The sequence below is a fragment of the Ranitomeya imitator genome, chromosome 1 (assembly GCF_032444005.1).
Source record: "Ranitomeya imitator isolate aRanImi1 chromosome 1, aRanImi1.pri, whole genome shotgun sequence".
NCBI classification, from domain to species: domain Eukaryota; kingdom Metazoa; phylum Chordata; class Amphibia; order Anura; family Dendrobatidae; genus Ranitomeya; species Ranitomeya imitator.
In genome coordinates this window covers 906868197-906940285 of record NC_091282.1, presented here as the reverse complement: position 1 = coordinate 906940285, position 72089 = coordinate 906868197, and positions in this window count along the sequence as shown.

Genomic DNA, 72089 nt, shown 5'->3' with positions numbered 1-72089 from the left:
AAAGAAACGCAGTCGTGGCTGGGCACTGTAGATCTTGAGGCAGGCAAGGTAGTGAGTGATAACGGAAGGAATTTCATGGCTGCCATCTCCCTTTCCCAACTGAAACACATTCCTTGCCTGGCTCACACCTTAAACCTGGTGGTGCAGTGCTTCCTGAAAAGTTATCCGGGGTTATCCGACCTGCTCCTCAAAGTACGTGGACTTTGCTCACATATCCGCCGTTCGCCCGTACACTCCAGCCGTATGCAGACCTATCAGCGTTCTTTGAACCTTCCCCAGCATCGCCTAATCATAGACGTTGCAACAAGGTGGAACTCAACACTGCACATGCTTCAGAGACTGTGTGAACAGAGGCGGGCTGTTATGTTTTTGTGGGAGGATACACATACACGGGCAGGCAGTAGGATGGCAGACATGGAGTTGTCAGGTGTGCAGTGGTCGAAGATTCAAGACATGTGTCAAGTCCTTCAGTGTTTTGAGGAATGCACACGGCTGGTTAGTGCAGACAACGCCATAATAAGCATGAGCATCCCCCTAATGCGTCTGCTGATGCAAAGTTTGACGCACATAAAGGATCAGGCGTCTGCAGCTGAGGAAGAGGAAAGCCTTGATGACAGTCAGCCATTGTCTGGCCAGGGCAGTGTACAGGACGAGGTAGCGGGCGAAGAGGAGGAGGAGGACGAGGAGGATGATGGGGATGATTATATTTTTAATGAGGAAGCTTTTCCGGGGCCACTGGAAATTGGTGGCGCGGCAAGGCCGGGTTCTGGTTTTTTGAGGGACACAAGTGACGTGGATTTGCCTGAAACTGCCCCTCAACCAAGCACAACCGCAGATTTGAGAACTGGAACTTTGGCCCACATGGCGGATTATGCCTTACGTATCCTCAAAAGGGACACACGCATAACTAAAATGATGAATGATGACGATTACTGGTTGGCCTGCCTCCTTGATCCTCGCTATAAAGGCAAATTGCAAAATATAATGCCACATGAGAACTTGGAACTAATATTAGCAACCAAACAATCAACTCTTGTTGACCGTTTGCTTCTGGCATTCCCTGCACACAGCGCCCGTGATCGTTCTCACACGAGCTGCAGGGGCCAGCAGACCAGAGGAGTTAGAGGGGCAGAAATCAGAAGTGGCGTTGGCCAGAGGGGTTTTCAGACCAGGTTGTGGAGTGATTTTGCTATGACCGCAGACAGGACAGGTACTGCAGCATCAATTCAAAGTGACAGGAGACAACATTTGTCCAGTATGGTTACAAACTATTTTTCATCCCTTATCGATGTTCTCCCTCAACCGTCATTCCCATTTGATTACTGGGCATCAAAATTAGACACCTGGCCAGAATTGGCAGAATATGCATTGCAGGAGCTTGCTTGCCCGGCAGCTAGTGTCCTATCAGAAAGAGTATTCAGTGCTGCAGGTTCAATACTAACAGAAAAAAAGACTCGTCTGGCTACCCAAAATGTAGATGATCTAACCTTCATTAAAATGAACCACAACTGGATTTCGAAATCTTTTGCCCCACCTTGCCCGGCTGACACCTAGCTTTCCTATGAAAAGGTCTTGCCTGTGGACTATTCTGAATGCCTTTTCCAATCTCGTAATTTTCTGCACCTGATTGTCCAGCATACGACATGTTTACACCTCACTAAATGGCCAAACTCCCCACACGGGGCTGTGGTATCGACACTTGGCGACAGCACCCGTGAGAGTGCAGTTTGTCTGAAGAGGTGGGTGAGCCCGCTTTTGGTCAACGGCACTGCCACTGGGTCCCTCCTAGTACAATAAAGTGTCTCTGGCGGTGGTGGTGCGCACCCAACGTCAGACACACCGTTGTAATATGAGGGGCCCTGGGCCTGTACCGCCGGCCACAAGACAGTTTCCCCCCACCCCAGCTCAAACAGTGCTCTACCACTTGCAAAATTATCTCACAGCTCCACCAATGTTTAGTCTATGCACTGACATCCTTCAATGCCTGCCACTGACAATACCATTGTATTGACATTTTTGTTATGTTAGGCCTTCGATGCCTGTCTGTGGTCACTCCTTCCACTAGGCCTCCACTGACCACACCACTGCTGCCCGTGTACCCCTGTAACCAATTTAAAATTGCCTACAGCCATGTGTTATTATTTTAGGCCTTCGATGCCTGTCTGCGGTGACTCCTTCCACTAGGCCTCCACTGACCACACCACTGCTGCCCGTGTACCCCTGTAACCAATTTAAAATTGCCTACAGCCATGTGTTATTATTTTAGGCCTTCGATGCCTGTCTGCGGTGACTCCTTCCACTAGGCCTCCACTGACCACACCACTGCTGCCCGTGTACCCCTGGAACCAATTTAAAATTGCCTACAGCCATGTGTTATTATTTTAGGCCTTCGATGCCTGTCTGCGGTCACTCCTTCCACTAGGCCTCCACTGACCACACCACTGCTGCCCGTGTACCCCTGTAACCAATTTAAAATTGCCTACAGCCATGTGTTATTATTTTAGGCCTTCGATGCCTGTCTGCGGTCACTCCTTCCACTAGGCCTCCACTGACCACACCACTGCTGCCCGTGTACCCCTGGAACCAATTTAAAATTGCCTACAGCCATGTGTTATTATTTTAGGCCTTCGATGCCTGTCTGCGGTGACTCCTTCCACTAGGCCTCCACTGACCACACCACTGCTGCCCGTGTACCCCTGTAACCAATTTAAAATTGCCTACAGCCATGTGTTATTATTTTAGGCCTTCGATGCCTGTCTGCGGTGACTCCTTCCACTAGGCCTCCACTGACCACACCACTGCTGCCCGTGTACCCCTGTAACCAATTTAAAATTGCCTACAGCCATGTGTTATTATTTTAGGCCTTCGATGCCTGTCTGCGGTCACACCTTCCACTAGGCCTCCACTGACCACACCACTGCTGCCCGTGTACCCCTGTAACCAATTTAAAATTGCCTACAGCCATGTGTTATTATTTTAGGCCTTCGATGCCTGTCTGCGGTCACTCCTTCCACTAGGCCTCCACTGACCACACCACTGCTGCCCGTGTACCCCTGTAACCAATTTAAAATTGCCTACAGCCATGTGTTATTATTTTAGGCCTTCGATGCCTGTCTGCGGTGACTCCTTCCACTAGGCCTCCACTGACCACACCACTGCTGCCCGTGTACCCCTGGAACCAATTTAAAATTGCCTACAGCCATGTGTTATTATTTTAGGCCTTCGATGCCTGTCTGCGGTCACTCCTTCCACTAGGCCTCCACTGACCACACCACTGCTGCCCGTGTACCCCTGTAACCAATTTAAAATTGCCTACAGCCATGTGTTATTATTTTAGGCCTTCGATGCCTGTCTGCGGTGACTCCTTCCACTAGGCCTCCACTGACCACACCACTGCTGCCCGTGTACCCATGGAACCAATTTAAAATTGCCTACAGCCATGTGTTATTATTTTAGGCCTTCGATGCCTGTCTGCGGTCACTCCTTCCACTAGGCCTCCACTGACCACACCACTGCTGCCCGTGTACCCCTGGAACCAATTTAAAATTGCCTACAGCCATGTGTTATTATTTTAGGCCTTCGATGCCTGTCTGCGGTCACTCCTTCCACTAGGCATCCACTGACCACACCACTGCTGCCCGTGTACCCCTGTAACCAATGTAAAATTGCCTACAGCCATGTGTTATTATTTTAGGCCTTCGATGCCTGTCTGTGGTCACTCCTTCCACCAGGCCTCCACTGACCACACCACTGCTGCCCGTGTACCCCTGGAACCAATTTAAAATTGCCTACAGCCATGTGTTATTATTTTAGGCCTTCGATGCCTGTCTGCGGTCACTCCTTCCACTAGGCCTCCACTGACCACACCACTGCTGCCCGTGTACCCCTGTAACCAATTTAATATTGCCTACAGCCATGTGTTATTATTTTAGGCCTTCGATGCCTGTCTGCGGTGACTCCTTCCACTAGGCCTCCACTGACCACACCACTGCTGCCCGTGTACCCCTGTAACCAATTTAAAATTGCCTACAGCCATGTGTTATTATTTTAGGCCTTCGATGCCTGTCTGTGGTGACTCCTTCCACTAGGCCTCCACTGACCACACCACTGCTGCCCGTGTACCCCTGGAACCAATTTAAAATTGCCTACAGCCATGTGTTATTATTTTAGGCCTTCGATGCCTGTCTGCGGTTACTCCTTCCACTAGGCCTCCACTGACCACACCACTGCTGCCCGTGTACCCCTGTAACCAATTTAAAATTGCCTACAGCCATGTGTTATTATTTTAGGCCTTCGATGCCTGTCTGCGGTGACTCCTTCCACTAGGCCTCCACTGACCACACCACTGCTGCCCGTGTACCCCTGGAACCAATTTAAAATTGCCTACAGCCATGTGTTATTATTTTAGGCCTTCGATGCCTGTCTGCGGTCACTCCTTCCACTAGGCCTCCACTGACCACACCACTGCTGCCCGTGTACCCCTGTAACCAATTTAAAATTGCCTACAGCCATGTGTTATTATTTTAGGCCTTCGATGCCTGTCTGCGGTCACTCCTTCCACTAGGCCTCCACTGACCACACCACTGCTGCCCGTGTACCCCTGGAACCAACATCAGAAAATATAAAAATAAGTATTTTGCTTATAAAAAAGAAAATACTGGAGAGATATCAAATGCAGACATTTTAACATTAAAAACAAACACATACAACAAAAATCTGGTACAGTACTAAAAATGGCCACCAGCTACAATAACTTTCTCCTGCAAGTAGTTAACTGAAAGGTTTTTTCAATTTTAAACACAGATATGGCATCCACCGAGTGTTGTCCTGTCGCGTCTTCTTTATATTATTGCCAAGAAGATGCAAAACAATGAAAATAATAAAATCATTATTTACCAAAAAAATAGAGTAAGTCAAAACCACATTGCAAATAAACATTCATTACAAATAAAGAAGCAGGGCGCGTCCGAGGGTGAGTGTATACCTAATAAGAATATAATCACCCTCGGACGCGCCCTGCTTCTTTCCGACAGCCTTCCTTCCTAAGAATCAGCCCTTCCGTGGTGTAGAGAGAGGGTTTGTTACACTCCAAGGTGTTCCCCAGGTTGCCTTTCCTGAGCTTCGATCTTCCGGCTCTCGTTTAGTAGTTGTTGGAAACTACGCTGCATTGGGCCTACAAATTGGGTATGGGGTGTAGAGAGATGGTGTGTTCCACTCCAAGGTGTTCCCCAGGTTGCCTTTCCTGAGCTTCGATCTTCCGGCTCTTGTTTAGTAGTTGTTGGAAACTACGCTGCATTAGGCCTACAAATTGGGTATGGGGTGTAGAGAGATGGTGTGTTCCACTGTAGAGAGATGGTGTGTTCCACTCCAAGGTGTTCCCCAGGTTTCCTCTCCATTGCTTCGATCTTCCGGCTCTCGTTTAGTAGTTGTTGGAAACTACGCTGCATTAGGCCTACAAATTGGGTATGGGGTGTAGAGAGATGGTGTGTTACACTCCAAGGTGTTCCCCAGGTTTCCTCTCCATTGCTTCGATCTTCCGGCTCTCGTTTAGTAGTTGTTGGAAACTACGCTGCATTAGGCCTACAAATTGGGTATGGGGTGTAGAGAGATGGTGTGTTACACTCCAAGGTGTTCCCCAGGTTTCCTCTCCATTGCTTCGATCTTCCGGCTCTCGTTTAGTAGTTGTTGGAAACTACGCTGCATTGGGCCTACAAATTGGGTATGGGGTGTAGAGAGATGGTGTGTTCCACTCCAAGGTGTTTCCCAGGTTTCCTCGCCAATGCTTCGATCATCATGCTCTCGTTTAGTAGTTGTTGGAAACTACGCTGCATTAGGCCTACAAATTGGGTATGGGGTGTAGAGAGATGGTGTGTTCCACTCCAAGGTGTTCTCCAGGTTGCCTTTCCTGAACTTCTATCTTCAGGCTCTCATTAAATTGTGGTTAAACGGAACAACTGCATTTGGCGTACTAGTTGGTTTGGAGCCTACTATCGGTGTCTGCCGCTCCTTGCTGTTCTCCTGGTTTCCTGTCCTGAAATTCCGTTTTCAGGCGCTCGTTAAGTTGTTGTTAATGTTAGACTGCATTTGGCCTACTAGTTGGGTTGGGGCCTACTATCGGTGTCTGCCACTCCTTGCTGTTCTCCTCCACTGAACAAAGCTGTGCCGCCTGTTTACTACTGTTGCCAATTTTGAACTGCATTTCGACTACTTACTGATTTGGGCCTACTCTCTGTGTCAGCCTCTCATTCCAGTTGTCCTCCACTGCAATGCCCCCTGATTAGTCCTGTGTTACCAATTTTGAACTGCATTTAGCCCACTTTATTCTTTGGGCCTATATCTGTGTTTCCTCCTCATCCTGCCCATTGCCCAGCCAGTGATAGATGAGTCTGCTGGTACATTGACCCATAACGCAACATTTCCCGTGCACGCTACACTGCAAGATTGTGACCCTGCTGAAAGTCAGGTCCCCCTTCCCGCATACCATACCACCTTACACGGGGACAAACAGGAAGGTGCAGATGGAAGTGCAGGTTCCTTCATCAGGTGGGGGGAGGAATACTAGTTGGCGACGTCACTGGCACAGGGCCTCTCATGGTACGCAAAAGTGTTGCTGCCGGTGGGAGGCGCCCCCGCCGTGCAAACACACCGCTGTACTTTAAGGGGCCCTGTGCCAGTGCCAATGCCAACGAGTGGGCCCCCCCTGCTTGCTCAGGTTCACAGCACTTGCAAAGTTGAAATACTTACCTCTCCCTGCTCCACTGCCGTGACGTGGTCCAGATTTCCTGGGCCCACTAATTACTTGAACCAGCCCTACCCACCACAACTTTAGCCAAATGACCCCCAATTTCAAATGCCTTCCAATTATTATAAGGTAAATTACGCTTGACAAGCTTCATTAAGAAGAATGGATGGTTTTGACATTAAAATGGGCACTCTAGGTGTTTTCCTGGCCCCCACTCACTGCCGACTATGCTGCCCCATTGACTTGCATTGGGTTTCGTGTTTCGGTCGATCCCGACTTTACGTCATAATCGGGCGATTTCACTCGACCCGACTTTTGAGATAGTCGGGTTTCGCGAAACCCGGCTCGACTCTAAAAAGGTCAAGGTCGCTCAACTCTAATGACTACTGATCAGCTGCAGAGCTCATGTGACGTAATTATAGCAAACAATTATTCACAATGACAGCAGCAATATCACTGTTATTGTTTCGATGTGAGAGGTGAATATCTGTTTTTTTTTTAATTGTACACAGGTGGCTGCCCAAGAAGTAGACAATCTTTTAAGACAGGACTTACTGCCTTATTTCTTTATAAAGGAGCATTCCCAGTGTTATAATGTTCAAATGGGCACATATGGGGCACAAGAATGTATTTTTACTGTCTAGAGGGCACAAAGGGGGAAGTCTTACTCACAATCACAATAATGTGATGGGGCATTATTGCTAGCACTTAGGGGGCAGAATTGATTTGTAAGTAGAACTTAGGGCAATACTACTCCATAAGTTTCACTAAGGGCACTTGGGCATTATTGTTCAAATTAAAAACACAAATAATGCATTACTAAGTAGAAAATACAAACTGTTTTAGTAAAAAGACATCAAATTTAGAAAGTTGACAAGAAGATGGGGCAGCACATTCAGCAGAACAAGACATTCAGTATGATGCATTAAATTATGAGTAAATACTCTAGTGTGGAAATAATATTATGTTATAGTAACTAACAAATATCAGCATGACTGGTAAATTGTAACAATTAATTGGTACTAATAGAGTGCTGTATAATGCTAACATTGACAAGTATGTTAGATACAATGTATCAAAAGACAACATCCAAGACTCCACACACAATGTAATTATCACTGAGCCATATAACAGCTCACTGAATGAGAAAGTGAGACAGTGACATAAAAAATAATTTTTATTATGTATTTACTGGCCTGCTTGACAACTTGATGGATGAACGCTCCCTAGGAAGATTGATCTTGTGCAAGCCTAGATAGTCCACCAGAGTTTTCTCCGCTGTTATTTTGATAGTGTCAAGCCATAGGATTGCTGGTCTTCCTCTTCGCCTTGCGGCAAAAAAGACGCACGCGTCGCAAAATGCAACAAGCAAAAATGCATGCATCCCCCATGTTAAACATAGGGGCGCATGACGCGTGCGTCGCCGCAGCGTCGCCCGACGCTAACCCGACGCACACTAGCACAACGCTAGTGTGAACGTTGCCTAAACGGCTACTTGGTGTTAACTGGAGCTTCTGAAGATGGAGTGAGGCTTGAGCTGCAGGTAACCACCAGGTACCACTCCTAGACACTCTGCTGATAGGGTCAGGTTCGCTGGACGGAGACACAGGAGCGGAATCACAGACAGAGGCTGATGGACAATAGGGACAACTTGGTCTTCAGGGATTGGTTCTGTTTCAGACACACAGGACTCGGGAAACGGTTCAGGTACCTCCAAAGCGGCTTCAGGATCACGTGTAAACTACACAGGATTACTGTGACAGTACAGGATAAAGAAATAACTTTATTAGACTAAGAACAGTGGACCTGGTAACATACAGTTGCATATACACCACCACTAACAAACTGTAGGGGTTGCTCAGGCACCTCCGTATTGTGGAGGGTACCTTTTGTACAAGATGCATCCCAGCTATTGGCTGGGGGCATCTTTGCAGGTGTGCGCATTGCCCCTTTAAGATCAGGGGAGCGAGCGGGCAGTAGAAGCACCACCGAAGACCTGTGTGGTATTCACAGGAGGAGACAGAGTAGCATCAGCTTGGGCGGTGGGTATGCCAACATTCCCACATGCAGGGAGAAGGGGAACTATATGGGGTGCCAGCAATGGATGTTAAATTACCCCTCTTATGCCCCCTCTTCTTCAGGCTCACAAGGACTCCCTGCAGAGAAGATGGAGCCAGATTCCACTTCTTGAACTCCTATGACCTCTCATCAGGACCACTTTCTCTCCGAGCCACTGGAAGACCTTGCCCTGTCCTGGATTGCCTAATACCTTTCTGACCGCACATTTAGCGTTTCCCACTCCCACACACCTCCTCATCCCGCCCTCTCTCTGTTGGAGTCCCTCAAGGCTCTGTCCTAGGGCCCCTACTTTTTTCCATCTATTACCTTGGCCTAGGACAACTCATAAAGTCCCATGGCTTCCAGTACCACCTGTATGTGGACGACACTCAGATCTACCTCTCTTGCCCAGATGTCACCTCTCTGCTGTCCAGAATCCCGAAGTGTTTGTCAGCCATATCCTCCTTCACCTCTCGCTTCCAAAAACTCAATGTAGACAAAACCGAACTCATCATCTTTCCCCTATCTCACGTATCCCCCCTACCTGATCTGTCTATTATGGTAAACGGCATCATGCTCTCTCCCGCACCTAAAATCCGCTGCCTCGGGATAACTCTCGACTCTGCCACCCTGTCCTTCAAACCACACATCCAAACTCTTGCCACCTCCTGTCGCCTCCAACTCAAAAATATTGCCAGAATCCGTTTCTACCAAATCTCTTGTGCATGCCCTCATCATCTCCCGCCTCGACTACTGCAACACCCTCCTCTGTGGCCTTCCCGCTAACTCTCTTGCACCGCTCAAGTCTGTCCTCAACTCTGCTGCCCGGCTAATCCACCTCTCTCCTCGCTACTCCCCTGCTTCTCCCCTCTGCAAATCCCTCCACTGGCTCCCAATTCCCCAACGAATCCAGTTCAAACTACTAACACTGATCTTCAAAGCCATCCACAGCCTGTCCCCTCCCTATATCTCTGAACTAATTTCCCAATATCTTTCCTCACGTAATCTCCGATCCTCCCAAGACCTCCTACTCTCCTCCACACTTATTCGTTCCTCACACAACCGCCTCCAAGATTTCTCCCGAATATCTCCCATCCTCTGGAATTCCATGCCTCCACACGTCCGATTATCCACCACCCTCGGATCCTTCAGACGGAACCTGAAAACCCATCTCTTCAAAAAAGCCTACAGCCTGCAATAACCATTCTGCCGCCTCGCCATCGCCAGAGCCGCCACCTCGCCATTGCCAGAGCCGCCACCTCGCCCCCTACCTTCTGCCTCTTCCCCACTATCCCATAGAATGTAAGTCCGCAAGGACGGGGTCCTCTCCCCTCTATACCAGTCTGTCACTGTAAACTTGTTTACTGTAAACGATATCTATAACTCTGTATGTAACCCCTTTCTCATGTACAGCACCATGGAATTAATGGTGCTCTATAAATAAATAAGAATAATAATAATCTCCCACCTTCTTTTTGGCCGCGATGCCTCTCGCCGACTAGACATCCTTGAAGCAGAATGGAATGGGTGTGGAAAAAGGAACTTTGAATTGCTGAGTCTCTCTTAACTTGACAAGACTAGCTATTTCCTTGGAAGAAACAAAGATGGACTGGGATTTCTCCTCCTAGTCGGTAGATAGAACAGATTCTGAAGATACATTCGCCTTGATGTTCTCATCCTGCGACCACCTGAAATCAGAAGATACCTTCTCTGGGTCAATCTTACCTAAGGTTGATCCATATTGCATGGGAAATTAATTCATCCAGAGTGGTTTGGATGTCTCGACCACCCAATTTATCCTTGATCTTTCTGGATAATCCCTTCCAGAAGGTGACTGCCAATGCTTTGTTGTTCCAACATAGTTCAGAAGACAGGGTGTGATACTGGACAGCTTACGGACAATTCTCCCTGATACAGTCTGAGAAGGGAGAATGCAGTGGAGGAAGCAGGGGTGAACATACCGCCTGGGCAGCCGACGCAGCTGCACCAGGCCCAGAGGTGGAGGTAGTGTATTTTTTTTTACAATACATTGGGAGGTGGGGAGAACATTAATTGGGGTGGTGGAGAGGGCAGTGATAGAAGTGGTGGAGAGGGCAATGATGTGGATTGTGGAGAGGACAATGATGGAGATGTGGAGAGGGCAATGATGGAGGTGGTGGAGAGGGCAATGATGGGGTGGTGGAGAGGGTAATGATGGAGGTGGTGGAGAGGGCAATGATAGGGTGGTGGAGAGGGCAATGATGGGGGTGGTGGAGAGCGCAAGTATTTGATAGCATCCTCCTCCATCTCACAATTCACCTAAAATTTATTGGGGAGTGGAAAAAGAGAAGGTAAGGTGCATAAGACACTTTATAATGAATTGAAAGGTGGGAGAAGATGCTGTCAGGGACTTGTAATGAATTAAGAGGTGGCGGAGGATGTTCAGTACCTGATAATATCTTCTCCCTCCCCCAAATTCATTATGATCCTATCAAGGACTTATAATGAATGGGGGGTAACAGGACATGGACTAAGGCTATGAAAATTCTGCTGCATATCCTAATGTGTTGGCAGGAAGAAAGTTGCATAAAACACATTTATGTTTTGCAACGTTTTGCCATGCTTTTGTTAAGTATTTCCCGCACTCATTGGTATTTCTGAAATACGATGCCAGAATTGACATTACGCACATTTTAATCTGCTGCAAATCTGCTGCAAATCTACAAGGAAAAAATATGAACATGTGCATGAGACTTGAGGGCTGTCACTTTGCCTGTACTGTAAAACCTTGTGTACTTTCCTTGTGCACATAGCCTTACAGTTAATTGGGGAGAGTCACAGACTGAATAAATTATACTATTGGGTGACGGAGATTATAGTTAATGGGGGCACAGTGCTGCTTATCACTTTATATTTTTAATAGTCATGTACATGGAGCGCCCCCAGACACAGGGCCACGAGTTCTCGGTACCGGGCCTCTCTGGTTCGGTTCTGAGGCTGTCACGGTGGCTAGTATGGTTGAGCGAAACGGGTCGTTCATTTTCAAAAGTCGCCGACTTTTGGCAAAGTCGGGTTTCATGAAACCCGATCCGACCCCTGTGCGGGGTCGGCCATGCGGTACGCGACTTTCGCGCCAAAGTCGCGTTTCAATGACGCGAAAAGCGCCATTTCTCAGCCAATGAAGGTAAACGCAGAGTGTGGGCAGCGTGATGACATAGGTCCTGGTCCCCACCATCTTAGAGAAGGGCATTGCAGTGATTGGCTTGCTGTCTGCGGCGTCACAGGGGCTATAAAGGGGAGTTCCCGCCGACCGCCATGTTACTGCTGCTGATCTGAGCTTAGGGAGAGGTTGCTGCCGCTTCGTCAGAAGCAGGGATAGCGTTAGGCAGGGTCCATTAACCACCAAACCGTTTGTGCTGTAGCGATTTCCACTGCCCAACACCACCTTCGGTGTGCAGGGACAGTGGAAGCTACATTTTTTTTTTTCCCCCTCAGCGCTGTAGCTCATTGGGCTGCCCTAGAAGGCTCCCTGATAGCTGCATTGCTGTGTGTACGCCGCTGTGCAAACCAACTGCTTTTTTCAAAGCACAAATCCTCTTGTTCCTTCCTTTCTGCACAGCTATCTTTTTGGTTTGTACACACTTTTTATTTAATTTGTGCATCAGTCCACTCCTTATTGCTGCCTGCCATACCTGGCTGAGATTACTGCAGGGAGATAGTAATTGAAGGACACTCCCTGTTTTTTTTTTTTTTTTGTGGGAGATTAAGATTGACATTTCTGCTAGAGTGCCATCCCTGTCTGTGTCATCTCTCACTCAGTGGGCCATAGAAAGCCTATTTATTTTTTTGCTTGATTTGGGTTATAAAATCTACCTGAAAAAATCACTACATCAATCAGTGGGAGAAAAATATTGGCCTCAGGGCTTGTGTGCCACTCTTGACTCCTGTGTGCATCATCACTCACTCAGTGGGCCATAGAAAGCCTATTTATTTTTTTGCTTGATTTTGGTTCTAAAATCTACCTGAAAAAATCACTACATCAATCAGTGGGAGAAAAATATTGGCCTCAGGGCTTGTGTGCCACTCCTGACTCCTGTGTGCATCATCACTCACTCAGTGGGCCATAGAAAGCCTATTTATTTTTTTGCTTGATTTTGGTTCTAAAATCTACCTGAAAAAATCAATAAATCAATCAGTGGGAGATTAATATTGGCCTTTGGGCTTGTGTGCCAGTCCTAAGCGTGCCATCTCTCTCTCTCAGATAGTGGGCCATAGAAAGCCTATTTATTATTTTTTTTTTTTATTGGGTTTATAAATTTTCCCTGGAAAAAAAAAAAAAAGTGGGAGATTAATATTGGCCTCTGGGCTTGTGTGCCAGTCCTGAGCGTGCCATCTCTCTCACAAATAGTGGGCCATAGAAAGCCTATTTATTTATTTTTTTTTTGTTTTATAAATTCTCCCTTAAAAAAAAAAAGGGAGATTAATATTGGCCTTTGGGCTTGTGTGCCAGTCCTAAGCGTGCCATCTCTCTCTGTCTCTCAGATAGTGGGCCATAGAAAGCCTATTTATTATTTTTTTTATTGGGTTTATAAATTTTCCCTGGAACAAAAAAAAAAAAAGTGGGAGATAAATATTGGCCTCTGGGCTTGTGTGCCACTCCTGACTCCTGTGTGCGTCATCTCTCACTCAGTGGGCCATAAAAAGCCTTTTTTTGTTTTATTTGTTTTCTAAATTCTCCCTGAAAAAATCATTTTATTTTATTTGGTTTCTAAATTCTTCCTGAAAAAATCATTTTATTCTATTTTTTTTTTCCTAAAGTCTCCCTGAAAAAACAAAAACAAAAAACAAATCAGTGGGAGATTAATATTGCCCTTTCTGCTTGTGTGCCAGTCTTGACTCCTGGGTGTGCCATCTCTCTCTCTCTCTCCAATTGTGGGCCATAGAAAGCCTATTATTTTTTTTAGCTTGATTTGGGTTCCAAAATCTACCTGAAAAAATCACTACATCAATCAGTGGGAGATAAATATTGGCCTCTGGGCTTGTGTGCCACTCCTGACTCCTGTGTGCGTCATCTCTCACTCAGTGGGCCATAGAAAGCCTTTTTTTGTTTTATTTGTTTTCTAAATTCTCCCTGAAAAAATCATTTTATTTTATTTGGTTTCTAAATTCTTCCTGAAAAAATCATTTTATTCTATTTTTTTTTTCCTAAAGTCTCCCTGAAAAAAAAAAAAAAAAAAAAAATCAGTGGGAGATTAATATTGCCCTTTCTGCTTGTGTGCCAGTCTTGACTCCTGGGTGTGCCATCTCTCTGTCTCCAATTGTGGGCCATAGAAAGCCTATTATTTTTTTAGCTTGATTTGGGTTCCAAAATCTACCTGAAAAAATCACTACATCAATCAGTGGGAGATAAATATTGGCCTCTGGGCTTGTGTGCCACTCCTGACTCCTGTGTGCGTCATCTCTCACTCAGTGGGCCATAGAAAGCCTTTTTTTGTTTTATTTGTTTTCTAAATTCTCCCTGAAAAAATCATTTTATTTTATTTGGTTTCTAAATTCTTCCTGAAAAAAATCATTTTATTCTATTTTTTTTTTCCTAAAGTCTCCCTGAAAAAAAAAAACAAAAAACAAATCAGTGGGAGATTAATATTGCCCTTTCTGCTTGTGTGCCAGTCTTGACTCCTGGGTGTGCCATCTCTCTCTCTCTCTCCAATTGTGGGCCATAGAAAGCCTATTATTTTTTTTAGCTTGATTTGGGTTCCAAAATCTACCTGAAAAAATCACTACATCAATCAGTGGGAGATAAATATTGGCCTCTGGGCTTGTGTGCCACTCCTGACTCCTGTGTGCGTCATCTCTCACTCAGTGGGCCATAGAAAGCCTTTTTTTGTTTTATTTGTTTTCTAAATTCTCCCTGAAAAAATCATTTTATTTTATTTGGTTTCTAAATTCTTCCTGAAAAAATCATTTTATTCTATTTTTTTTTTTCCTAAAGTCTCCCTGAAAAAACAAAAACAAAAAACAAATCAGTGGGAGATTAATATTGCCCTTTCTGCTTGTGTGCCAGTCTTGACTCCTGGGTGTGCCATCTCTCTCTCTCCAATTGTGGGCCATAGAAAGCCTATTATTTTTTTAGCTTGATTTGGGTTCCAAAATCTACCTGAAAAAATCACTACATCAATCAGTGGGAGATAAATATTGGCCTCTGGGCTTGTGTGCCACTCCTGACTCCTGTGTGCGTCATCTCTCACTCAGTGGGCCATAGAAAGCCTTTTTTTGTTTTATTTGTTTTCTAAATTCTCCCTGAAAAAATCATTTTATTTTATTTGGTTTCTAAATTCTTCCTGAAAAAATCATTTTATTCTATGTTTTTTTTCCTAAAGTCTCCCTGAAAAAAAAAAACCAAAAACAAATCAGTGGGAGATTAATATTGCCCTTTCTGCTTGTGTGCCAGTCTTGACTCCTGGGTGTGCCATCTCTCTCTCTCTCTCCAATTGTGGGCCATAGAAAGCCTATTATTTTTTTTAGCTTGATTTGGGTTCCAAAATCTACCTGAAAAAATCACTACATCAATCAGTGGGAGATAAATATTGGCCTCTGGGCTTGTGTGCCACTCCTGACTCCTGTGTGCGTCATCTCTCACTCAGTGGGCCATAGAAAGCCTTTTTTTGTTTTATTTGTTTTCTAAATTCTCCCTGAAAAAATCATTTTATTTTATTTGGTTTCTAAATTCTTCCTGAAAAAATCATTTTATTTTATTTTTTTTTTCCTAAAGTCTCCCTGAAAAAAAAAAAAAAAAAAACAAATCAGTGGGAGATTAATATTGCCTTTTCTGCTTGTGTGCCAGTCTTGACTCCTGGGTGTGCCATCTCTCTCTCTCTCTCCAATTGTGGGCCATAGAAAGCCTATTATTTTTTTTAGCTTGATTTGGGTTCCAAAATCTACCTGAAAAAATCACTACATCAATCAGTGGGAGATAAATATTGGCCTCTGGGCTTGTGTGCCACTCCTGACTCCTGTGTGCGTCATCTCTCACTCAGTGGGCCATAGAAAGCCTTTTTTTGTTTTATTTGTTTTCTAAATTCTCCCTGAAAAAATCATTTTATTTTATTTGGTTTCTAAATTCTTCCTGAAAAAATCATTTTATTCTATTTTTTTTTTCCTAAAGTCTCCCTGAAAAAAAAAAAACAAATCAGTGGGAGATTAATATTGCCCTTTCTGCTTGTGTGCCAGTCCTGACTCCTGGGTGTGCCATCTCTTTCTCTCTCTCCAATTGTGGGCCATAGAAAGCCTATTATTTTTTTAGCTTGATTTGGGTTCCAAAATCTACCTGAAAAAATCACTACATCAATCAGTGGGAGATAAATATTGGCCTCTGGGCTTGTGTGCCACTCCTGACTCCTGTGTGCGTCATCTCTCACTCAGTGGGCCATAGAAAGCCTTTTTTTGTTTTATTTGTTTTCTAAATTCTCCCTGAAAAAATCATTTTATTTTCTTTGGTTTCTAAATTCTTCCTGAAAAAATCATTTTATTCTATTTTTTTTTTTCCTAAAGTCTCCCTGAAAAAAAAAAAAAAAATCAAATCAGTGGGAGATTAATATTTACATTTGTTCTTCAGTGACAGTCCTGCGTGTGTGGCATCTCTCTCATTTGTTGCCACCAACAACAGAGTGTGTAACATTGTGCCTGATTTTCGTTGTGGTCTCACTCACCTGTAAAGGGGTAGCTAAATCATACTGAAGTTATAGCTCACCGTGTAATTTGTGTGACAGCAACAAATACCGTTAGTTTGTTTACGTTTTTAAAACAATGAGGAAGTATGGTGGAAGAGGTCGTGGCCGGGGGCGTTCATTGTCAGCTGGTAATGAGGGTAGTGGTAGTGGTGGAGCATCAGCTGGTCGTGGGAAAAAAAATATTGCACCTAAGTCTGGAGCTGTGGAGCCAGGTTCGTCGTCTGGCTACACAAGGCCTCGAACGCTCCCTTTTCTGGGAGTAGGAAAACCGCTTTTAAAGCCGGAGCAGCAAGAGCAAGTTTTGGCTTATCTTGCTGACTCAGCCTCTAGCTCTTTTGCCTCCTCTCGTGAAACTGGTAAATGTCAAAGCAGCGCGTCGTTAGTGGATGTTCACGGTCAGGGACAAGTCGCTTCCTTGTCCTCTTCAGCAAAAACAACAACAGAGAAGAATGCAGCAGGCGACACAACGGGTTACTCCATGGAGCTCTTTACACATACCGTCCCTGGCTTAGAAAGTGAAGCAGTTAACAGTCCATGCCCATTACAAGTTGAATCTGACATGGAGTGCACTGATGCACAGCCACAGCCAGACTACTATGCTGGTCCTTTGACTCAGACCACAACATTGCCCTCGCAGGGTGCTGATCAAGAATCAGACCCTGATGAGACTATGTTGCCCCATCACGAACGCTATTCCACCGACCGACACGGTGACACAGACGAAGTTGCACACGAGCTACAAGAAGAGGTAATAGATGACCCAGTTCTTGACCCCGATTGGCAGCCATTGGGGGAACAGGGTGCAGGCGGCAGCAGTTCTGAAGCGGAGGAGGAGGGGCCGCAGCAGGCATCAACATCGCAACAGGTTCCATCTGCCGGGCCCGTATCTTGCCCAAAACGCGTGGCAAAGCCAAAACCTGTTGGAGGACAGCGTGGCCATCCGGTTAAAGCTCAGTCTGCAATGCCTGAAAAGGTATCCGATGCTAGAAAGAGTGCAGTCTGGCATTTTTTTAAACAACATCCAATTGATCAGCGCAAAGTCATCTGTCAAAAATGTTCAACTACCTTAAGCAGAGGACAGAATCTGAAAAGTCTCAATACAAGTTGCATGCATAGACATTTAACCACCATGCATTTGCAAGCCTGGACTAACTACCAAACGTCCCTTAAGGTTGTAGCACCCTCGGCCAATGAAGCTAGTCAGCAACGCAACATCCCTTCCGGCAGTGTAGGGCCACCATTTTCCGCACCACCTGCAGTATCTGTGCAGGTTTCTTTGCCAGGCCAAAGCCGTCAGGGTCAGGGAATCACCAGTTTCGTAGTAGGAAACACTGCATCTAGGGCACAGGTGGCAACAATACCATCTCCCACCGTCTCTCAGTCTGCCATGTCCACCGGCACCCCCGCTAGTTCCACGATCTCCAGCTCTCCAGTCCAGCTCACCCTACATGAGACTATGGTTAGAAAAAGGAAGTACTTAGCCTCGCATCCGCGTACACAGGGTTTGAACGCACACATAGCTAGACTAATCTCGTTAGAGATGATGCCCTACCGGTTAGTTGAAAGCGAAGCTTTCAAAGCCCTCATGGACTACGCTGTACCACGCTACGAGCTACCCAGTCGACACTTTTTTTCCAGAAAAGCCATCCCAGCCCTCCACCAGCATGTTAAAGAGCGCATCGTCCATGCACTCAGGCAATCTGTGAGCACAAAGGTGCACCTGACAACAGATGCATGGACCAGTAGGCATGGCCAGGGACGTTACGTGTCCATCACGGCACACTGGGTAAATGTGGTGGATGCAGGGTCCACAGGGGACAGCAAGTTTGGGACAGTTCTGCCTAGCCCACGGTCTAGGAAACAATTGGCTGTAGCCGTTCGCACCCCCTCCTCCTCCTCTTCGTCCTCCTGCAGAAGCGAGAGCTCGTCCACAGACCGCAGTCGCACAACCACTCCATCCGCAGCTGCCACTGTTGCACACCAGGTCTCCCATTATGGGGCAGCTACTGGCAAACGTCAGCAGGCTGTATTGGCTATGAAGTGTTTGGGCGACAACAGACACACCGCGGAAGTTCTGTCCGAGTTCTTGCAGAAAGAAACGCAGTCGTGGCTGGGCACTGTAGATCTTGAGGCAGGCAAGGTAGTGAGTGATAACGGAAGGAATTTCATGGCTGCCATCTCCCTTTCCCAACTGAAACACATTCCTTGCCTGGCTCACACCTTAAACCTGGTGGTGCAGTGCTTCCTGAAAAGTTATCCGGGGTTAATCCGACCTGCTCCTCAAAGTGCGTGGACTTTGCTCACATATCCGCCGTTCGCCCGTACACTCCAGCCGTATGCAGACCTATCAGCGTTCTTTGAACCTTCCCCAGCATCGCCTAATCATAGACGTTGCAACAAGGTGGAACTCAACACTGCACATGCTTCAGAGACTGTGTGAACAGAGGCAGGCTGTTATGTTTTTGTGGGAGGATACACATACAAGGGCAGGCAGTAGGATGGCAGACATGGAGTTGTCAGGTGTGCAGTGGTCGAAGATTCAAGACATGTGTCAAGTCCTTCAGTGTTTTGAGGAATGCACACGGCTGGTTAGTGCAGACAACGCCATAATAAGCATGAGCATCCCCCTAATGCGTCTGCTGATGCAAAGTTTGACGCACATAAAGGATCAGGCGTCTGCAGCTGAGGAAGAGGAAAGCCTTGATGACAGTCAGCCATTGTCTGGCCAGGGCAGTGTACAGGACGAGGTAGCGGGCGAAGAGGAGGAGGAGGACGAGGAGGATGATGGGGATGATTATATTTTTAATGAGGAAGCTTTTCCGGGGCCACTGGAAATTGGTGGCGCGGCAAGGCCGGGTTCTGGTTTTTTGAGGGACACAAGTGACGTGGATTTGCCTGAAACTGCCCCTCAACCAAGCACAACCGCAGATTTGAGAACTGGAACTTTGGCCCACATGGCGGATTATGCCTTACGTATCCTCAAAAGGGACACACGCATAACTAAAATGATGAATGATGACGATTACTGGTTGGCCTGCCTCCTTGATCCTCGCTATAAAGGCAAATTGCAAAATATAATGCCACATGAGAACTTGGAACTAATATTAGCAACCAAACAATCAACTCTTGTTGACCGTTTGCTTCTGGCATTCCCTGCACACAGCGCCCGTGATCGTTCTCACACGAGCTGCAGGGGCCAGCAGACCAGAGGAGTTAGAGGGGCAGAAATCAGAAGTGGCGTTGGCCAGAGGGGTTTTCAGACCAGGTTGTGGAGTGATTTTGCTATGACCGCAGACAGGACAGGTACTGCAGCATCAATTCAAAGTGACAGGAGACAACATTTGTCCAGTATGGTTACAAACTATTTTTCATCCCTTATCGATGTTCTCCCTCAACCGTCATTCCCATTTGATTACTGGGCATCAAAATTAGACACCTGGCCAGAATTGGCAGAATATGCATTGCAGGAGCTTGCTTGCCCGGCAGCTAGTGTCCTATCAGAAAGAGTATTCAGTGCTGCAGGTTCAATACTAACAGAAAAAAGGACTTGTCTGGCTACCCAAAATGTAGATGATCTAACCTTCATTAAAATGAACCACAACTGGATTTCGAAATCTTTTGCCCCACCTTGCCCGGCTGACACCTAGCTTTCCTATGAAAAGGTCTTGCCTGTGGACTATTCTGAATGCCTTTTCCAATCTCGTAATTTTCTGCACCTGATTGTCCAGCATACGACATGTTTACACCTCACTAAATGGCCAAACTCCCCACACGGGGCCGTGGTATCGACACTTGGCGACAGCACCCGTGAGAGTGCAGTTTGTCTGAAGAGGTGGGTGAGCCCGCTTTTGGTCAACGGCACTGCCACTGGGTCCCTCCTAGTACAATAAAGTGTCTCTGGCGGTGGTGGTGCGCACCCAACGTCAGACACACCGTTGTAATATGAGGGGCCCTGGGCCTGTACCGCCGGCCACAAGACAGTTTCCCCCCACCCCAGCTCAAACAGTGCTCTACCACTTGCAAAATTATCTCACAGCTCCACCAATGTTTAGTCTATGCGCTGACATCCTTCAATGCCTGCCACTGACAATACCATTGTATTGACATTTTTGTTATGTTAGGCCTTCGATGCCTGTCTGTGGTCACTCCTTCCACTAGGCCTCCACTGACCACACCACTGCTGCCCGTGTACCCCTGTAACCAATTTAAAATTGCCTACAGCCATGTGTTATTATTTTAGGCCTTCGATGCCTGTCTGCGGTGACTCCTTCCACTAGGCCTCCACTGACCACACCACTGCTGCCCGTGTACCCCTGGAACCAATTTAAAATTGCCTACAGCCATGTGTTATTATTTTAGGCCTTCGATGCCTGTCTGCGGTCACTCCTTCCACTAGGCCTCCACTGACCACACCACTGCTGCCCGTGTACCCCTGTAACCAATTTAAAATTGCCTACAGCCATGTGTTATTATTTTAGGCCTTTGATGCCTGTCTGCGGTGACTCCTTCCACTAGGCCTCCACTGACCACACCACTGCTGCCCGTGTACCCCTGGAACCAATTTAAAATTGCCTACAGCCATGTGTTATTATTTTAGGCCTTCGATGCCTGTCTGCGGTCACTCCTTCCACTAGGCCTCCACTGAACACACCACTGCTGCCCATGTACCCCTGGAACCAATTTAAAATTGCCTACAGCCATGTGTTATTATTTTAGGCCTTCGATGCCTGTCTGCGGTCACTCCTTCCACTAGGCCTCCACTGACCACACCACTGCTGCCCGTGTACCCCTGTAACCAATTTAAAATTGCCTACAGCCATGTGTTATTATTTTAGGCCTTCGATGCCTGTTTGTGGTCACTCCTTCCACTAGGCCTCCACTGACCACACCACTGCTGCCCGTGTACCCCTGGAACCAATTTAAAATTGCCTACAGCCATGTGTTATTATTTTAGGCCTTCGATGCCTGTCTGCGGTGACTCCTTCCACTAGGCCTCCACTGACCACACCACTGCTGCCCGTGTACCCCTGGAACCAATTTAAAATTGCCTACAGCCATGTGTTATTATTTTAGGCCTTCGATGCCTGTCTGCGGTGACTCCTTCCACTAGGCCTCCACTGACCACACCACTGCTGCCCGTGTACCCCTGTAACCAATTTAAAATTGCCTACAGCCATGTGTTATTATTTTAGGCCTTTGATGCCTGTCTGCGGTGACTCCTTCCACTAGGCCTCCACTGACCACACCACTGCTGCCCGTGTACCCCTGGAACCAATTTAAAATTGCCTACAGCCATGTGTTATTATTTTAGGCCTTCGATGCCTGTCTGCGGTCACTCCTTCCACTAGGCCTCCACTGACCACACCACTGCTGCCCGTGTACCCGTGGAACCAATTTAAAATTGCCTACAGCCATGTGTTATTATTTTAGGCCTTCGATGCCTGTCTGCGGTCACTCCTTCCACTAGGCATCCACTGACCACACCACTGCTGCCCGTGTACCCCTGTAACCAGTTTAAAATTGCCTACAGCCATGTGTTATTACTTTAGGCCTTCGATGCCTGTCTGTGGTCACTCCTTCCACTAGGCCTCCACTGACCACACCACTGCTGCCCGTGTACCCCTGTAACCAATTTAAAATTGCCTACAGCCATGTGTTATTATTTTAGGCCTTCGATGCCTGTCTGCGGTGACTCCTTCCACTAGGCCTCCACTGACCACACCACTGCTGCCCGTGTACCCCTGTAACCAATTTAAAATTGCCTACAGCCATGTGTTATTATTTTAGGCCTTCGATGCCTGTCTGCGGTGACTCCTTCCACTAGGCCTCCACTGACCACACCACTGCTGCCCGTGTACCCCTGGAACCAATTTAAAATTGCCTACAGCCATGTGTTATTATTTTAGGCCTTTGATGCCTGTCTGCGGTGACTCCTTCCACTAGGCCTCCACTGACCACACCACTGCTGCCCGTGTACCCCTGGAACCAATTTAAAATTGCCTACAGCCATGTGTTATTATTTTAGGCCTTCGATGCCTGTCTGCGGTCACTCCTTCCACTAGGCCTCCACTGAACACACCACTGCTGCCCATGTACCCCTGGAACCAATTTAAAATTGCCTACAGCCATGTGTTATTATTTTAGGCCTTCGATGCCTGTCTGCGGTCACTCCTTCCACTAGGCCTCCACTGACCACACCACTGCTGCCCGTGTACCCCTGTAACCAATTTAAAATTGCCTACAGCCATGTGTTATTATTTTAGGCCTTCGATGCCTGTTTGTGGTCACTCCTTCCACTAGGCCTCCACTGACCACACCACTGCTGCCCGTGTACCCCTGGAACCAATTTAAAATTGCCTACAGCCATGTGTTATTATTTTAGGCCTTCGATGCCTGTCTGCGGTGACTCCTTCCACTAGGCCTCCACTGACCACACCACTGCTGCCCGTGTACCCCTGGAACCAATTTAAAATTGCCTACAGCCATGTGTTATTATTTTAGGCCTTCGATGCCTGTCTGCGGTGACTCCTTCCACTAGGCCTCCACTGACCACACCACTGCTGCCCGTGTACCCCTGTAACCAATTTAAAATTGCCTACAGCCATGTGTTATTATTTTAGGCCTTTGATGCCTGTCTGCGGTGACTCCTTCCACTAGGCCTCCACTGACCACACCACTGCTGCCCGTGTACCCCTGGAACCAATTTAAAATTGCCTACAGCCATGTGTTATTATTTTAGGCCTTCGATGCCTGTCTGCGGTCACTCCTTCCACTAGGCCTCCACTGACCACACCACTGCTGCCCGTGTACCCGTGGAACCAATTTAAAATTGCCTACAGCCATGTGTTATTATTTTAGGCCTTCGATGCCTGTCTGCGGTCACTCCTTCCACTAGGCATCCACTGACCACACCACTGCTGCCCGTGTACCCCTGTAACCAGTTTAAAATTGCCTACAGCCATGTGTTATTACTTTAGGCCTTCGATGCCTGTCTGTGGTCACTCCTTCCACTAGGCCTCCACTGACCACACCACTGCTGCCCGTGTACCCCTGTAACCAATTTAAAATTGCCTACAGCCATGTGTTATTATTTTAGGCCTTCGATGCCTGTCTGCGGTGACTCCTTCCACTAGGCCTCCACTGACCACACCACTGCTGCCCGTGTACCCCTGTAACCAATTTAAAATTGCCTACAGCCATGTGTTATTATTTTAGGCCTTCGATGCCTGTCTGCGGTGACTCCTTCCACTAGGCCTCCACTGACCACACCACTGCTGCCCGTGTACCCCTGGAACCAATTTAAAATTGCCTACAGCCATGTGTTATTATTTTAGGCCTTCGATGCCTGTCTGCGGTGACTCCTTCCACTAGGCCTCCACTGACCACACCACTGCTGCCCGTGTACCCCTGTAACCAATTTAAAATTGCCTACAGCCATGTGTTATTATTTTAGGCCTTCGATGCCTGTCTGCGGTGACTCCTTCCACTAGGCCTCCACTGACCACACCACTGCTGCCCGTGTACCCCTGGAACCAATTTAAAATTGCCTACAGCCATGTGTTATTATTTTAGGCCTTCGATGCCTGTCTGCGGTGACTCCTTCCACTAGGCCTCCACTGACCACACCACTGCTGCCCGTGTACCCCTGGAACCAATTTAAAATTGCCTACAGCCATGTGTTATTATTTTAGGCCTTTGATGCCTGTCTGCGGTCACTCCTTCCACTAGGCCTCCACTGACCACACCACTGCTGCCCGTGTACCCCTGTAACCAATTTAAAATTGCCTACAGCCATGTGTTATTATTTTAGGCCTTCGATGCCTGTCTGTGGTCACTTCTTTCACTAGGCCTCCACTGACCACACCACTGCTGCCCGTGTACCCCTGGAATCAATTTAAAATTGCCTACAGCCATGTGTTATTATTTTAGGCCTTCGATGCCTGTCTGCGGTCACTCCTTCCACTAGGCCTCCACTGACCACACCACTGCTGCCCGGCTACCCCTGTAACCAATTTAAAATTGTCTACAGCCATGTGTTATTATTTTAGGCCTTCGATGCCTGTCTGCGGTCACTCCTTCCACTAGGCCTCCACTGACCACACCACTGCTGCCCGTGTACCCCTGGAACCAACATCAGAAAATATAAAAATAAGTATTTTGCTTATAAAAAAGAAAATACTGGAGAGATATCAAATGCAGACATTTTAACATTAAAAACAAACACATACAACAAAAATCTGGTACAGTACTAAAAATGGCCACCAGCTACAATAACTTTCTCCTGCAAGTAGTTAACTGAAAGGTTTTTTCAATTTTAAACACAGATATGGCATCCACCGAGTGTTGTCCTGTCGCGTCTTCTTTATATTATTGCCAAGAAGATGCAAAACAATGAAAATAATAAAATCATTATTTACCAAAAAAATAGAGTAAGTCAAAACCACATTGCAAATAAACATTCATTACACATAAAGAAGCAGGGCGCGTCCGAGGGTGAGTATATACCTAATAAGAATATAATCACCCTCGGACGCGCCCTGCTTCTTTCCGACAGCCTTCCTTCCTAAGAATCAGCCCTTCCGTGGTGTAGAGAGAGGGTTTGTTACACTCCAAGGTGTTCCCCAGGTTGCCTTTCCTGAGCTTCGATCTTCCGGCTCTCGTTTAGTAGTTGTTGGAAACTACGCTGCATTGGGCCTACAAATTGGGTATGGGGTGTAGAGAGATGGTGTGTTCCACTCCAAGGTGTTCCCCAGGTTGCCTTTCCTGAGCTTCGATCTTCCGGCTCTTGTTTAGTAGTTGTTGGAAACTACGCTGCATTAGGCCTACAAATTGGGTATGGGGTGTAGAGAGATGGTGTGTTCCACTGTAGAGAGATGGTGTGTTCCACTCCAAGGTGTTCCCCAGGTTTCCTCTCCATTGCTTCGATCTTCCGGCTCTCGTTTAGTAGTTGTTGGAAACTACGCTGCATTAGGCCTACAAATTGGGTATGGGGTGTAGAGAGATGGTGTGTTACACTCCAAGGTGTTCCCCAGGTTTCCTCTCCATTGCTTCGATCTTCCGGCTCTCGTTTAGTAGTTGTTGGAAACTACGCTGCATTAGGCCTACAAATTGGGTATGGGGTGTAGAGAGATGGTGTGTTCCACTCCAAGGTGTTCCCCAGGTTTCCTCGCCAATGCTTCGATCATCATGCTCTCGTTTAGTAGTTGTTGGAAACTACGCTGCATTAGGCCTACAAATTGGGTATGGGGTGTAGAGAGATGGTGTGTTCCACTCCAAGGTGTTCTCCAGGTTGCCTTTCCTGAACTTCTATCTTCAGGCTCTCATTAAATTGTGGTTAAACGGAACAACTGCATTTGGCGTACTAGTTGGTTTGGGGCCTACTATCGGTGTCTGCCGCTCCTTGCTGTTCTCCTGGTTTCCTGTCCTGAAATTCCGTTTTCAGGCGCTCGTTAAGTAGTTGTTAATGTTAGACTGCATTTGGCCTACTAGTTGGGTTGGGGCCTACTATCGGTGTCTGCCACTCCTTGCTGTTCTCCTCCACTGAACAAAGCTGTGCCGCCTGTTTACTACTGTTGCCAATTTTGAACTGCATTTCGACTACTTACTGATTTGGGCCTACTCTCTGTGTCAGCCTCTCATTCCAGTTGTCCTCCACTGCAATGCCCCCTGATTAGTCCTGTGTTACCAATTTTGAACTGCATTTAGCCCACTTTATTCTTTGGGCCTATATCTGTGTTTCCTCCTCATCCTGCCCATTGCCCAGCCAGTGATAGATGAGTCTGCTGGTACATTGACCCATAACGCAACATTTCCCGTGCACGCTACACTGCAAGATTGTGACCCTGCTGAAAGTCAGGTCCCCCTTCCCGCATACCATACCACCTTACACGGGGACAAACAGGAAGGTGCAGATGAAAGTGCAGGTTCCTTCATCAGGTGGGGGGAGGAATACTAGTTGGCGACGTCACTGGCACAGGGCCTCTCATGGTACGCAAAAGTGTTGCTGCCGGTGGGAGGCGCCCCCGCCGTGCAAACACACCGCTGTACTTTGAGGGGCCCTGTGCCAGTGCCAATGCCAACGAGTGGGCCCCCCCTGCTTGCTCAGGTGCACAGCACTTGCAAAGTTGAAATACTTACCTCTCCCTGCTCCACTGCCGTGACGTGGTCCAGATTTCCTGGGCCCACTAATTACTTGAACCAGCCCTACCCACCACAACTTTAGCCAAATGACCCCCAATTTCAAATGCCTTCCAATTATTATAAGGTAAATTACGCTTGACAAGCTTCATTAAGAAGAATGGATGGTTTTGACATTAAAATGGGCACTCTAGGTGTTTTCCTGGCCCCCACTCACTGCCGACTATGCTGCCCCATTGACTTGCATTGGGTTTCGTGTTTCGGTCGATCCCGACTTTACGTCATAATCGGGCGATTTCACTCGACCCGACTTTTGAGATAGTCGGGTTTCGCGAAACCCGGCTCGACTCTAAAAAGGTCAAGGTCGCTCAACTCTAGTGGCTAGACCCGGTCCGTGACCCTGCTAAGGGGCGTCCAATAAAAGGGTGATAGGAGTCTGTCAAGGTTTTGTGACGCCACCTGTGGTGTTCGGTCAGGGTGACCGACGCTGCTGTGGGGTCCGCTGGGGCGATGGAATGGCAGCTGGATGGTATACCTTCCCACAGGTGAAGTGTGTCCCCAGGGCTTCCCAGTAAGGTGGATGGCGATGGTGTGAGGTGCAGTCAATAACGAGGACACAAGGTTGCAGTCTCTTTACCTCTTTACTGTAGACTTCAGGATCCTCAATCCAGAGCACGCTTAACAGGGCTTTCTGACACCAGCCGGTCCGATGGGCACATCCAGAGTTCCCTTTGCAGGTGGAAATCAGTGCCTACCACTAGCGCCTGTGTGTTGTAGTGCTACCCTGCTGAGCATTCGGAATAGTCCTCACAACTTCTGTTCTCGTTTGTTCATTCTTTCTAATTCTCTCTCGCTTGTTCCAGATGTTACTAGTTTCTCATCCCCCAGGTATGTTATGGCTAGGACGCACCCGTATGACGGGAAGGCTCGGAGCTCTTCCGGGACCCTAGAGACGCCCCTCTCCACGCGTTGCCCCCTATGTCTTCGTAGGAAATTTAAGGTAGACGGCCAACCTATAATTAACTGTCCTGCGGAGTTCGAAGTAAGGTCTAGAGTCAGTTACTCCCGCGGTGTTCCGGCCACCGGCTACGCGCCTCAGTAGGATGTTGCCTCGGTCTCACGGCATGACTCCTACTGGTTCTCCTTTGTGCTTGATCTCATTTCTCACTGTTCCACAATATCCTTCCCTTCGTGTTTCTCTCTTGGGATACCGCCACGGGGTGTGCAGGCGCGGTTCCGTTACGTTCTGCTCTGTTCGCTAGGCACCAGTGTGAGGAGTGGCCCAATAAATAAAGCCTTTTTCTCCCCCTAGTGGCCGGAGTGTGAAGTGTAATGTGTGCTGGTGATACCTGGTCAGTAGAATTCCTTCAGTGCCATCAGACGTACCATCACTCCCCTTAGTGGCAGAGTGTCATACTGCAACGACCAGATCTCTGGGGTGCTGCACTCCTCCCGGTTAAATCCAGTACTCCTGGACTAGGAAGAAGAACAACAATACATTTCAGCAAAAGACATACAACATTTTTGAAATGCTTAAAACAAGTAAATAGAACAATGCTTCCCTTTATGGGAGGTGAGGACACTTGAACGTTACAAACAAAACAAGATTAAATATTTTTAAATAACATCCTATTCTACATACTATAAATAACTCTTATTACCCAGCCGGGTATTCTACTAAGTGCAACTTCAGAACAATAATTTAACTTTTCCTTTAAGAGCGTATAAGCTGAAGCCACTAAAGGCCTACTACTAAATACTATAAAATAACTCAACTTGTCTTTCCTTTCTAGCTTCACCAATGCAGGACCGCCTAGCTCCTGGGCCGGGCCTACTGTCATTGTCTCTCTCTCAACAACCAACTGTCGTTCTACGGTTCTCAGGAGGACTCTCTCTCTAACCCCTATGGGTTCACTTTCAATCTTTCCTGTCCTCAATCTCTATCAACATTATCAAACTGTTCTAAATTTCAACATTATCAACATTTCAACTTTTTCTAAGGCAACATGTAAACATTCCCTTTAAGAGGGAGCCGAGTCTCTAGGAGGTAGTGCAGATTCTTTCTGTCTGCAAGTCCAATGAAAGCAAGACCTTCTGCGTCATGTCCAAAAGCATTATCTTCGCAAAGTCTTCTTTCTTTTGTAAAACCAGTAGGGGGCACCTTTAAGAGGGTGCAAACTATATACAAAACAGTTTTGGAATAATTCACTGTTCATGATCTGGTAGTCTTTGAAACAATGCAAAAAGAAATGGAAAACAATAGGGATCCCGGGTAAACGAAGGGACCCCTTTAAGAAATAACCCTAGATGGGTTTAGAGCAGCAAAAGCAGGATAAAGAGTTAACTATTTACATCTTTTTCGGTTCTTCGAGGTTTAGTGTTGTAATAGGTGACACGACATCAGCCGGTGGTGACCACATCCCAGCCGGGGAAAGTCTGGCTCTGTGTCGCCGTCCAGCACCGTCTTCATCGCATCAGCAGCGGTCTGGGTACGAGCGGTGATGCTGGTGGCAGACTCCACAAGCAGGACACCACACAGCGGGGTGGTAGTGCTGGGTCCTGTGGGGTCAGTGGAGTTCCACCACCAGTTTCGGTCGTGACCGTAGATGGCACGACCACGAGCGTGCAGCGTTTGACTCTCTTAGCATACCACCCTCGCTCACTCCAGTGGCAGGTGTAGGTCACATGGTCCCCTCTGTACAAGTTTCAGAGTGGAGGTACACTGTGGGACTGGGGTTCCACATTGCAGCTGGTCACAAAGACTTCAGTCAGCAGCCCTGGTTCTAATATGAAGCCGCAACCCCTCCCCCGGTGGAAGGCCAGCACAATCCCCTGTTTCACCAAGCTCTCAGGGCAGCAATTGACGAGGGGCACCCGTTCCTCTGGTCGGACAGTCTGTTCCATTCGTTCCCGGTCTTCCCATTGTGAAATCAAGCTTCGTCTATACTGATCCCAGGTGAGCCTGATGACGTAGGAGCCCTCCTGTCTTGACCCGTCTGGTTGGAACCGGGGAGCATCCCATTCAAAGACCACCCCCCTGGGACTCACGTCTATTGGTTTACCCAGAGGTGTCGGCAGCGGGGGCAGTATCCCCTTCATGGCGTAAAGGGCCGCCACCACAATCTCGGTAGCGGGAGACCAGTCATCAATGGGCTGGGGAGTGGTCACCGGAGCCGGATCGGTCGGTGGGGCAGGGTCGCTTTTGGTAACTGCGTCTGATGTGGTTCCACCGATGTCGGTCGGCTCCGCTGATGAGGACGCTGGAGTCTGCTGTGGCCCTGACCACGGCTCCCCCTGGGCGATCTTCCAGCACAGCTCCGACTTCCATTTCCTCGCCATCGCCGACCAGCCGTCTGCAGTCGGGCGGTCCGATGCCTCCTCCGGCAACTCCAGGGGATCCGGGTTCCCCTGTGGTGGCAAGCCCTGGTTCGGCTCTGCTGGGCTGCGGTGATTCCGGGTCACTTCGTCGTCATTCAGGTACCCGCTGGTTGTCAGCTCTGCTCCTTGGTCTGCAGTGGCACACACACGAGGTGCCGCCATTTTCTGGGGTTTGAGCTCCTCCATTCCTGAGCTCGTCATCCAGCAGCCATAGTCGCATTCTCCTCCCATGTCACGCCCTCCTTCTTCTCCTGCGCTCCTCGTGGCACAGCAATGGCGGCGGTTTTGGCGGGAATCATGCGACAATCAGCAATACACAGTCCTTGCAATAAATCACAGTCCAAATACGTTTCAATCACAGTTCCAAGGCACACATGACCTGCTTCTCAGGCTTAAGTACGATCCTGTTCGTGATGCCAAGTTGGAGCGCCCCCAGGCACAGGGCCACGAGTTCTCGGTACCAGGCCTCTCTGGTTCGGTTCTGAGGCTGTCACGGTGGCTAGACCCGGTCCGTGACCCTGCTAAGGGGCGTCCAATAAAAGGGTGATAGGAGTCTGTCAAGGTTTTGTGACGCCACCTGTGGTGTTTGGTCAGGGTGACCGATGCTGCTGTGGGGTCCGCTGGGGCGATGGAATGGCAGCTGGATGGTATACCTTCCCACAGGTGAAGTGTGTCCCCAGGGCTTCCCAGTAAGGTGGATGGCGATGGTGTGAGGTGCAGTCAATAACGAGGACACAAGGTTGCAGTCTCTTTACCTCTTTACTGTAGACTTCAGGATCCTCAATCCAGAGCACGCTTAACAGGGCTTTCTGACACCGGCCGGTCCGATGGGCACATCCAGAGTTCCCTTTGCAGGTGGAAATCAGTGCCTACCACTAGCGCCTGTGTGTTGTAGTGCTACCCTGCTGAGCATTCGAATAGTCCTCACAACTTCTGTTCTCGTTCGTTCTTTCTAATTGTTTCTCGCTTGTTCCAGATGTTACTAGTTTCTCGTCCCCCAGGTATGTTATGGCTATGACGCACCCGTATGACGGGAAGGCTTGGAGCTCTTCCGGGACCCTAGAGAAGCCCCTCTCCACGCGTTGCCCCCTATGTCTTCGTAGGAAATTTAAGGTAGACAGCCAACCTATAATTAACTGTCCTGCGGAGTTCGAAGTAAGGCCTAGAGTCAGTTACTCCTGCAGTGTTCCGGCCACCGGCTACGCACCTCAGTAGGATGTTGCCTCGGTCTCACGGCATGACTCCTACTGGTTCTCCTTTGTGCTTGATCTCATTTCTCACTGTTCCACAATATCCTTCCCTTCGTGTCTCTCTCTTGGGATACCGCCGTGGGGTGTGCAGGCGCAGTTCCGTTACATTCTGCTGTTCGCTAGGCACCTGCCAGGTTCCCACGCCCAACAGGGACCCCCCTGTGTCTTCTCCCTGCAACACCCCCTGCCACGGGATGTTGCCTGAATCCAACCCAGTCAGCTTCTGACTAACTTCCTATCCAACCCCTAGTTTTACCAGTGTGAGGAGTGGCCCAATAAATAAAGCCTTTTTCTCCCCCTAGTGGCCAGAGTGTGAAGTGTCATGTGTGCTGGTGATACCTGGTCAGTAGAATTCCTTCAGTGCCATCAGACGTACCATCACTCCCCTTGGTGGCAGAGTGTCATACTGCAACGACCAGATCTCTGGGGCGCTGCATGCATATTTGTATTTGGGGGAGACACATGTATGTATACAATGTATGTGACCTTGTTTTTTTCAGGTATGTTACAATCATCGTGACAATGCGAGTCGTGGCTGGTAGATGTCGACATGAAGGTCTGACCAGATGAAAAAAAAGCAGAAGAAAATGGCTTTAATTAGATGAGACATCAGCGGTAAGGGCCTGGATGTAAATATTATTCTGCATCTGCACTGTGTGATGTGGAGTGATAATGTTATCTGTAAAATCCCTTATTCTACATGCTCACATTTGTGTGAAATGTCCATGTGCTTCCAGATTTTTTTTATCAGACGGCACACGGACTCGTAGAGTTTTATAAATCCATTCACACATCCGTGAAAATTGCAACTCAGACAATGAGATCAATGAGGGTTGGAGAATGTCCTGTTTTGATCTGATTTTGAGGATCAGTATAGGACATGCTCAATGCATCTGTAAAAGCATGCAGAACACCGACACTGCACACGGATACAGGAATGTAACCTTATTATGTATAGCACAGTCACTTAGTATATAGTGTATTTACTTATTATGTATAACACAATCCCTTAGTATACAGTGTATTCACTTATTATGTATAGCACAGTTCCTTAGTATATAGTGTACTCACTTATTATGTATAGCACGGTCCCATAGTATATAGTGTACTCACTTATTATGTATACCACAGTCCCTCAGTATATACTGTACTAACTTATTATGTATAGCACAGTCCCTTTCTGCTTCTATCTTCGCCATCGCCATAGCATCTAACTGTGAAAGATATCAGCAGGTGGCAGAGATACAAGCAATGAATGACACAAGCACCGCTTCCCAGCGTCTAGCACCACCCTGAAAGGAATCATTATAAGGGGGTGGTGATAGAAACAGTGAGTGACTCCAACACCATCCCACAGTTTCTGGCACTGCCATCAAATGAATCATTGACAGAGGATGGTGATGTAAAGAGTAAGTGAAACCAGTGTTACCCAGTGAGGATAATTCATTTGAAGATAATGCTGGAAGCTATGGGGTGGCGCTTTTGTCACACACTGCCTTTATCTCCGCACCCTGACGCCATTTTCTTTCATTTAGAAGAAGCTGCATTCACTCCTCTCACATCGTCCATTACTCAGGATTGCAGGATCCATGACGTCTTCAGAGGGGTCAGCGATGCAAGAAACTAGTGTGCACCTGCAATGCTGTCCACTGTTGACATTCTATTTCAGGAGGGGCTATGGACATAGCGGGGAGTCAGTGAGCCCCAGCCTCCTGTGATGTCATATTTAAGACTCGCCTCAAATAAAATGTCACTGGAAGTAGTGTAAAAAAAGAACACATTTAGGGATTAGCTAGGTAGGGAAAAGTGTAGGGTGTTGTGTAATAAAGCAAATTGCTTTGGTTAGGGTAATTGATTGTTAGAAAATATGTGTCAGACCACTGCTTAACATCTTTTGCATATTATAGAATTAAATTGACAAGCCTAGACAGCAAATGTAAACTGTAAAGCAATACTTCTGAAATTAACAAAGCTATAGAAGGATTATACCTAGCACTAAGGGTACCGTCACATTAAGCGATGCTGCAGCGATCCAGACAACGATCCCGATCGCTGCAGCGTCGCTGTGTGGTCGCTGGAGAGCAGTCACACAGACAGCTCTCCAGCGACCAACGATGCCGGTCCCCTGGTAACCAGGGTAAACATTGGGTTACTAAGCGCAGGGCCGCGCTTAGTAACCCGATGTTTACCCTGGTTACCAGCGTAAACGTAAAAAAAAAAACAACCACTACATACTTACCTTCCGCTGTCTGTTCCCGGCGCTGTGCTTCACTGCACTGACTGTGAGCGCCAGCCGGAAAGCACAGCGGTGACGTCACCGCTGTGCTCTGCTTTCCAGCTGGCCGGCGCTGACAGTGCAGAGAAGCACAGCGCCGGGGACAGACAGCGGAAGGTAAGTATGTAGTGTTTGGGGTTTTTTTAAGTTTATGCTGGTAACCAGGGTAAACATCGGGTTACTAAGCGCGGCCCTGCGCTTAGTAACCCGATGTTTACCCTGGTTACCAGTGAAGACATCGCTTGTTTGGCGTCACACACGCCGATTCAGCGATGTCTGCAGGAGGTCCAGCGACGAAATAAAGTTCTGGACTTTCTGCACCGACCAACGATGGCACAGCAGGATCCTGATCGCTGCTGCCTGTCAAACTCAACGATATCGCTAGCCAGGACGCTGCAATGTCACGGATCGCTAGCGATATCGTTGAGTGTGAAGGTACCTTAAGTGTATGTGCAACTGATTTTTATTTGATGAGGTCAAAAGCATCCAGTTTTTTAGAGGAAACCACTTTTAGAATTGGTCCTTCTTTAGGGAGTTTTTGGAGGAGTTTTTACACTTTCTGCTGTGGTCCGGAAAAGTTTTTAACCCCTTCACCCCTGAGCCTGTTTTTACCTTCATGACTGGACAAAATTTGAAATTTCTGAACATTGTTAATTTATGAGGTAATAACTCTGGAACGCTTCAATGAATCTCACTGATTCTGAGAATGTTTTTTCGCAACATATTGTACTTTATGATAATGGTAAAATTTCTTCGATATGACTTGGATTTATTTGTGAAAATAACGGAAATTTGGCAAAAATTTTGAAAATGTAGCAATTTTCAAACTTAATTTTTATGTCCTTAACTTAGAGAGTTAAGTCACACCATCTAGTTAATAAATAACACTTATCACATGTCTACTTTACATCAGCACAATTTTTGAAACATAATTTTTTTTTGTTAGGAAGTTAAAACAGTTAAAAGTTGACCAGCAATTTCTCATTTCTCAACGAAATTTACAAAATCATTTTTTTAGAGACCATATTTACAGTGACTTTGAGGGGTTTATATCACAGAAAATATCCATAAGTGACACCATTCTAAAATCTGCACACATCAATGTGCTCAAAACCACATTAAAAAAGTTTATTAACCCTCCAAATGCTTCACATGAATTAATGAAATGTGGAAGGAAAAAATGAACATATAACTTTTTTCTTAAAAATTTTACTTTAGGCCCAATTCTTAAATTTTACAAAGGTATCAAAAGAAAATAGACCCAGAAATTTGTTGTGCAAATTCTCCTGAGCACGCCGAAACCTGATATGTGGGAGAAAAACACTGGGCACACGGCAGGGTTCGGACGGGAAGGAGTGCCATTTGACAGTTGAATGTAAAATTTTCTGGAATCATGTCGCGTTTGGAGAAATCCTAATGTGCCTAAAAAGTGGAAATCCCCCATAAGTGACACCATTCTGGAGACTAGACCCCCTCAATGAACTTATCTAGATGTGTGGTGAGCACCTTTAACCAGGTGCTTTACAGAAGTTTATAATGTTGAGCCTTGATAATAAAAATCACATTTTTTGCACAAAAAAGATTTGTAGCCCCAAATTTTGTATTTTCACAAGGTTAACAGGAGATATTGCACCATAAAGTTTGTTGTGTAATTTTTCCTGAGTATGCCAACACCCAATATGTGAAGGAAAACTGTTGTTTGTGCGTACAGCAGGGCTTGAAAGGGAAGGAACGCAGTGACGTGTGATTTGTCCAACCCACGTCGCTGTTATACATGCAGGCACTTTGGACACGTTGCCAAAGATTTCCACAAGAGCTGGGGCCCCATGCCTGGAGCCCATCTGCCATCCCAGCTGGTCAACATCTGCCAAAACGAGCCAGCAGCGTCGGAGGGACCCTATCCACAGGAAGTGATATATCTTGTCCATACTCTACAGAGGGTTGGCCACTGTACACCAGCCAACCTCCATCACCACATCCAGTCAGATGAGGTCAATGATATCCAGGCATATGACCTTCAGGACACTGGGTCCTCAATCACTCTAGTCCATCCAAATATTGTCCCACCAGAACACTATTTACCATGCCGCCAAGTGACGTTCTTACCTTCTTCCTGGCTGGTGGTCAGAGCTCGGACATCTCTCTAGTTTGTGAGCAGCTGGACTCGGGTACGGACCAGGGAGAGGTCAAAGTAGGACTCATGAACAGCCTCCCCACACCTGTTATTTTGGGGATCGACCTAGAACAAGGATTGTCCAGCCAATTTTTTACAGTCATCACCCACAACCATGCCAAGCGACACCCGGATGTGGATCCTTAAGCAACCCCTCCTGAGGATAACCTACGCTCCAAGCCTCTATCATCCTCCTCTGAGCCTATGGCAGTGAGTACACCTGACCAAATTGTGTCCAATGATTGGGGGGAGACAAATCGCAAGGAGTTTAGGGCAGCCCAAATCATGGACCCGATCCTAGAGCTTACCCACAATATGGCCACTCGACCTGGGGAAAGAAATCAGTAGAAGGTGCATAGGTGGGAGAATGGGCTGTTACATCCGGAAAAGCCCACATCCTGCCCAGAGAAACTCTGGACCTGTGTCCATCAGCTTTTGTTACCATAGCAGTACCGAGACCAACTCCTGCTCTTGGCCCATGACATTCCTGCAGATAGGCACATCGGGATCAAAAAGACCCAGTCCCAACTGCTGTATTGTTTCTTTTGGCCAAGAGTCGAAATACAGTGCCTCTTGTCTGTACATGTATCAGCAGTGTAGTTGGTTGGATAAGCAGGAATCATAGTCAGGAGATAGCCAGACGTCGGTACACGGAACAGCAATGTAGTTGGGAGGATAAGCAGGAATCATTGTCAGGTATAACCAGAGATTGGTACACGGAAGCAACAGTAGATTCTTGAGGATAAGCAGCAGGTGGAAAGAAGCTATATTAAAGGCTGGGAGCTGAATAACCTTGCAAGGAAGGAAGTGCAGTGCCAGGTTTAAGTAGGTTGTTCAACCAGGAGATCACAGGATTGAGCCAATCAGGAACTCGGGGTGGAGGCTATCAGGAACTTAGCATGGAAGCCATTAGGAACAATACAGGTACTAATATCTGATTTAGCAAAGAACTGTCCAGACAAGAGCTGCTGCCTGGTGCACAAGAGTAGCTGGGTTCGAATCCTGACAAACGGGTTGTGTGAGCAAAATGGAATGCTCAAGCAGCACTGGTAGGTAGGTGTAGTAGGTGTAGTCTGAGGGGTGAGATTGGGAGAAAAGCCTGCAGCAGCTCCTGTTCGCCTACTTGGAGGTGCCGCAGAATTCTACCGGGTTCTCTCCTTTTGAATTGCTGTACGGATGGGACGAAAAGTATGACGTCATTGGAGATAGTAAGAGAGAGTTGGGAGGGCACTTTTCCCACAGAAGAGCATCCCATTCTGGAGTATGTCCAAAGGACATGGAAAATTAGAAGAACAGTACAGACCAAAGTTTGGACACACCTTCTCATTTAAAGATTTTTCTGTATTTTCATGACTATGAAAATTGTACATTCACACTGAAGGCATCAAAACTATGAATTAACACATGTGGAATTATATACTTAACAAAAAAGTGTGAAACAACTGAAATTACCGTATATACTCGAGTATAAGCCGAGATTTTCATCCCACTTTTTGGGGCTGAAAGTCCCCCTCTCGGCTTATACTCGAGTCATACCAAGGGGTCGGCAGGGGAGGGGGAGCGGGGGCTGTCTAATTATACTCACCTACTCCTGGCGCGGTCCCTGCAGGTCCCTGCTTCCCCGTGCTGCAGCTTCTTCCTGTAGGTATCGCTCATTACAGTAATGAATATGCGGCTCCACCTCCCATATGGGTGGAGCCGCATATTCATTACTGTAATGAGCGGTAACGGTGACCGCTCACTACAGGAAGAAAATGCAGCACCGGGGAACAGACGTGCAGTGCTGGCGCCAGGAGCAGGTAAGTATGGGGGCAGTGCGCAATATTCACCTGCTCATAGTTCCACCGTTGGCACCGCTGTGTCTTCCGCAGTAACGCTCAGGTCAGAGGGCGCGGTGACGCAATTAGTGCGCGCCGCCCTCTGCCTGGACTTCGGTGCAGAGGATGGGAAGACACAGCGGCAGTCAGTGGTGGAAAGGGGAGCAGGTGACTATAGCAAGTGCTGGGGGCCAGAGAGGTGAGTATGTAATTTTTTTAATTTTTTAATTGCGGCAACAGCATGTGGGGCAAATATCTGTATGGAGCATCTTATGTGGCCATGTGCAGCATTATATGTGGGCAAATATCTGTATGGGGCATCTTATGTGGCCATGTGCAGCATGATATGGGGGCAAATATCTGTATGGGGCATCTTATGTGGCCATGTGCAGCATTATATGGGGCCATGTGCAGCATGATATGGGGGCAAATATCTGTATGGGGCATCTTATGTGGCCATGTGCAGCATGATATGGGGGCAAATATCTGTATGCGGCATCTTATGTGGTCATGTGCAGCATAATATGGGGCAAATATCTGTATGGGGCATTTTATGTGGCCATGTGCAGCATGATATGGGGCAAATATCTGTATGGAGCATATTATGTGGCCATGTGCAGCATTATATGGGGGCAAATTTCTGTATGGGGCATCTTATGTGGGCATGTGCAGCATTATATGGGGCAAATATCTGTATGGGGCATCTTATGTGGCCATGTGCAGCATGATATGGGGCCATGTGCAGCATGATATGGGGGCAAATATCTGTATGGGGCATTTTATGTGGCCATGTGCAGCATTATATGGGGGCAAATTTCTGTATGGGGCATCTTATGTGGGCATGTGCAGCATTATATGGGGCAAATATCTGTATGGGGCATCTTATGTGGCCATGTGCAGCATGATATGGGGCCATGTGCAGCATGATATGGGGGCAAATATCTGTATGGAGCATATTATGTGGCCATGTGCAGCATTATATGGGGGCAAATTTCTGTATGGGGCATCTTATGTGGGCATGTGCAGCATTATATGGGGCAAATATCTGTATGGGGCATCTTATGTGGCCATGTGCAGCATTATATGGGGCCATGTGCAGCATGATAATGGGGCAAATATCTGTATGGGGCATTTTATGTGGCCATGTGCAGCATGATATGGGGCAAATATCTGTATGGAGCATATTATGTGGCCATGTGCAGCATTATATGGGGGCAAATTTCTGTATGGGGCATCTTATGTGGGCATGTGCAGCATTATATGGGGCAAATATCTGTATGGGGCATCTTATGTGGCCATGTGCAGCATGATATGGGGCAAATATCTGTATGGGGCATCTGCATGGGGCCATGTGCAGCATGATATGGGGGCAAATATCTGTATGGGGCATCTTATGTGGCCATGTGCAGCATGATATGGGGGCAAATATCTGTATGGGGCATCTTATGTGGCCATATGCAGCATTATATGGGGCAAATATCTGTATGGAGCATCTTATGTGGCTATGTGCAGCATGATATGGGGGCAAATATCTGTATGGGGCCATGTGCAGCATTTTATTGGGGCAAATATCTGTATGGAGCATCTTATGGGGCCATAATCCACATTTGTGGAGCATTATACGGGGCAAATATCTGTATGGAGCATCTTATGTGGCCATGTGCAGCATTATATGGGGGCAAATATCTGTATGGGGCATCTTATGTGGCCATGTGTAGCATTATATTGGGCAGTTATCTGTATGGAGCATCTTATGGGGCCATGTGCAGCATTATATGGGGCAAATATCTGTATGGGGCATCTTATGGGGCCATAATCCACATTTGTGGAGCATTATACAGGGCAAATGTCTGTATGGAGCATCTAATCGGGTCATAATCAACATTTGTGCAGCATTATATGGGGCATATTTTAATATGGAGCATCTTATGGAGCCCATCATAAACTGTATGGAGCATTATATGGGGCTCCTGATTCAATATGGATATTCAAAAACACTGATGTCTCAATTAATTTTACTTTTATTGTTATCTATTTTTATTTTTTAAATTTACCAGTAGCTGCTGCATTTTCCACCCTAGGCTTATACTCGAGTCATGAAGTTTTCCCAGTTTTTTGTGGCAAAAGTAGGGGGGTCGGCTTATACTCGGGTCAGCTTATACTCGAGTATATACGGTATGTCTTATATTCTAAGTTCTTCAAAGTTGCCACCTTTTGCTTTGATGACTGCTTTGCACACTCTTGGCATTCTCTTGATGAGCTTCAAGAGGTAGTCACCGGGAAGGGTCTTCCAACAATCTTGAAGGAGTTCCCAGAGATGCTTAGCACTTGTTGGCCCATTTGCCTTCACTCTGCGGTCCAGCTCACCCCAAACCATCTCGATTGGGTTCAGGTCTGGTGATTGTGGAGGCCAGGTCATCTGGCGTAGCACCCCATCACTCTCCTTCTTGGTCAAATAGCCCTTACACAGCCTGGAGGTGTGTTTGGGGTCATTGTCCTGTTGAAAAATAAATGATGGTCCAACTAAAGGCAAACCGGATGGAATAGCATGCTGCAAGATGCTGTGGTAGCCATGCTGGTTCAGTATGCCTTCACTTTTGAATAAATCCCCAACAGTGTCACCAGAAAAGCACCCCCACACCATCACACCTCCTCCTCCATGCTTCATGGTGGGAACCAGGCATGTAGAGTCCATCTGTTCACCTTTTCTGCGTCACACAAAGACACAGTGGTTGGAACCAAAGATCTCAAATTTGGGCTCATCAGACCAAAGCACAGATTTCCACTGGTCTAATGTCCATTCCTTGTGTTCTTTAGCCCAAACAAGTCTCTTATGCTTGTTGCCTGTCCTTAGCAGTGGTTTCCTAGCAGTTATTTTACCATGAAGGCCTGCTGCACAAAGTCTCCTCTTAACAGTTGTTGTAGAGATGTGTCTGCTGCTAGAACTCTGTGTGGCATTGACCTGGTCTCTAATCTGAGCTGCTGTTAACCTGCGATTTCTGAGGCTGGTGACTCGGATAAACTTATCCTCAGAAGCAGAGGTGACTCTTGGTCTTCCTTTCCTGGGGCGGTCCTCATGTGAGCCAGTTTCTTTGTAGTGCTTGATGGTTTTTGCCACTGCACTTGGGGACACTTTCAAAGTTTTCCCAATTTTTCGGACTGATTGACCTTCATTTCTTAAAGTAATGATGGCCACTCGTTTTTCTTTACTTAGCTGCTTTTTTCCTTGCCATAAAACAAATTCTAACAGTCTATTCAGTAGGACTATCAGCTGTGTATCCACCAGACTTCTGCACAACACAACTGATGGTCCCAACCCATTTATAAGGCAAGAAATCCTACTTATTAAACCTGACAGGGCACACCTGTGAAGTGAAAACCATTCCCGGTGACTACCTCTTGAAGCTCATCAAGAGAATGCCAAGAGTGTGCAAAGCAATCATCAAAGCAAAAGGTGGCTACTTTGAAGAACCTAGAATATAAGACATATTTTCAGTTGTTTCACAATTTTTTGTTAAGTATATAATTCCACATGTGTTAATTCATAGTTTTGATGCCTTCAGTGTGAATGTACAATTTTCATAGTCATGAAAATACAGAAAAATCTTTAAATGATAAGGTGTGTCCAAACTTTTGGTCTGTAATGTACCTCAGGAAAGGCAAAAAGTGTTACAACGGTGCTGCCAGAGTCTGAGAATTTACCTGTGGACAGAAGTTTTTAGTACTAGTACCAGTACACAAAAACAAGCTCCAAGCCATGTGGGCAAGTCTGTTCACAATCACCAGGCTACCTTCCAAAGGATGGTGGACCAGTTACTAGAGGGATGTCAGGGGTATGCCCAGGCCAACTTGGAGGACATTGCTATCTTCATCAACGCAAGCAATGAATAGCCAGGTCTTTCACCGGGAAGGAACAACCACGGGAAGGGCAGCATCCAAAAAGGAAAACCACCTATGCCAAAACATGGTATCCATCCACAGACAGCTGTTTCGGGGTATTTGCCCCTCATCAGTGTGGAGTAGGAAACTGGCTATTAAGAGCAGTGCCTGGTAAAAGGACTATTAACATAAGGATGAATGACCTCGGGGAGATCAAAACATCCAACACCGCGGAGACACCATCACGTGTTTCTCAACGCAGTGATCCAGAACACTGCCCCCATCCCTTATGGTGACTTCTTTTTTTCATGGACAAGATGACATTTTCAGAGATACCATATTTATTTACATTTGTCTTTTTGATCGCGGCTTAGTAATGGAGAGGCATCTATCAGACACCTATCCATTACTAATCCTACAGTTACATTGTAAATAAACACACAGCAAAGATAAAGTATTTTATTTGAAATAAAAACAAAACAAACTATCCAATTTTTATTTAAAAATAACAAACACAGTTATACTCACCCAACACCCAGTCCATTGAAGCTATGGTCTCCTGTAATAAAACAAAAATAAAAAAAGCAACCATATACCTCACCTGTCCGTCGTTCTGTCCCACACCATAATGCATGTCTGGGGATAAACAGTTTTCAACCTGGACTGTGCCAAGATGCAGCCATCCAGGCTGAGAACCACTGGTAGGTGGTAATTACAAGAAAAATAGTCAGCTTACCGATCTGCGATGAAATCCCCAAGCCTGCCAAAGCCCAGCACGGATCGGGGTGAGCACCCATGCCAAATGAGAACAAGAGAAGAAATGATCCAGCTTGCGGCAGAGGCGGCTCAAACTTTGTAAAGCTTTATTGGACAGCTTAAAAAATGTATAACGTTCTTCAAAAAATATGCATAGCAAACACCTAGCACACCAGTGGTTGTTTATTTTTGTTTTTAACAAGAGACGTTGGCTTAAGTGGAATTGGGTGTTAGGTGAGTATTTCTGTTGTTTATTATTTTATTTTTTTACAGGAGACAATGGCTTCAATGGAATGGGTGTTAGGTGAATATAACTGTGTTTGTTATTTTTAAATAAAAAAGTAAAAATGTGTTTTTTTATTTCAAATAAAGGACTTTATACTTGATGTGTGTTTATTTACAATATAACTATAGGATTAGTAATGGAAAGGTTTCTTCGATGCCTCTCTAGTACTAAACCGTGGGCTTGATGTCACCGGACAATACAAAGGTGACATCAACCCCACATGCCATCTTCACAGGGCAAGTGGGAAGAGCCGGGCAAAGCACTAGAATTGGCACATCTAATAGATGCGCCTTTTCTGGGCGACTGTGGACTGCTATTTTTAGGCTGGGAGGCCATTATCCATGGCCGCTTACCAGCCTGAGAATACCTGCCTCAGCTGTCTGCTTTAGCTTGACTGGTTGTCAAAAATGGGGGGTACCCTAAGCTGTTTTTTAATTATTTATTTGATAACCAGCCTTGCTAACGCTGACAGCTCAAGGTTGCAGCCCCAAGCTGTCAGTTTTGCTTGGCTGGTTATGAAAACCCATGCCATTTTAATTTATTTTTTTATTACTTAGAGCGCAGGTGGCGGCTGTCATGGACGGGAAGGGAGGGGATGAGGCTTAGCTTAGTTAACTTACGCTCCCACGCCGCCAGGCCATGACAACGTGGGGCATGTGTCCCAGGTGGTAACGGAATGTGGACTCACTGGACCACAGAGAGGGACCTGGGCCTACCCAGACTAGGGAAGGTCAGCATCTGGGGTCTGTGGCAACTGAACAGGGAACGGCTACGCAGCAGAGCATGGAACTGAGCAGCATCCATACAGGTAACAGTCAACAGTATCCAGCTGATTAGGGGGAAAGGAGGAAAGGGTAAGAACACAGACATGCAGAGTAACATCTGGGAAACAAGGCACAAACACACCGGCGTTACAGCGGCTGATGAATACTCACATCAGCAGCAACCTGCCCTCGATGTTTTTAGCGGCAGCAGGCATAGGGTGATGTGAATAGTGGTTCCATCAGCCGACACTATTGACCGAAGGTAAACTTTTTACCTCCGATCACAGCTGTGGGTCCACACTGTCACTTGACAGCATGGGAACCACGGCTGTCATGGTAGCGTGGCAAACACTGGATGTTGGGGTCCCCTATTCAAGTGAATAGGGTCTGGGTTCGGTTCTGGTACCCGAAACCAAACTTTTTTTTTTAAGTATTTGGCCTAACCTGCTGAACCCGAACATTCAGAGGTCTGCCCATCTCTATTTCTGACCATTTGAATTGCTACTTTTGTTAAAAATCTTAACAAATTTGGTAATTACATTAGCTCCAGTTATAAGGGTTTAAACCATTGTTATTGGAGTCTGATATTTAATGTACATTTTCAAGTTAAACACTTTAATGTATTTTCTGATGGGGAGTTAGTTCCATGAACAGGAAGCACTGCATATGTACATCTGACAGATGGCACAGGAGTTGTGTCATGCCACTCCCAAAACGAGTTGGCACAAATATACAACTAAACTCCCAATGCAACTGACCAGAGCATGCTCCAATCCTAGCAATTTAACCCCTCAAATAGTTTTGGCAGAGCTTGAGTGCTCCCTCTGTCATACCATCATTCTATCACCCCCACTTCACAGTCATGATTGCAAGGTACAATGGGCTGTCATAATAACCGAGAGCCTGATAAAGGTCCCATGGCTGCTATCTTGGTACTACTGGGAAACCCAACCATCCACACTTTGGCAGAATAAAGTACAAGAGTTCAATTTAAAAAATGTATATTGTATATTATATACATGTTTGGTATCACTCTAAACTGTAATCATACTGACCTGGAGAATCACATTACAGACCATTTTTACCACACAGCAATTGCCATAAAAACAAAACCTAATAGACATTGCTGGAATTGCATTTTCTTTCCACCATTCCATCATTCATTCGCTATCCCACTTGGAATTTTCATCCCATTTTTCAATATGGGAAAGTGAGTGGTGCCTATACCAGTCTTGTCTTTAAGTGCCATTGTGTGAAAATATTTTCCTATAATGAGGCAGAAGGGAACACTTTGGACTATGTCTGACCTATGATCAGGCCATGCACATATTTTTAGGCCATCAAAAAAGCACTGTCAACCTCAGTTTTGTGTACTTTTTAAAAGCAGGTTCCGCCAAACAGAAGTCACACACAGTTCAGAGTATCTCTGCTGCCTCATTAGTCAATAGATCCCTTGGGGTTTCATCAGAATCATGTATTTCATAGATTTATATGGAAATCACAATGTTAGTGCTCAGCGTAGAGCACAGTAAATATGTGAACTAATCCAAAATATTCTGTATCCCAAAATGCCAAAAAAACAAAAGCTTCTAATCTTTTTACAGAAATATAGGGAGTTTCCATATTACTGGTAGTACAAAGTGTCACGTACCCGCTTCTCAGCACATGACTTGGGGTTGCACCTGCAAGGGTTAAACTATCTCCTCTCACTCAGTCCAGCATTCAACCTCTGTCCTATGCTGTAATGGGAGCAGAAATCACACCCTGACACAGTCCACACACCCCGCTCATACACGTTGCCACTACTCACCGAACACACGGGCGATGAGTCCCAGAAATATTACTACTACTGTCTGCCAATCATAAGGATCATACACTTTAAGGCTATGGATTCTTTAGAGCATGCAAGGTTCAGACTTATTAAAGTTTTAAGCTTTTATTGTATAGTGCTTACAATAAAAAGGGTTTACAAAAATATGGGAATAAAAAGTGACATACAAATATGCAAAAACAGTTACAAAATAAAATGAAGGAAACTTACAGAAATATCAGACCTTGCATTGTGATTCTCTGTCTCTGGGGGAGGGAGACATATGGAATGGATCACGTCAGCTGTCCAGGCTGCCCCCACATGCGAACATCTTTCTTTGTGTGTGGGCCTAATTTATAGAGTGAACCTGGAGGTCAAATTTCTAGATCAGCCTCTCAATTTAATATTATAATTGCTGGTTTGTGACTGGACCATGGCCACTCCACCAATGAATATATTATTTTCTCTGAAACTCTTTGTGTAAGTTTCTCATAGATAGTTTCAGGCTGTAATTGGCATCTCCCTCTCCTAGTGTATCCTCACCCACCCCCTGCAGACTGTGAGCCCTCGCGGGCAGGGTCCTCCCTCCTTATGTACTCGTGTGCCTTGTTATCTGCTCATGTTTAATGTATTTGTCTATATTTGCCCCGTATTCACATGTAAAGCGCCATGGAATAAATGGCGCTATAAAAATGTCTAATAATAATAATAATAATAATTTCTCTTCAGAAGAGCCAGAAGGTGTGAAACGTTTCCCCCTCTTCCTGGTTTTTAGCTAGACCCCCTGGCGAGATTGGAGACAGGAGACTGCCTTCTCAGGATAACATATGCTGTGACCCCTGTGAGACTTGCAGTCTCAGGACAGATGTTAAAATGTTATATTACTGCTATTCATACATTCATGCCTATACATATTTCCTTACACAAAGGCTCTGGAAAAGTGACATGGCTCTGACCAAAATAAATCCACCAAAAGCCAAAAGCCACCTACTCCTTAGCCCCACAATGTGCCTACACCACAATTACCGTCCACATGTTTGCCATTACTATATTGATGAGAACCCACTTAATTTATAGGTGCCTGTCTCCAGAAGCACGAGCTGAGCACAATGTGTGGGCACTGCAATGTATTGGGCACTACATTGTATGGGTACTATAATGAATTGGGAACTACAATGGCATATTTGCATTTTTACTCTGCAACATCTCTTGCTGCTTGTTTCTGGAAAACACCCCTGGAATCAAAATCATCACTACATCCATAAATGAATTCCCAGAGGGGTGTAATTTCAAAATTGGAGTTAATTAAGGTAGGTTTCTGGTTTTATGGCATTTAGGGGCTCTGCAAATAGCGTCTGCAACTATTCCAGAAAAATCTGCACTCAGAAACTCAAATAGTAACTCCTTTCCTCGCCGTGTGGTCAAACAGTACTGTACAGCCAAATATCTGGTATTGTCACATTCACAAGAAATTGTGTAACAAATTATGAGGCAATTATTACCTATTTCCCCTTGTGAAAATATAAAATCTGGGGCTAAAACAACATTTTAGTAGTAAAAATTTAATTATTTTTTCTTCATCGCCCAATTATATAAAAGTTTGTGAAACGTGGTGTAAGTATGCTCGCTGCACCCCTAGATCATTTCATTAAGAGGTGTAGTTTGCAAAATAAGGTCACTTCAATGATTCATTCTAGGCAAGTCTGCACTCAGATATGGTGCTCTTTTCCTTCTGAGCTTTACACTGTGCCTGAAAAGTAACATATTTTTCGGATTATAAGATGCACCGCACCATAAGATTCACCTACGTTTTAGAGGAGGAAATTAGAAAAAAATGAAGCAAAAAATGTGGTCAATTCTGTACTAATATCCCCTATTTTGGGACATTTGGTCCCCTCATCCCCATCCTGGTATGCATGGCACCCTCATCCCTATCCGGGTATACATGACCTCTTCATCCCTATCCTGGTATGTATGGTCTTCTCCTCCCTATGCTGGTATGTATGGCACCCCTCATCCCTACCCTGGTATGCATGAATCCCTCATCCTCATTCTGGTATCCATGGCCCTCTCATCCCTATCCTTATATGCATGGCCCCCTCATCTCATCCTGGTATGCATGGCCCCCTCATCCCCATCTTGGTATGCATGACCCCCTCATCCCTATCATGGTATACATGGCCCCCTCATCCCTAGCCTCCTCATCCTTTGTATGCCACCAGCTGATTTATGCTTGTATGCAGCGCATGGCAGGGACGTCATGTGCTGCTTTCAAGCTGAGGACAGCTGCCAGAATACTCACTGCTCTCCATGCTGGGACTGTGTACGTGGAGAACAGTGAACATTCATTGCTTTTTAATAGCAGGCACAGTGTTAGGCACAGTCGCCGACTTCCTGTAGCTGCTGGATGCTCACATGTGCCCGCTACTAATGAATATTCACTGCTTTCCACACCTATGGGATTGGAGAGCAGTGAATATTTATTGCGTTAAGTAGCGAGCACACGCTAACACCCGTTAGCTGCAGGAATACCACGGCTGCAGCTAACAGCTTGTCCGCTATTAAAGACAAATATCAAAGAGCTGTAATATTACCTCTGGTAGGTATGTATATTGCCCCATGCAGCATTATAATCTACATACCGTATATACTCGAGTATAAGCCGAGATTTTCAGCCCAAATTTTTGGGCTGAAAGTGCCCCTCTCGGCTTATACTCGAGTCACGGTCGGCGGTGGGGTAGGCGGGTGAGGGGGAGAGAGGGCTGAGGCATACTCACCTAGTCCCGGCGATCCTGGCTCTCCCCCTGCCGTCCCACGGTCTCCGGGTGCCGCAGCTCTTCCCCTGTTCAGCGTTCACGTGGGACCGCTCATTAGAGAAATTAATATGGGCTCCACTGCCATAGGGGTGGAGCCGCATATTCATTTCTCTAATCAGCGGTAACGGTGACCGCTGATAGAGGAAGAGGCTGCGGCGCCCGGAGACCAGCTGTCCGGGAGAAGGAGCGGGATGCCGGGAGCAGGTAAGTATCGCATATTCACCTATCCCCGTTCCACACGCCGGGCGCCGCTCCATCTTCCCGGCATCTCTGACTGTGCAGGTCAGAGGGCGCGATGACGCATGTAGTGTGCGCGCCGCCCTCTGCCTGAACAGTCAGAGCGGAGAGACGTCGGGACGAGACACCGGGAGCTGCAAGCAAGAGAGGCGAGTATGGCTTTTTTTTTTATTGCAGCATTATATATACTGGTAGCACAGCTTTATAAGGAGCATCTATGGGGCACAAATGAACGGTGCAGAGCACTATATGGCAGAGCTTTATAAGGAGCATCTATGGGGCACAAATGAACGGTGCAGAGCACTGTATGGCAGAGCTTTATAAGGAGCATCTATGGGGCACAAATGAACGGTGCAGAGCACTATATGGCAGAGCTTTATAAAGAGCATCTATGGGGCACAATTGAACGGTGCAGAGCACTATATGGCAGAGCTTTATAAGGAGCATCTATGGGGCACAAATGAACGGTGCAGAGCACTATATGGCAGAGCTTTATAAGGAGCATCTATGGGGTAATAATGAACGGTGCAGAGCACTATATGGCAGAGCTTTATAAGGAGCATCTATGGGGCACAAATGAACGGTGGAGAGCACTATATGGCAGAGCTTTATACGGAGCATCTATGGGGCAATAATGAACGGTGCAGAGCACTATATGGCACAGTTTTATATGGCACATCTATGGGGCAATGATGAACAATATGGAGCATTATATGTGGCACAGCTTTATATGGAGCTTCTATGGGGCAATAATGAACAATATGGAGCATTATATGTGGCACAGCTTTATACAGAGCATCTATGGGGCAATAATGAATGGTATGCAGCATTATATGTGGCACAGCTTTATATGGAGCATCTTATGGGGCAATAATGAACAGTATGGAGCATCTATTTTTATTTTTGAAATTCACCGGTAGCTGCTGCATTTCCTACCCTAGGCTTATACTCGAGTCAATAAGTTTTCCCAGTTTTTTGTGGCAAAAGTAGGGGGGTCGGCTTATACTTGGGTCGGCTTATACTCGAGTATATACGGTAACTATCATAGAAGAAAAAAATGCTAGGACGAGTATTATCACAAAAAATAAAATTAATAAACTTTATTAGAATAAATATTTAAAAAATCCAACAGACAGACACATACAATGGTGGGTGACAAGGGTTGTTACATTAAACCAGTGAACTAATGATCATATATTATTCATATAAAACAATTTTTTGTAAGGTCAGGGTAAATAAAAATTATGAATGCACATATGGCAATCACAATAAGGCTAAACACTGGTTAATATCTCCACAGATCAATGCACATTTTATCCATCAATTAAAGAATTAAAGCTATGCATTTCAGTGGTAGTGCACAATATGATCGGAGTATGTATAAAAATCAAATCAGTCGCATGTACATGAAGAGAGAAACAAACCCCCAAGTAAAGGCTAGGTATTTACATACAGCATTATATTATAGTTGCTTACTCACCCAGCAAGATCCCAATGCGCATTTCGAAGATGCTTCATCATGCTGATTATGGTGGGTGAGTAAGCAACTCCTGTTGTGCACTACCACTGAAATGCTTTAATTCTTTCATTGTTGGACAAAATGTGCATTGATCTGTGAGGATATTAACCAGTGGTTAGCCTTATTGTGACAGAATTTTTGTTTACCCTGGCCTTATGAAAAATCATCTTATATGAATAATCTATGATCATTAGTACACTGGTTTAATGCAACAACCCCTGTTTATTAATTTCAATTCTTGTGATAATACTCATCCGAGCATTTTTTTCTCCTATGATATTTATTACAGAGAAATGAATATTCGCTGCCTTCCACACCTGTGGGTGTGGAATGCAGTGAATATTCATTTCTCTTTAGTAGTGAGCACAGGCGTTAACCGCAGCCACAGGCTCATGCCTCCTGTGACCTGCTGCTCTGCCGCTGCTGCTCCCCCACCTCCCCATTTAGAGCCAGAGGAGGTACACGTGGACTATAAAATGCACTCCCCATTTTCTTCCGCATTTTTGGGGAAAAAAATGCATCTTATAGTTCAAAAAATACTGTAGTGTTTTGTCAAATATGGGGTATTGCTGTACTCAGGAAAAATTGCATAACAAATTTTATGGTCCATTTTCTCATATTAGCCCTTTTAGAAATTAAAAACTTTGGACTGAAACATAATTTAGTGGAACAAATTTAGTTTTTCATTTTCACAGCCCAATGTTATACAATTTTGTGAAAAACCTGTGGGCTTCAAATGCTTACTATACCCCTAGAAGATTTTTTTAGAGGTGCAGTTTCCAAAATTAGGTCGCTTGTGGGGGTTTCTGCTGTTTTGGAAAATCGAAGACTCGCCAAATGCGACATGACATCCTCAGTCTATTCCAGACAATTTTGCACTCCAAAAATCAAATAAAACTCCTTCTCTTCCTAGCCCTGCCATGTGCCCAAGCAACAGTTTCTGACCACATAAGTGATATCTCTGTATTCAGGAGAAATTGCATAACAAATTATTTGGTTCACTTTCTCCTGTTGCTGTTGTGAAAATGAAAAATTTGGGGCTAAAACAACATTTTTGGGGGAAAAACATAATTTTTAATATTGATTGTCCAATGTTTTATAATGATGTGAAGCACCTGTAGGTTCAAGATGCTCACTACTAGAAATTAGCAAATATTTCAACGATCGGTTCAGATTATGATCGCGGAATTTGCAATATTCGCCAACTTATTTGTCGAATATTTGCCAAACGCCATTGAAGTCAATAGGAGGCAAAAACAAACACATACACAACACCTTAAAACGGTCCCAAAAGCTGCCAAAACACATCAAATTAGCGTCAGACACCAGGAAAGTGTCCTCAATTCACACACAGTATAAATTTAAGAATGGCACGACAGCAATCCGCCATGTAAAGGGTATCTGGGCCAGCATTTACAACTTTTAATTGAACTTCAAATTAAGATGAGGTGGGTGAGGCATCGGTGTAGGCCTGCTGTGCTGGGAGCCCTTATACCACATGCCACAGCTCAACCTCTTTAATGCACAGCTACACTCAGGTGGCACAAATATCAGTTTAGTAGACTACTATTGTCAGAAAAAAGTAATACGGAGGTGGAGGACTGCTGGTCTCAGAGGCCTACAGCTACAGGCAACACACATGAAGGAGACCCAACCAGGAGTCTACATATTTCCAAAAATTTGTGGCAGACACTACCAAAGTGGCATCAATTGCAGTAGAGTAGAACTAGTATAATGGGGACCAACACCTTTTCCACTACATCCAACCCTGCAGATGTAGACCCAACCAGGAGTGTTCACATTTCAAAAAATTAGTGGCAGAAACCACCAAAGTGGCATCAATTTCACCAGAGTAGAAATAGTTTAATGGGGACCGACACCTCTTACACTACAGCCGACCCAGCAGATGGAGACTATAATGGGCAACGTTGTGGAACCACTATGCCGTAGCCCTAGGAAAGCCTGGAGGGGTGTAACTAGGTGGCTTGGCAAATCCAGCCTAGGATAAGCGGCAGCAGGCAAAAATCCATGACCCGTAGAGTGGGTAGGCTGGTACAACCCGAAGGAGGGATGAAGAATGCAGGCAGGTACTGTAGGGACACTGGAACCACAGGTACAGATGGGACCGGCTGAGGAACAGAAAAGCACTGGCAGGTGTGGGCAAGACCTTGTGTTAGACAGATGGGCACTGACAGGTGCGATGTAGACCAGCTGAAGGACAGAAGAGCACAGACAGGTATGAGCAGACAGGTACAGGGTAGACAAGCATATGGGCAGACCTGGGGAACCTGACAACTAGCAAGCATGCAATACAAACTAACAACATTTCTCAGGCATTTCCATATTGGAGGAGGAGCTTTAAATAGAAGGTGTCTCCCAGCTATTGGCTGAGAACACCTTAGGGCGACACGCTAGGTCCCTTTAAGAGAGAGGAAGTGAAAAATAAGCATAGTGCCTGGGCCTACAACTGAACTTTGGGGAACACCGGCAAAAAGAAGAGAAAGTGGTGTGTGAGTGGGAGACACAGAATGTCTTGTCTGTTAGGTACGAGGAGATCCAACAAAGGGCCAAGTCTGTAATAGCAAGAGATCAGAAAGTCTGTAGTAAGAGGGAATGGATCACTGTGTCAAAGGCAGATGCCATGTCCAGGAAAATGTACAATTATGTACTAAATTGTAAACCACTGGCTAAAACTGTAGCTGAAAAAGACTTCGGTATATGGTTGGACAGCAAATTCCACTCTAGTGTTCAGGTTTGGCCGCTGCTGCCAAGGCAAATAAAACAATGGAATGTATTAAAAGAGGCATATTTAGAAGTGTGGATACACTTACAATACTGAGTATAATTTTGGTCACCGGTTTGGTCAGGATATTGTTGAACAAGAGCGGGTGAACAGAAGAGCAACCAAGGTTATTAAGGGAATGGGTGGACTGCAATACCAAAATAGGTTAATAAACTTGGGGTTATTCAGTATGAAAAAACAGAGGCTTTGGGGTGATCTTATTACAGTGTACAAATATATGAGGAGATAGGACAGAGATATTTCTAGTGATCTTTTTACACTTAGGCCTGCAATAGGGTCAAGGGGGCATACTCTACGTCTAGAGCAGGAGGGCATCTATTTTCTGCCAAGGGCCATTTGGATATTTATACCATTCTTTGGGGCCCATACAAACTCCACCCACAAAGTAAATCCTGATTCTGGTACTGGTGTCAGGACGTAATTTTTCATTGCATGCCCTCCACTAGTGAACACTGCGTGTGTGTGCTAACAGTGCAAGAAGAAATTAATGAGCTGTTTGTAATCCAAAGACACCTCCCTGCCCAAGAATGCGGTCCCTGAGAATCTGTTCGGGTGGGGGGGGGCCTGATAAAAGGTCAATAAGGGCCGTAAAAGACCCTGGAGCCTGGGGTTCCCCACCCCTGGTCTAGAGGAAAGAAGATTTAATCATAATCACAGATGCAGATTCTCTACTGTAAGAGCAGTCAGGCTATGGAACCTTCTGCCATATGATGCTGTAATTGTTGATTCACTACTAAAATTCAAAAAGGGTCTGAATGCCTTTCTTGATAAATATTACTGGTTGGGGGCAATAGATTCTATGATGGGATGTTGATCAAGGGAACTAATCTGATTGCCATATGGAGACAGGAAGGCATTTTTCCCTTAATATAGAACTATTAGTGTCATCCCCATTGCGTTTTTGCCTTTCTTTTGATCAACATGTTTTGCTTTAGATTGAACTTGACGGACTTAAGTCTACCTTCAACCTTATAACTATGAAACCATGAATTTGTATGGTCCATTTTCTCCTATTACCCTTGTTAAAATGAAAAATGTGGGGCTAAAAGCAACAATTTTGTGTGAAAAATTAAAATTTTAACTTTTGTCTTTCCACATTGTTTTAATTTATGTGATGCACCTAAAGAGCTAATAAACTTCTTGAATGTAGTTTTGAGTTTTTTAAAATTGTGTCACTTTTGGGTATTTTCTGTTATATAGTCCCTCAAAGTCACTTCAAATGTGCTGTGATAGCTAAAAAAAATGGTTTTGTAAATTTTGTTGGAAAAATGAAAAATTGCTGATAAACTGCTGATTCCTAATGATTTACATTGTACTGTAAATCACTTTGCGGATATGCAGCATTTCTGCGCGGAAAAAAGCGCTGTGGATCCGCAGTAAATCCGCATCGTGTGCACATAGCCTAACCCTTCTAACTTATTAACTATTATATGTGGTATAACTTTCTGATTTAAGGGCATAAAACTTCAAAGTTTCAATATTGCAAAATATTCACATTTTTTGTAAAATTTTCAATATTTTCGTAAATTAACAAAAATTATAACAACCAAGATTTACCACTAACATGAAGTACAATATGTCATGAAAGAACAGTCTCAGAATCACCGGGATATGTTGAAGTGTTCCAGAGTTACTACAACATAAATTGATGCATGTCATATTTTCAAAATGAGGCTCGGTCATTAACATACAAAGTGGCTTGGTCCTTCCGGGGTTAAACTTCAAATCAACTGGTGTAAAACAAGTCCTCATATGTCAGAAGAAAAATAACAATGTAATGGTATTCGAAAGGCAAGAAAAATTAAAGTTCAAAAATGAAAATTAGCTTTGGTGGTAAAGGGTTAACAAGCTTCAATTCCTTTACTTGATTTGTCCAACCAGGCTACATTCCTAATAAGTCAAGTAACTACATACAAGTTAATGTAATATCTATAGTAGTAAAAATAATATAAACTCTCATTAAAAAGAGGATAATTTAGCACATAGAAACCAACAATTAGTTGGAGCCTAAATATCATGGCTTTACTAAGGCCTAGAGATGAATGAGTATGCTCATTACTCGAGATTTCCGAGCATGCTCGGGTGATCTCCGACTATTTTGTGCGTGCTCGGAGATTTAGTTTCTGTCGCCGCAGCTGCATGATTTGCGGCTATTAGACAGCCTGAATACATGTGGGGATGGCCTGTTTGTTAGGGAATCCCCACATGTGTTCAAACTAATCTAATTGATTTCTTTGACTACCGTATTTTTAGGACTATAAGATGCACTGGACTATAAGTTTTATATAGGTTTTAGAGGAGGAAATTAGGAAGAAAAAATTGAAGCAAAAAATGTGGTCAATTCTGCACTTAATATCCCCTATCCTGGTATATATGGTCCCCTCATCCCCATCCTGATACACATGGCCCCCTCATCCCTACCCTGGTATGCATGGCCCCCACATCCCTATCCTGGTATGTATGGCTCCCTCATCCCTAGCCTGGTATGCATGGCCCCTTTATCTCTAACCTGGTAGGCATGGCCCCTTCATTCCTAACCTGGTAGGAATGTTTCCCCTTATCCCTATCCTAGCAGGAATGATCGCCCTCATCCCCATCCTAATACACATGGCCCCCTCATCCCTATCCTGATATGCATGGCCCCCCTCATCCCTACTCTGGTATGCATGGCCCCCCTCATCCCTATCCTGGTATGCATGGCTCCCTCATCCCTAGCCTGGTATGCATCTCGCCCTTTTCTCTAGCCTAGTAGGCATGGTTCCCCTCATCCCTATCCTAGCAGGAATGATCGCCCTCATCCCCATCCCAATACACATGGCTCCCTCATCCCTTTCCTGGTATGCATGGCCTCTCTCATCCCTACTCTGATATGCATGGCCCCCCTCATCCCTATCTTTATATGCATGGCTCCCTCATCCCTACCCTGGTATGCATTGCTCCCTCATCCCTAGCCTGGTATGTATGTCCCCCTTATCTCTAGCCTGGTATGCATGGCCCCCTCATTCCTAACCTGGTAGGAATGGTTCCCCTCATCCCTATCCTAGCAGGAATGATCGCTGTCATCCCCATCCTAATACACATGGCCCCCTCATCCCTTACCTGGTCTGCATGACCCCCCTCATCATCCCTACTCTGGTATGCATGGCCCCCCTTATCCCTATCCTGGTATGCATGGCTCCCTCATGCCTATCCTGGTATGCATGGTCCCCCTCATCCCTATCCTGTTATGCATGGCTCCCTCATCCTTAGCCTGGAATGCATGCTCCCCTTATCTCTACCCTGGTAGGCATGGCCCCCTCATTCCTATCCTGGTAGGAATGGTTCCCCTCATCCCTATCCTGGCAGGAATGATCGCCCTCATCCCTATCATGGTATGCAGGGCCCCATTTCATCCTAGTATGCATGGCCCCATCCTTAACCTGGTATGATTGGCCCCCATCCCTGTCCTGGTATGCATGGCCCCATCATTATCCTGGTATGATTGTCCCCACCCCCATTCTGATATGCATGGCCCCATCAGAAAACAATAAAAGAAAACATTACACTTACCTTCCCAGTGCTCCCTTGCAGCATCTTGTTCCATTGCCGGCAGCTGATTTATGCTTGTAAGGCTGCCGTCACACTAGCAGTATTTGGTCAGTATTTTACATCAGTATTTGTAATCAAAACCAGGAGTGGAACAAATAGAGGAAAAGTATAATAGAAACATATGCACCACTTCTGTATTATCACCCACTCCTGGTTTTGGCTTACAAATACTGATGTAAAATACTGACCAAATACTGCTAGTGTGACGGCAGCCTAAGTAGTGCATGGCAGGGATGTCATGCGCTGCTTGCAAGTCGAAGGGAAGCCGCTAGAATACTCACTGCTTTGCACGCTGGGACTGTGTTCGTGGAAAGCAGTGAGTATTCATTGCTCTTTAGTAGCGCGCGCAGTGTCAGCCAAATCCTTCTTGCAGCTGCCAGTCACATGTGCCGCTACTTAAGAGAAATTAATATTTACCGCATTCCACTCCCATGGGCGTGGAATGCGGTGAATATTCATTCCCTTTAGTAGCGGCACACATGACTACCAGCAGCTGCAGGAAGCTCTGGCTGCTTTGCCGATGTCACTCCCCCACCACAGCCAGAGTCTGTACATCCAGACTAAAAACACACCATCCATTTTCCTCCACATTTTTGAGGAAAAAAGTGCGTTTTGTAGTCGAAAAAATATGGTAATTCACAAATGAAGGATGTACCAAAACTATTGGCCAAATAAACAGACAGTAAAGTCTTTATATAGTTCTACAAGAAGAACTGATATAAATTGTTAATAATTCATGGATAGTTCAATGGATTTGTAGATGGTTCAGGTATTGATATCAGAGAATTATTCAAAATGGTGTGCATATTTAAATGAGAATAGGCACAAATGGTGACCACAAGGGTAGATCTGGGTCTGATTCCTCTAAATACATTTGTCTAGCACACTACTGTATCTGATAAAAAGAACAGAAACCTACGGAAAGGAGGTCAAACATAGTTCAACATTTCATATTCATTCATCTTTCTACTGAAGTCATGGTATACATTGTGGGTTTTTTCAGAAGTGTAGATCAGGAATGTGATGTGAATCCTGCCTAAGGCTCAAAGCTGAAATTATATTTTAATAGCCAGTCAATATTTAAAGAATTATTTTCTCATAAATACTTACATTCCTGATAAAATAACAATTCTAGAACAACTTTACTGAGAATTATGTGTTGTGTTGTTCCTCTTTTATTCTTTATGTACATGCATGATTAAATTATCATTTCTTATTACACACTGTGACACTGCTAAATCAGTGTCAGAATAGCTAGGATCACACCATAGTGACAAGCAAATGTTAAATCTTAGTGTCAATTAATCATCTTTTTATTTTTATCACAACACTTATTTTCACTTCCCAGCACATACAGAAGTATGGCTTTTTGCAATGCAACCAAAAAGGACAAAAAATTTAAAAAAAAATCACAGAAAAAAGCAGAAGCCTGTCCCTGTGAATTGTTCTTAAAGGGACTTTGCACAGAATGACTGTTCAAACCAAGTAAGGGCGCTCAGTGCATCATGGTGGGGCCAATCATTCATATACACCTTACAAATGCAAGTTTCCCCTCAATCTCCACCCTTCTCTCTTCTTTGATTGACATCTCTGGCATCATATCGGCGGAGAAGGGAAGAGATCGATGGAAAGCAAGCAGGTGAAATGGTGTAGCTAAATAGTTGGCCACGCCATGAGGCCCCTGAGTGCCTGTACTGTATCTGATCAGTCATTCTGTGCTGTCAGGGTCCCTATAAGGCTGGGATTACACTTGCGAGTGCAATGCGCGAAATGTATTTCTATGTAGCCCCATGCTCCGGTCCCGAGTGTCGGCGGCAGTGCCGGGTAGTCATGCGACAGATTCGTGCGAGTTTCTCGCAATGCACTCGCAATTGTGACCCCGGCCTAATTTATATTACATGACCTGCTGTTGGCTGCCTTTTTCTGTGATGTTTTTTCAAAATAGTTTTTTATTTATTTATTTAACTCTATTCAGAAGAAATTATGTGTTACATTTACCCTCAGTAAGGCAGAAAGAATTGGTGAGGGGCAGGATCAGACTGCAAGATGAAAATTTTTTTTTATCTAGAATTGAACAACTACAGTGCTGTCGTTCAATCCATAAGATTAATAAACCTGAATATTTAGGAAAGAAAAAGTGACATTTTGTCTTTCTTAGGAGAATATCTGTGTGCAAAATTATTGGGCAACTATTAACCCCTTCATGACCTTGGGATTTTCCGTTTTTCCGTGTTCGTTTTTCGCTCCCCTCCTTCCCAGAGCCATAACTTTTTTATTTTTCTGTCAATTTGTCCATGTGAGGGCTTATTTTTTGCGGGACGAGTTGTACTTTTGAACAACATCATTGGTTTTACCATGTTGTGTACTAAAAAACGGGAAAAAAATTCCAAGTGCGGTGAAATTGCAAAAAAAGTGCAATCCCACACTTGTTTTTTGTTTGGCTTTTTTGCTAGGCTCACTAAATGCTAAAACTGACCTGACATTATGATTCTCCAGGTCAGTACGAGTTCATAGACACCTAACCTGTCTAGGTTATTTTTTAGCTAAGTGGTGAAAAAAAATTCCAAACTTTGCAAAAAAAAAATTGTGCCATTTCCCGATACTCGTAGCGTCTCCATTTTTCGTGATCTGGGGTCGGTTGAGGGCTTATTTTTTGCGTGCCGAGATGACGTTTTTAATAATAGCATTTTGGTGCAGATACGTTCTTTTGATCGCCCGTTATTGCATTTTAATTCAATGTCGCGGCGACCCAAAAAACGTAATTCTGGCATTTTGAATTTCTTTCTCGCTACTCCGTTTAGCGATCAGGTTAATGCTTTTTTTTAATTGATAGATCGGGCGATTCTGAATGCGGCGATACCAAATATGTGTAGGTTCGATTTTTTTTTTTTTATTGATTTATTTTGAATGGGGCAAAAGGGGGTGATTTAAACTTTTATATTTTTTTTATTTTTTTCACATTTTTTTTTACTTTTTTTTTTTACTTTTGCCATGCTTCAATAGCCTCCATAGGAGGCTAGAAGCAGGCACAACGCGATCGCCTCTGCTACATAGCAGCGATCTAATGTTCGCTGCTATGTATCAGAAATGCAGGTGTGCTGTGAGCGCCGACCACACGGTGGCGCTCACAGCTATCGGCGATCAGTAACCATAAAGGTCTCAAGGACCTCTATGGTTACTATTCAGAAGCATCGCCGACCTCCGATCATGTGACGGGGGTCGCCGATGCGATCATTTCCGACCGCCCGGCCGGAAGCAGTAGTTAAATGCCGCTGTCTGCGTTTGACAGCGGCATTTAACTAGTTAATAGGTGCGGGCAGATCGCGATTCTGCCCGCGCCTATTACGGGCACATGTCAGCTGTTCAAAACAACTGACATGTCCCGGCTTTGATGCGGGCTCACCGCAGGAGCCCTGCATCAAAGCGCGGTATCTGACCTCGGACGTACTATCCCGTCCGAGGTCAGAAAGGGGTTAATATGCAGAGTTATTATGCAACTGAAAAACGTAGTGTAATTTTTCCATCTGAATAGTTTATTTTCATTTGTTTAAGTAAGAATAATAACCAAACAACTCAAAATGTACAAAAATACATTTCTGGCATTGAAAAAAATATATCAGTGACCAATGTCACTGTGATCAATATTTGCAGATGACACTAAACTCTGCAGGGTAATCAATACAGAGGAGGACAATTTTATATTACAGGATGATTTATGTAAACTGGAAGCTTGGGCTGATAAATGGCAAATGAGCTTTAATGGGGATAAATGTAAGGTAATGCACTTGGGTAGAAGTAATAAGGTGTATAATTATGTGCTTAATTCTAAAACTCTGGGCAAAACCGTCAATGAAAAAGACCTGGGTGTATGGGTGGATGACAAACTCATATTCTGTGGCCAGTGTCAGGCAGCTGCTACAAAGGCAAATAAAATAATGGGATGCATTAAAAGAGGCATAGATGCTCATGAGGAGAACATAATTTTACCTCTATACAAGTCACTAGTTCGACCACACTTAGAATACTGTGCACAGTTCTGGTCTCCGGTGTATAAGAAAGACATAGCTGAACTAGAGCGGGTGCAGAGAAGAGCGACCAAGGTTATTAGAGGACTGGGGGGTCTGCAATACCCAGATAGGTTATTACACTTGGGGCTATTTAGTTTGGAAAAACGAAGACTAAGGGGTGATCTTATTTTAATGTATAAATATATGAGGGGACAGTACAAAGACCTTTCTGATGATCTTTTTAATCATAGACCTGAAACAGGGACAAGGGGGCATCCTATGCGTTTGGAGGAAAAAAGGTTTAAGCATAATAACAGACGCGGATTCTTTACTGTAAGAGCAGTGAGACTATGGAACTCTCTGCCGTATGATGTTGTAATGAGTGATTCATTACTTAAATTTAAGAGGGGACTGGATACCTTTCTGGAAAAGTATAATGTTACAGGGTATATACACTAGATCCCTTGATAGGGCGTTGATCCAGGGAACTAGTCTGATTGCCGTATGTGGAGTCGGGAAGGAATTTTTTTCCCCAATGTGGAGCTTACTCTTTGCCACATGGGTTTTTTTGCCTTCCTCTGGATCAACATGTTAGGGCATGTTAGGTTAGGCTATGGGTTGAACTAGATGGACTTATAGTCTTCCTTCAACCTTAATAACTATGTAACTATGTAATGTAGCCGCCCTTCTTTGCAATAACAGTCATAAGCCTTACATCCATGGAATCCGTCAGTTTCGTAATCTGTTGATGATCAACTTTTTGGACTGCACTAACCACAGCCTCCTAAACACTGTTCAGAGAGATGTACTGTTTCCTTCACTGTATATCACCCAATTAAGAAGGGCCCTCAAATTCTCAATAGGATTTAGGTCAGGTGTTGATGGATGCCATGTCATTATTCTTTAATCTTTAAGGCCTTACTGGCTTGCTAAGGAGTGGAGTACTTTGATGCATGTGATGGAGCATTGCCCTGCAATCCATTTCCACTGCTTGAAGAAAATGTCCTCTAAAAAATTGACAGTTGGATTGACAGTTGATTTTGAGTCCAACCCATATTAGTATTCACCTCTACCTTACTGGTGTCACAGTGGAGGTCTGTGCCCACTACTGATCCGGCCCTGGGCTCATCCATTTTGTTCATCAAAAGTCACTCCCATCTCATCAATCCATAAAATCTGTCTTCAGATATTTTTTGACTCGGTCTTAACGTTTCAGACTCTGTGTCTTGTTTAGTGGTGGTTGGGTTTCAGTTTCCATACCTTGGCCATGTCTCTGAGCTTGGATTATCTTTTATTTTTGTATGCAAATTGCCTCTTCAGAGAAAAAGAGGACTTAAACTCTATAGCACCACCTGTTGGAAGCAGCGATCTTACAAGTCACAATCAACCCTTTAAAGAGTCTTCCAATGTGACTTAGGATAAAAGCCAAATCAGTATCTCAATTCAGAGACACGGTGTTTCGGGCTGTTGGCCCTCGTCAGTGCGAAGCTTGAGAACTAATTTGGCTAGAGGAGAGGGGTCTAAGAGGTAATGTTTCTCCTTATGGAGATTGACATAACAGCTCTGACTTGTCAATGTAAGGAGGCTTATTCGACGTGCAATGCTCCTCTGGGAAATTTAATATGCAAATTGCCTCTTCAGAGAAAAAGAGGATTTAAACTCTATAGCTGGGCACTCCAGTGAGATCACAGTTCTGGAATATGACAGCACTGGAAGATAATGAGTTACTGTCGCTTAACGTTGGATTCTTCTCACATCTTTGGCAGTAAATGTGCGTTTGTTCATCAGTTTTCAGTGTCAGTTAAATCTCTTTTAGGCACATTATAACTGAAGAAAACAAGCTGACTAAAATCTACACACCCTGATATAGGGGGTTGATATCCTTAAGGTACCGTTACACTGAACGATATCGCTAGCGATCCGTCACGTTGCAGTGTCCTGGCTAGCGATATCGTTCAGTTTGACATGCAGCAGCGATCAGGATCCTGCTGTGATGTCGTCGGTCGCTGCAGAAAGTCCAGCACTTTATTTCGTCGCTGGACTCCCTGCAGACATCGCTGAATCGGCGTGTGTGACGCCGATTCAGCGATGTCTTCACTGGTAACCAGGGTAAACATCGGGTTACTAAGCGCAGGGCCGCGCTTAGTAACCCGATGTTTACCCTGGTTACCAGCGTAAACGTAAAAAAAAAAAACACTACATACTTACCTTCCGCTGTCTGTCCCCGGCGCTGTGCTTCTCTGCACTGCCTGTGAGCACTGGCGCTCTGCTTTCCGGTCGCTGTGCTCACAGTCAGTGCAGGAAAGCACAGCGCCGGGGACAGACAGCGGAAGGTAAGTATGTAGTGTTTGTTTTTTTTAACTTTTACGCTGGTAACCAGGGTAAACATCGGGTTACTAAGCGCGGCCCTGCGCTTAGTAACCCAATGTTTACTGTTATGATCTGGTGGTTTAGGAGCAACATGGAACGAACTCTGAAGGAAGTGATAACTGTACTGACCGCAGTCCCTAAGCTCAACACAACACTAGAAGTAGCCGTGGGATGCTCCTAATTCTCCCTAGGCATCTCGTCACAGCCTAAGAGCTAACTACCCCTAAAGATAGAAGCAGGAAAACTATCTTGCCTCAGAGAAAATCCCCAAAGGATAGATTAGCCCCCCACAAATAATGACTGTGAGTGGAGAGGGAAAAGACATACACAGAATGAAACCAGGAAGAGCACAGGAGGCCAGTCTAGCTAGATACAGTGGGGCAAAAAAGTATTTAGTCAGTCAGCAATAGTGCAAGTTCCACCACTTAAAAAGATGAGAGGCGTCTGTAATTTACATCATAGGTAGACCTCAACTATGGGAGACAAACTGAGAAAAAAAAATCCAGAAAATCACATTGTCTGTTTTTTTAACATTTTATTTGCATATTATGGTGGAAAATAAGTATTTGGTCAGAAACAAACAATCAAGATTTCTGGCTCTCACAGACCTGTAACTTCTTCTTTAAGAGTCTCCTCTTTCCTCCACTCATTACCTGTAGTAATGGCACCTGTTTAAACTTGTTATCAGTATAAAAAGACACCTGTGCACACCCTCAAACAGTCTGACTCCAAACTCCACTATGGTGAAGACCAAAGAGCTGTCAAAGGACACCAGAAACAAAATTGTAGCCCTGCACCAGGCAGGGAAGACTGAATCTGCAATAGCCAACCAGCTTGGAGTGAAGAAATCAACAGTGGGAGCAATAATTAGAAAATGGAAGACATACAAGACCACTGATAATCTCCCTCGATCTGGGGCTCCACGCAAAATCCCACCCCGTGGGGTCAGAATGATCACAAGAACGGTGAGCAAAAATCCCAGAACCACGCGGGGGGACCTAGTGAATGAACTGCAGAGAGCCGGGACCAATGTAACAAGGCCTACCATAAGTAACACACTACGCCACCATGGACTCAGATCCTGCAGTGCCAGACGTGTCCCACTGCTTAAGCCAGTACATGTCCGGGCCCAAATGAAATTTGCTATAGAGCATTTGGATGATCCAGAGGAGTTTTGGGAGAATGTCCTATGGTCTGATGAAACCAAACTGGAACTGTTTGGTAGAAACACAACTTGTCGTGTTTGGAGGAAAAAGAATACTGAGTTGCATCCATCAAACACCATACCTACTGTAAAGCATGGTGGTGGAAACATCATGCTTTGGGGCTGTTTCTCTGCAAAGGGGCCAGGATGACTGATCCGGGTACATGAAAGAATGAATGGGGCCATGTATCGTGAGATTTTGAGTGCAAACCTCCTTCCATCAGCAATGGCATTGAAGATGAAACGTGGCTGGGTCTTTCAACATGACAATGATCCAAAGCACACCGCCAGGGCAACGAAGGAGTGGCTTCGTAAGAAGCATTTCAAGGTCCTGGAGTGGCCTAGCCAGTCTCCAGATCTCAACCCTATAGAAAACCTTTGGAGGGAGTTGAAAGTCTGTGTTGCCAAGCGAAAAGCCAAAAACATCACTGCTCTAGAGGAGATCTGCATGGAGGAATGGGCCAACATACCAACAACAGTGTGTGGCAACCTTGTGAAGACTTACAGAAAACGTTTGACCTCTGTCATTGCCAACAAAGGATATATTACAAAGTATTGAGATGAAATTTTGTTTCTGACCAAATACTTATTTTCCACCATAATATGCAAATAAAATGTTAAAAAAACAGACAATGTGATTTGCTGGATTTTTTTTTCTCAGTTTGTCTCCCATAGTTGAGGTCTACCTATGATGTAAATTACAGACGCCTCTCATCTTTTTAAGTGGTGGAACTTGCACTATTGCTGACTGACTAAATACTTTTTTGCCCCACTGTAGATAGGACAGGATGGAATACTGTGTGGTCAGTATAAAACACTACAAAAATCCACGCAGAGATTACAAAAATCTCCACACCTGACTAAAGGTGTGGAGGGTAAATCTGCTTCCCAGAGCTTCCAGCAACACAGAGATAATTCACACTGATAAGCTGGACAAACATAGAAAGCACAGAACGGATAAGTCCACAATCTGTGGACAGAAAAGAGCAAGCAAGAACTTAGCTTTGCTGAACTGGTCAGGATAACAGGGAAATCCAAAGAGATGTGAATCCAACCAGGAACCATTTATAAGTGGCACGGGCTGAAGGAAAGAGCCAGGCATAAATAGCCGAGCAGAAAAGACAATCAGTAGAAGCAGCTGCTGACAGCTAAATCCAAGGAGCAGCCATACCTGTTATGAACTGGTGGTTCAGAAACACAATGGACCTGGTGGTTAAGAGCACACAAAGTGACCTGATAGTTACTAATAACATAGGACGAGCTCTGAGACGTGGGAACTCTGCTGACCGCAATCCCTAATCCTATCACACCACACTAGAGGTAGCCGTGGAGCGCTCCTGACCAGACCTAGGCACCTCGGGCACAGCCTGAGAAACTAGCTAGCCCTGAAGATAGAAAAATAAGCCTACGTTGCCTCAGAGATATTCCCCAAAGGAAAAGGCAGCCCCCCACATATAATGACTGTGAGTAAAGATGAAAATACAAACACAGAGATGAAATAGATTTTAGCAAAGTGAGGCCCGACTTACTGAATAGACCGAGGATAGGAAAGATAGCTTTGCAGTCAGCACAAAAACCTACAAACAACCACGCAGAGGGCGCAAAAAGACCCTCCGCACCGACTAACGGTACGGAGGTGCTTCCTCTGCGTCCCAGAGCTTCCAGCAAGCAAGACAAACCAAAATAGCAAGCTGGACAGAAAAAATAGCAAACCAAGAAACACAAGCAGAACTTAGCTTATGCAGGCCACAAGGACGATCCAGGAGAGAGCAAGACCAATACTGGAACATTGACTGGAGGCAAGGAACAAAGAACTAGGTGGAATTAAATAGAGCAGCACCTAACGACTTAACCTCGTCACCTGAGGAAGGAAACTCAGAAGCCGCAGCCCCACTCACATCCACCAGAGGAAGCTCATAGACAGAACTAGCCGAAGTACCACTCATGACCACAGGAGGGAGATTGACCACAGAATTCACAACAGTACCCCCCCTTGAGGAGGGGTCACCGAACCCTCCCCAGAGCCCCCAGGCCGACCAGGATGAGCCAAATGAAAGGCACGAACCAGATCGGCAGCATGAACATCAGAGGCAAAGACCCAGGAATTATCTTCCTGACCATAACCCTTCCACTTAACCAGGTACTGGAGTTTCCGTCTCGAAATACGAGAATCCAAAATCTTCTCCACTATATACTCCAACTCCCCCTCAACCAAAACCGGGGCAGGAGGATCAACGGATGGAACCTCAGGTGCCACGTATCTCCGCAACAATGACCTATGGAATACATTATGGATAGAAAAAGAAGCTGGAAGGGTCAAACGAAAAGACACAGGATTAAGAACCTCAGAAATCCTATACGGACCAATGAAACGAGGCTTAAACTTAGGAGAGGAAACTTTCATAGGAATATAACGAGACGACAACCAAACCAAATCCCCAACACAAAGTCGGGGACCCACACAGCGCCTGCGGTTAGCGAAACGTTGAGCCTTCTCCTGGGACAATGTCAAATTGTCCACTGCATGAGTCCAAATCTGCTGCAACCTATCCACCACAGTATCCACACCAGGACAGTCCGAAGACTCAACCTGCCCTGAAGAGAAACGAGGATGGAAACCAGAATTGCAGAAAAACGGCGAAACCAAAGTAGCCGAGCTGGCCCGATTATTAAGGGCGAACTCAGCCAAAGGCAAAAAGGACACGCAATCATCCTGATCAGCAGAAACAAAACATCTCAGATATGTTTCCAAGGTCTGATTGGTTCGTTCAGTTTGGCCATTTGTCTGAGGATGGAAAGCCGAGGAAAAACACAAATCAATGCCCATCCTAGCACAAAAGGCTCACCAAAACCTCGAAACAAACTGGGAACCTCTGTCAGAAGCGATGTTCTCTCGAATGCCATGTAAATGAACCACATGCTGGAAAAACAATGGCACCAAATCAGAGGAGGAAGGCAATTTAGACAAAGGTACCAAATGGACCATCTTAGAGAAGCGATCACAAACCACCCAAATGACCGACATCTTTTGAGAGATGGGAAGATCCAAAATAAAATCCATAGAGATATGTGTCCAGGGCCTCTTCGGGACCAGCAAGGGCAAAAGCAACCCACTGGCACGAGAACAGCAGGGCTTAGCCCGAGCACAAATCCCACAGGACTGCACAAACGAACGCACATCCCGCGACAGAGACGGCCACCAAAAGGATCTAGCCACCAAATCTCTGGTACCAAAGATTCCAGGATGACCAGCCAACACCGAACAATGAACCTCAGAGATAACTCTACTCGTCCATTTATCAGGGACAAACAGTTTCTCCGCTGGGCAACGGTCAGGTCTATTAGCCTGAAATTTTTGCAGCACCCGCCGCAAATCAGGGGAGATGGCAGACAAAATTACCCCCTCTTTGAGAATACCCGCCGGCTCAGGCAAACCCGGAGAGTCGGGCACAAAACTCCTAGACAGGGCATCCGCCTTCACATTTTTAGAGCCCGGAAGGTACGAAACCACAAAGTCAAAACAGGAGAAAAACAGCGACCAACGAGCCTGTCTAGGATTTAACCGTTTGGCAGACTCAAGATAAGTCAAGTTCTTGTGATCAGTCAAGACCACCACGCGATGCTTAGCTCCTTCAAGCCAATGACGCCACTCCTCGAATGCCCACTTCATGGCCAGCAACTCTCGATTGCCAACATCATAATTACGCTCAGTAGGCGAAAACTTCCTGGAAAAGAAGGCACATGGCTTCATCACCGAGCCATCAGAACTTCTTTGCGACAAAACAGCCCCTGCTCCAATCTCAGAAGCATCAACCTCGACCTGGAACGGGAGCGAAACATCTGGTTGGCACAACACAGGGGCAGAAGAAAAACGACGCTTCAACTCCTGAAAAGCTTCCACAGCAGCAGAAGACCAATTGACCACATCAGCACCCTTCTTGGTTAAATCAGTCAACGGTTTAGCAATACTAGAAAAATTATTGATGAAGCGACAATAAAAATTAGCAAAGCCCAGGAACTTTTGCAGACTCTTCAGAGATGTTGGCTGAGTCCAATCATAAATGGCCTGAACTTTAACAGGGTCCATCTCGATAGTAGAAGGGGAAAAAATGAAACCCAAAAATGAAACCTTCTGAACACCAAAGAGACACTTTGACCCCTTCACAAACAAAGAATTCGCACGCAGGACCTGGAACACCATTCTAACCTGCTTCACGTGAGACTCCCAATCATCCGAGAAGACCAAAATATCATCCAAGTATACAATCAGGAATTTATCCAGGTACTCTCGGAAGATGTCATGCATAAAGGACTGAAATACTGATGGAGCATTAGAAAGCCCGAATGGCATAACCAGGTACTCAAAATGGCCCTCGGGCGTATTAAATGCTGTTTTCCATTCATCGCCCTGTTTAATACGCACAAGATTATACGCACCACGAAGATCTATCTTGGTGAACCAACTAGCCCCCTTAATCCGAGCAAACAAATCAGACAGCAGCGGCAAGGGGTACTGAAATTTGACTGTGATTTTATTTAGAAGGCGGTAATCAATACAAGGTCTCAGCAAACCATCCTTCTTGGCCACAAAAAAGAACCCTGCTCCCAATGGCGACGACGACGGGCGAATATGACCCTTCTCCAAGGATTCCTTTACGTAACTCCGCATAGCGGCGTGCTCAGGCACAGACAAATTAAACAGTCGACCCTTAGGAAACTTACTACCAGGAATCAAATCGATAGCACAATCGCAATCCCTATGCGGAGGTAGGGCCCTGGACTTGGGCTCATCAAATACATCCCGGTAATCCGACAAGAACTCTGGGACCTCAGAAGGGGCAGATGACGAAATAGACAGAAATGGAACATCACCATGTACCCCCTGACAACCCCAGCTGGACACAGACATTGATTTCCAATCCAATATTGAGTTATGGACTTGTAGCCATGGCAACCCCAACACGACCACATCATGCAGATTATGCAACACCAAAAAGCGAATATCCTCCTGATGCGCAGGAGCCATGCACATGGTCAGTTGGGTTCAGTATTTGTGGCTTATTCTTGGCCAAAGGCGTAGCATCAATTCCTCTCAATGGAATAGGATACTGCAAGGGCTCCAAGAAAAACCCACAGAGCCTAGCAAACTCCAAGTCCATCAAATTCAGGGCAGCGCCTGAATCCACAAATGCCATGACAGAATAGGATGACAAAGAGCAGATCAAAGTAACGGACAAAAGAAATTTCGACTGTACCGTACCAATGGTGGCAGACCTAGCGAACCGCTTAGTGCGCTTAGGACAATCGGAGATAGCATGAGTGGAATCACCACAGTAAAAACACAGCCCATTCCGACGTCTGTGTTCTTGCCGTTCAGCTCTGGTCAAAGTCCTATCACATTGCATAGGCTCAGGTTTATGCTCAGGTAATACCGCCAAATGGTGCACAGTTTTACGCTCACGCAAGCATCGATCGATCTGAATGGCCAAAGACATAGACTCATTCAGACCAGCAGGCATAGGAAATCCCACCATGACATCCTTAAGGGCTTCAGAGAGACCCTTTCTGAAAATTGCTGCCAGCGCACATTCATTCCATTGAGTGAGCACAGACCACTTCCTAAACTTCTGACAATATATCTCTACCTCATCCTGACCCTGACACAGAGCCAGCAAATTTTTCTCTGCCTGATCCACTGAATTAGGTTCATCATAAAGCAATCCGAGCGCCAGAAAAAACGCATCAATATTACATAATGCAGGATCTCCTGGCGCAAGGGAAAATGCCCAGTCTTGAGGGTCGCCACGTAATAAAAAAATAATGATCTTAACTTGTTGAACTGGGTCACCAGAGGAGCGGGGTTTCAAAGCCAGAAACAGTTTACAATTATTTTTAAAACTCAGAAACTTAGCTCTATCTCCAGAAAACAAATCAGGAATAGGAATTCTTGGTTCTAACATAGAATTCTGAACCACAAAGTCTTGAATATTTTGTACTCTTGCAGTGAGATGATCCACACAAGAAGACAGACCTTTAATGTCCATCACTACACCTGTGTCCTGAACCACCCAAATGTCTAGGGAAAAAGAAAGACAAAACACAGTGCAGAGAAAAAAAAATGGTCTCAGAACTTCTCTTTTCCCTCTATTGAGAAGCATTAGTACTTTGGGCCTCCAGTACTGTTATGAACTGGTGGTTCAGAAACACAATGGACCTGGTGGTTAAGAGCATACAAAGTGACCTGATAGTTACTAATAACATAGGACGAGCTCTGAGACGTGGGAACTCTGCTGACCGCAATCCCTAATCCTATCACACCACACTAGAGGTAGCCGTGGAGCGCTCCTGACCAGACCTAGGCGCCTCGGGCACAGCCTGAGAAACTAGCTAGCCCTGAAGATAGAAAAATAAGCCTACGTTGCCTCAGAGAAATTCCCCAAAGGAAAAGGCAGCCCCCCACATATAATGACTGTGAGTAAAGATGAAAATACAAACACAGAGATGAAATAGATTTTAGCAAAGTGAGGCCCGAATTACTGAATAGACCGAGGATAGGAAAGATAGGAACGGTACGGAGGTGCTTCCTCTGCGTCCCAGAGCTTCCAGCAAGCAAGACAAACCAAAATAGCAAGCTGGACAGAAAAAATAGCAAACCAAGAAACACAAGCAGAACTTAGCTTATGCAGGCCACAAGGACGATCCAGGAGAGAGCAAGACCAATACTGGAACATTGACTGGAGGCAAGGAACAAAGAACTAGGTAGAGTTAAATAGAGCAGCACCTAACGACTTAACCTCGTCACCTGAGGAAGGAAACTCAGAAGCCGCAGCCCCACTCACATCCACCAGAGGAAGCTCATAGACAGAACCAGCCGAAGTACCACTCATGACCACAGGAGGGAGCTTGACCACAGAATTCACAACACATACCACTTGAAACCACAAGAGGGAGCCCAAGAGCAGAACTCACAAAAGTGCCACTTACAACCACCGGAGGGAGCCCAAGAGCGGAATTCACAACAGTTTACCCTGGTTACCGGCATCGTTGGTCGCTGGAGAGCTGTCTGTGTGACATCTCTCCAGCGACCAAACAGCGACGCTGCAGCGATCTACATCGTTGTCGGTATCGCTGTAGCGTCACTGAGTGTGAAGGTACCTTTAGGCCACACCATCCTTCATTTCACAAATACACATTACCTTATCTGCTTCATCCAATAAAAGATCAAGATTAAAAAGCATGGAGCTGGAAAATATGTAAAAACAGCAATTATGGATAGTTTTATTTATACACAGTTCATTATTTAGTATTATTGACATGCTAACTTTATCCTGTAGTTCGATAACATAATAACAATGCCAAATTCATATAGGTTCTTTTCTCTTTAATACATTGTGCTATTAATTTTTTAGTTACATGGATAAACAAAAAACAGCAATTCTAGCAATGCATTTTCATTTTGTAATGTTTACTGTGCGAAACCTGTATATAATTTTATTGTATGGGTTGATATGATTATGGTGATACTCAATATTAACCATTTTATAACTTTTACTACTTTTGCATAAGGATTTTTTTTCTTATATTCTGAGAACCAAAACTTTTTCATTTCTTCTCTTACAAATCTCCTGTGAGAATTAGCATTTTGTGAATGATGTTGTAGTTTTTATTGGTACCATTTTGAGATACAAACCACTTTTGCTGTATGTAATAAATAATTAATATTTTGCCAAAAATATTGATATAGTTTTATAAATGTTTCTAAGGGCCTTAACCCTTTAAGCACCAAGCCATTCTGTACTTTAACCCCTTTACCCCCAAGGGTGGTTTGCACGTTAATGACCTTGCCAATTATTACAATTTTCACCACTGTCCTTTTATGAGGCTATAACTCTGGATCGCTACAACGGATCCTGGTGATTCTGACTCTGTTTTCTCATGACATATTGTACTTCATGATAGTGGTAACATTTGTTTGATATTACTTCTGTTTATTTGTGAAAACAACGGAAATTTGGCAAAAATTTTGAAAATTTAGCAATTTTCCAACTTTGAATTTTCATGCCTTTAAATCACAGAGATATGTAGCACAAAATACTTAATAAGTAACATTTCCCACATGTCTACTTTAGATCAGCACAATTTTGGAACCAAAATTTGTTTTGTTAGGAAGTTATAAGGGTTAAAACTTGACCAGCGATTTCTCATTTTTACAACACCATTTTTTTTAGGGACCACATCACATTTGAAGTCTCTTTGAAGCGGATCTATATGATATAAAATACCCAAAACTGACACCATTCTAAAAACTTCACCCCTCAAGGTGTTCAAAACCACATTTAAGAAGTTTATTAACCTTCCAGGTGCTTCACAGGAATTTTTGGAATGTTTAAAAAAAATGAACATTTAACTTTTTTCACAAAATTTTTTACTTCAGATCCAATTTGTTTTATTTTACCAAGGGTAACATGAGAATTTGGACCCCAAAAGTTGTTGTCCAATTTGTTCTGAGTT